Genomic DNA, 67,213 nt, shown 5'->3' on the forward strand with positions numbered 1-67,213 from the left:
CTGGTGTGCTTGTCTCGAAGCGGGCGGCTCCAGGAACCCCAGACGGATGCAGCCAGCAGCCGCTGCCACGTCTCCACCGCCGTAGACTAGCGCCTGCGTGGGCCCAGGGGGCGGGGCGGCGCGGCGCGGAGAGGCGGGACCTAGCGTGACTGGTGTGGACACGGCCCAATGGGGCTCGCCGGCGGCGGCGCGCTGCGCGCCGGGGGGCGGGGCCGGCGGCGGTTGGGGGCTGAGCCCGGGAGGCGGAGAAGGTTTGTCGTTGCTCAGGCCGCCGCATCCCTCGGGGAGCCGTGCCGCCGCCAACCGGGACTCCGGGGCTGTTTCCTAGTCCCCTGCTCTTGTCGCACGCCGGACCTCACTAGCTGCTCATCCCATCGCCCCGCGGGCCAAGCCTCCGGCAGCATGTGCGGTAAGGGAGCCCGCGGGCGGGGGGCGTGTTGCCGGGCGGTCCTGAGGTGCGGAGCCCGCGTCGCCGAGGCCCAGGGCGCTGCCGAGGTTGTGGGTGTCCGTGATGGGCAGGGGGCGTTCCTGCGGCGGCTGTGGCCCGGGGAGCGGGGGGCGGGGGTCCTCAGAGGACACCTGGGCGGTGGGTGGGCCTCTGAGAAGGACGGGGCGGGTGGGGGGGTGCACAGGGAAGGAACCGAAGGGGCGAGTAAATGCCGCCCTCACCCCGGGGCCGAGATACCGAGGTGTGGACGGGCCTCCAGGTGAGCGGGGCAACCTGTGGATCCTCCGGTGGCATCTGGAAACTTGGCTTTCCTCCTTGAAAAGGAAAATCTTCCTGACAGGCCCACTGGAACTCTAGCTAGGGTAATACCACAATGGTGTTGCATAGCATCTTACTTCCTGCCACTCCCTGCCTCCACCGAAAGCTTTGCTGATCGATATCTCGATCGGGCTGGGACCCCGGTGAAGAGGTTCAGAACGGACCCTGGAGACAGACCACGCATTCCGGGCCGCTTGCATATGGAGTTATGAGTAATATTTACCGTCTGTCTCTTAGGATGTGGACCCATATCAGAAAGTCATTTCGAAAAAAAAAAAATAACCAGTGGCTTTTCTAGAATAGAACCCTTTTATTATCATCAAAAAGTGTTTCTGAAAGGGATTGTGTGAATGATACCTGACGTGACTGCTTATATTTTATAATTGAGATTTAGCCCAGAAAGGGTTGTCTTTTTTTTTTTTTTTAAATTGACAATTGATGTTACCCTCTGGAATTCAACCCCCTCCCCCTTTTTTTGGCCGGTCGTGGGGCTTGAACTCTGGGCCTGGGCGCCGTCCCTGAGCTCTTCAGCTCAAGGCTACTGTCCTACCCCTTGAGCCACAGTCCAACTTCCGGTTTCCTGGTGGTTAAGTAGAGATAAGAGTCAGTTTGGCCTAGTGGTTAAAGTGCTTGCCTGGCATGCATGAAGACCCGGGTTCGATTCCTCGGTACCACATACATAGAAAAAAGCCAGAAGTGGTGCTGAGGCTCAAGTGGTAGAGCTCTAGCCTTGAGAAAGTCCAAGGGCAGTGCTCAGGCCCGAGCTCAAGCCCAGGACTGGCAAAAAAAAAAAAAAAAAAGAGTCTCACGGTCAGTGCTGGGAGTTTGGCCTAGTGGTTAAAGTGCTTGCCTAGCATTCACGAAGACCCGGGTTCAATCCCTCAGTACCACATACATAGAAAAAAGCTAGAAGTGGTGCTGAGGCTCAAGTGGTAGAGCCCTACCCTGGAGAAAATCCAGGGACAGTGCTCAGGCCCTGAGCCCCAAGCCCAGGACTGGCTACTCCTCTTGAGTAGCTAGGATTACGGGCAGTGAGCCACTGGTACCTGTCTTAAAGCACTTTTTTTTTGTTTTTTCCTTTTGTGGGTCATGGGGCTTGAACTCAGCTTGGGCGCTTTCCCTAAGCTCTTCAGTTCAAGGCTACCACCCTACCCCTGAGTCACAGACCCACTTTCCATTTTCTAGAGGTTAATTGGAGATTAGAGTCTAAGGTCCTTTTGTGCTGGGACTGGCTTTGAACCTTGATCCTTAGATCTCAGCCTCCTGAGTAACTAGGATTACTGGAGTGAGACACTGCGCCCGGCTCAGAGGTAAGAGGTAAGGTGTTAATGGAGTTGAAGCCGTTTAGTAAAGTTAACTCTGCAGCTTTCAACATAAAGGAACTAAGATTGTACTCATTAAGGTTTTTTTCCCCCCTGTATTTCACTTTATATTCATTCATTTCAGCTTCTGGAAGTGAGGAACATGTTTAACTTTAGCATAGATTAATAAAAACACAAAGCACCTATAAATAGCTTACTGCAATTATTAGAGTAGAGTTGACTTCAGAATCAGTTATACTTTTACTGTGTCTACGTAGAATAATTTTGTAAAACACCTGATTTAAATTAGTGTTGTAAAATAGAGAATTTTCAAACTGGTTAATCGCTAGTGTGCTTCATTGGTAATTATTCTTGAATGGCTAATTTTGTGTGTGTGTGTAAGTGTATAAAAAATACCCTGACATTCTAGTTGCAGGTTCTTTCCTCATCTGGCTCCAGGAGGAAGGGATGTTGAGGTACTGTAGAAGAAGAAAATCAGATCCAGTTTAGAAATGGCTCAGATAAGGAAGAATTTTAGGGTGGTGTCTCAAGTGCTGGGAATTTTTATATAGCTAGTTACAGGATAGCCATTAGACAAGAGTTTTACTGATGAGGAAACATTATGAAGACTAAATAGGCCAGAACAATCAGAGGCTTTTCCAAGGCCTATCTTTTACTCAGCCCAGAATTGTGCATAATTCCAGAATAGTACAATACCTCTCTAATGAAAAATTAAAAAGGTAAGATGTGTGCAATTAGTTTCTTCCCACATTTATTTATTTTATTATGATTATTTTTGTGCTGGTCCTGGGGCTTGAACTCAAGGCCCTTCAACTCGCTGTCCTTGAGGTTTTTTGCTCACATCTAGCCTATACTGCTTTAGCAATAGCTGCACTTCCAGTGTTTTGGTGGTTCACTGGAACTGGCTTTGAACTGTATTTCTCAGATCTTAGCTTCCTGAGAAGATAGGATTAAAAGGGTTAGGCACCATTGCCCAGTTCTCTTTTTATTTATTTATTTTTAAATTTATTTATTTATTTATTTATTTGTAGTTCTCAGGCTTAAATTCAGGGCCTGGGTATTGTCCTTGGATACTTTTTGCTTAAGGATAGCACTCGGCATGTTGAGCCACAGCACCACTTCAGGCTTTTTCTCTGTGAGTGGTACCAAGGAATCCAACCCAGGGCATCGGGCATGCTAGGCAAGCACTCTACCACTAGGCCATACTCCCAACCCTTCTACTAGCTTTTTATAGATAGTTTTCTGATTATTAAGTAAATGAAGAATTGTACCCTTCTGATTTTTGGAGGTTTGGAAATGAGATTTTGCTCAAAAGCTGTAAGGGGAATTGCAATTTAAAAGTATCTTACAGAGGGATAAGATTGGTGCCTCACGCCTACAATCCCAGTTACTGAAGAGCCAGAGATCCAGAGGATTGCAGGCCAAACTAGGCAAAAATTTATCAAGACCCTGTCTCAGCAAACAAGACAGGTCTAGTGGCTTACAATTGTGATACAGTTTTATGGAAGGCATAAGTAGGAAGATGGCTGAGGCCAACACAGTCAAAAACTCAAGACCATATCTGAAAAATAACTAGCAAAAAGGCTCACACATGAGGGTGTATGGGAGTGGGAGTGTGGGGGTGGTATAGTATGGCATGGTTCAAATGGTAGCATGCCTGCCTGGCAAACTTGAGGTCTTAAGTTCAAACTCTACTAGTCCCCGCTCTCAAAATAAGATAAAACAGTGTATTTGGAAATCAAATCCTTTTTTTTTTTTTTGGTAATTATTCCATCTAATGGCCTTGGAGGAGTTTGAAACTGGTTGCTAGGATGAGTCATAAAACCAGTACTATTAACAGATCCTTAGATATTGTATCCAATATAAGATTGTGAGAGACAATAATTAATTGCCAAATAAGCATTTCCTCTTTTTTTTCCCCTAAAATTAGAGAAGTAAATGGGTGCTAGTAGTGTTGAAGTAGAAGGTGGGAGGTCCTGTAACATAAGAGTTTTCTGGGATTCACAGACAGCAACATTAAAAGATTCCAGAAAACTCTAAATACAAACCTGATCACTTTGGTATCTTAAACTTTTCATTATGACATCTTTTTCCACTTCATACCTTTTTAGGATGCTTGCTGAATCTTTTTAGAACCTGCATATTGTATTCTGTTTCTATCATATGGAACATTTTGACTATATAGAAAGTCTTGGAATATATTATGAAGATGGCCTTTGTGCTTGGCATTCTGCCCTGTGGAGTGATGACTAAAACACGGTATCACTTTCAAGGAATTGCTCTCTGGTTAGAGGAAGCAAAGTGAATATACATCCTTATTCATTGCCATTTCATAGACTACTGTAGAAGTTCAGAGACAGGAGAGCTCTGGACTTAGGGTATTTATGTGAGCCTAAGAATGTTCTAATGAAGGGGCAGGATTCTTACTTGAGAGGTGTTGGTTAGTAGGGATTAGTGTGAAATGATGAGTTATTCATTGAGGAAGAAGGAAGTTGAAGGAAGAAATAAAAGTACAAGGAAAGAGACCAAAGAACAGTTGTATAGTTGTTAGTGGCAAAGACAGAGCTGATTTCAAAATGAGACTTCTGCTCTGTATAATTAGAATGGTTTTGCTATTGCATAGTCTGTTTCTTCTACATTCTCACCTCTCACTCCTGGGTGGGGGATTGAACCCTACCTTGTGAATGGTAGCCAAGAGCTCTATAGTAAGCTACACTTCTAGTCCAAATTATTCATGTTTAATGCTGCAGAGAGTTCATTGTATTTTGATATGAAGAAATCATTGTTCATCCCATATATGAAAGCAGAAAGGCTTGAGTTTGTTTTGAGGAAGAAGGCAGTGAGTATCAGTGACAGAAGTTAAGAGGTCTGAGCATGCTTCCTGTTAACTGAGAGATTATTTACTGCAGAGTGCCCATTGTGCGGTTTTATACTCTAAATATTGTCTGAAAGTCAAACAAAAATTGTTCTAGAACATTAAACAATGGAAATTTAATCTGTAAAAGAGTGATTGTTTACAGTGTTGGAAAAACATCAAGAGTTACATGTAAGAGAGATTAGGTTCAGGGGCTGTTCAACTTTTGTCACTGGGCAGGCAAAAGTAGTAGTATGTGGAATCTCTCTCTCTTTCTTTCTTTATTTCAGAAAGGATTAGAGTATTACATTGTTGAGATGAAGATTAAAGACTTCAGTTCTATAGTGCATATCTACTAAAAATGATAAGGAAGAAAAAATGGGAAATTTGAGAATAGTGTGTGTTCTAGGCTCTAAAATAATATATGAGCCAGTTGCTGGTGTCTTATGTCTGTAAGTCTAGCTGAGTTAGGAGTATCATGGGCAGGAAAGTTTATGAGACTCTCATCTCCAATTAGCTACCAAAAAAGCTGAAAATGGAGCTGTGGCTCAAGTGGTAGGGTGCTTGTCTCAAGCAAAAAAGCTCGGGCTGGGAGTGTAGCCAGTGGTAGAGTGCTTGCCTAACTTGTACAAAGCCCTGGATTCAATTCCTAGGTACCACATACACAGAAAAAGCTGGAAGTGGTGCTGTGGCTCAAGTGACAGAGCACTAGCTTTGAGCAAAATGTGTCCAAGGACAGTGCCCAGGCCCTGAGTTCAAGCTCCACGACTGGCATAATAATAATAATAATAATAATAATAATAATAATAATAAGCTCAGAGACAGTGCCCAGGCCCTGGGTTCAATCCCCAGTACAATCACACCCAAAAAGTGATAAGTAGGCTGGCATCAGTAGCTCACGCCTGTAATCCTAGCTACTCAGAAGTCTGAGGATCAAGGTTCAAAGCCAGTCCACCCCGGGCACAAAACTGTGAGAGACTCTTATCTCTAGTTAACTACTAGAAAACTGGAAGTGGCCCTGTGGCTCAAAGGGTAGTGTAGTAGCCTTGAGGTGAAGAGCTCAGGGACAACACCCAGGCCCAGAGCCCCATGACCCCAAAAAAGAAGTGATAAGTGAATGGGATTGCTCAGCAATTGGAAGGGCTCATATGAAAGTGTCCAGCAGTAGATGAATGAGTTCTGTGTGTCTCAGTACCCAATTCAGGTATGGAACCCATGATTAAGCATAGTGGACTCAGAGGGGGCTGACTTGACAGGACAATGAAAAGTCATCTGAGGTGAGTGGTCATAAAGAAATGGGAGAGAGAGACGAACTCTGAAGGCTAAGAGGAAATGCATGTTTTTCTCTTGGGAAACATGATATAGGAAGACTGTGAGGGAGTGTGTGATTAGAAATGTCAGAGCTTAAATGATGCTTTGAGCTTTAGACTGTTCAGTGTCAAGGAGCCCATTCAGTTCATGTTTTTGGAGAATGAAGTACAAACATCTGCTTCACCAAAGGAAAATTTTATCCCAAGTGTAAGTCATAAACAAGAAAAATTTACACTATGAAAGCCCATGCCTGTCTGGAGGTAGACAGTGTCTCTATTCATCCAGCTTCTGGGTGTGATACTGAAGCATTTATCTATCACATAGCAGATTTCCAGACTTTCATAGTTGCTTTGAGAAGATCTTTTCATTAGAAAGTTTGATGTGATAGGTCAGAGATCTGAAAATAAAGGTTGAACTAGTGATTTCTTTTCTGACAAGCACTATTTTTTTTTTTTTTTTTTGCCAGTCGTGGGCTTGAGCTCAGGGCCTGAGCACTGTCCTTGGACTTTCTCAAGGCAAGAGCTCTACCACTTGAGCCTTAGCACCATTTCTGGCTTTTTTCTATGTATATGGTACCGAGGAATTGAACCTGGGTCTTCGTGCATGCTAGGCAAGCACTCTACCACTAGGCCAAACTCGCGGCCCCAGTGACAAGCACTATTTTGAGTATGATTACATCCCTGTGAAAGTGCCTTCCATTATGTTTTTCCAGCCACTTTCAGGTTGAAGATAATCCTCTTATATCAGCTAATGAACTGTCTTGGTTGTATAGTTCTAAAGGTAGGTCCATAAAACTGACAGACTGACTTCTTAGCTTTGATTTTCCTAACTAGGTATGGTTTAGGCTAATTCCCTGTCTTCTCCCAGCTGTATTACTTATCTTAGAAAATTTCTTTCTAAGCTGGGCATCGATGGCTCATGCCTATGATCTTAGCTACTCAGGAGCTGAGATCTGAGGATCATGGTTCAAAGCTAGCCCTGGCACAAAAGTCTATGAAACTCTATCTCCAATTAACTTCCAGAAAACTGGAAGTGGTAGTATGCTAGCTTTGAGCTAAAATGCTCAGGGACAGCACTCAGGCCCCAGAGTTCAAGCTTTTGATTATTATTATTATTATTATTATTATTATTTTGCTAATCCTGGAGCTTGAACTCAGGGCCTGGGCCTTGGACACATTTTGCATACACACACACACACACACACAGATACACACACACACAAAGCTAGTGTGTTGGCTTATGCCTGTAATCCTAGCTACTCAGGAGGCTGAGATCTGAGGATCAAGGTTCGAAGTCAGCCTGGGCACTTTGTCTAAGGTTAGCCTTGTGCTGAAGAGCTCAAGGACAATGTCCAGGCTGAGTTCAAGCCCCATGACCCACACACACAAAAAAATTCTTGATATCCTTCATCCTTTTCTTCCTTTCAGCTTCTGCTTAGTCGTACAAGGAGAAATGTTGCTCATACCTCTGTGTCCTCTTTACTCTTCTCTTACTCTTCTTATTACCCCAGTAACAAAACAAAACAAATGACAGTAATAATTATTGAAATAATAATACTTTTACCAAATAAAAGGCATTTTTGAGTTGTAATTTCATAGGTGCTATTTCATTGAATCTAAGATGGCTGAAAAGAGAATGCACCATTGTTTTATGGACCACAAAAAAGAAAGCATTCATATCTATAGATTAGCACTGTCAGTCTCTAAACCTATAAAAGATTCTGAAGATGTTTCAAAATTTAATACACTTAGTAATCTAATTTTCTTGAAACCAGTGACAAATCTTGCCATCATCAATAGGAGATGACCAGACAAAATACATACACTCTGGAAACATTCTTGTCTCTACTATACAGTTTTTTGCTTTTGTTTTTTTGTTGGTTATGGGGCTTGAACTAAGGGTTTAGGCACTGTCCCTGACCTTTTTCACTCAAGTCTAGCCCTCTACCCTTTGAACCACAGTGCCACTTCTGGTTTTCTTTTTTTTTTTGCCAGTCCTGGGCTTGAGCTCAGGGCCTGAGCACCACTGTCCTTGAACTTTCTCAAGGCTAGAGCTCTACCACTTGAGCCTCAGCACCACTTCCAGTTTTTTTTTCTATGTATGTGCTACCGAGGAATCGAACCCAAGTATTCCTGCATGCTAGGCAAGCACTCTACCACTAGGCCAAACTCCCGGCCCCCCACTTCTGGTTTTCTGATTGTTAACTGGAGATGAGATAAGAGTATCATGGACATTTCTTCCCAGGCTGGCTTGGAGCCATGATCTTGAGATCTCAGCTTCCTAAGTAGCTAGGATTTCAGGTGTGAGCCACCAGTGCCTGGCTTAGTTCTTAAAAGACTATCAAGCCTTTTTTTTTTTTTTTGGCCAGTCCTGGGCTTGAGCTCAGGGCCTGAGCACTGTCCTTGGGCTTTCTCAAGGCTAGAGCTCTACCACTTGAGCCACAACACCAGTTCTGGATTTTAATATGTATATGGTACCGAGGAATCAAACCCAAGTCTTTGTGCATGCTAGGCAAGCATTCTGCCACTAGGCCAAACTACCAGCCTCTATCAAGCCTTTTGATCCATCTTCCAGCCCCCATGTTTCAGGGAATTCATGGATTAGAGGAACTGGTTAGATAACATTTTGGAGACAATTGGACATAACCTGAAGGTATGACATTCATCAAGAAAATTCGTCCTGCTTGCTTTGGGGAAAATGGAGCAGTTGAGGGGGTGCACATTCTGGTTTCACAGAGACTGAAGAGTCTTAGCAGCAAGATGTGAGGGGTGATCCTTTTTAGATCTTTGCATAAAACCAAACTGCTGTAAAAGGATTTTTTGGTAGTAGGAAAAATTTGAATGTGAACATTGGGTTAGGATAAAAGCCTATTACAGTCTTAGGTGAGATAGATAATATGGTTTTGTAGAAGAATGTTCTCAATATTTTTACTTTTTATTAATGCTTAATGATATATTCTGAAGATGGGGGCAGGGGGAAAATTATATTCTGAAACTAAAATCCTCTTTTGCTGGTATTTTAGCTTTAGTTTTGTAGTTACAGAGCACTCAAAATAACAGAAGTGGTGTTCTGAGGCCCAGAAGAGAGGTTTAGTCTGTCAGGCATGAGAAAGTGCCGGAGCCATCAGAAATGGCTTCAAAGCAAATGGAGGAGGCCTCAAATATCACAGATAATGAGCTAAGGGAGAATTGATTGTCCAATACCTCAACTGTTAGTGGTGGAAATATACCCCGGTGTTGTTGTTGTTATTTATTTTTTCCAGTCCTGAGGCTTGAACTCAGGGCCTGGGCCTTGGATATTTTTTGCTCTGCCACTTGACTTCTGGCTTTTTCTGAGTTTGTGGTACCAAGGAATTGAACACAGGGCTTTGTGCATGCTAGGTGAACACTCTACCACTAGGCTACATTCCTGGCCCCAGGTCTATGTTTTTATTCTCCATGTATTAGGTGTCATGAATCATTCGATTTTCTTTCTTTTTTCTGGTGTTGGGGCTTGAACTCAGAGTCTGGGTACTGTCCCTGAGACTCTTTGTGCCTATTCCTCTACTACTTGAACCCCAGTGCCATTTCTGGCTTTTGCTGAGTAGTTTATTGGAGATAAGAGTCTCACAGACTTTCTGCTTGGACTGGCTTCAAACCATGATCCTTAGATCTCAGCCTCCTGAATAGCTAGGATTACAGGTGTGAGCCACTGGCGTCTAGCTACAGTTTCCTTTCCTATTTAGAAAATAGTGCAACTGAATATGTTTCTAACTTGTGGGTGCTTCCTGGGGAATTGTTTTATCATCTCAAAGTTCATTTTACAGAAAGGAAAACTGATTTGGGGACATGTTTAGTTCACAGGATTTTGTGCACATACTGGTATTGGGGCTTGAACTCAGGGCCTCATATTCTGTCTTGGCTTTTGTACTCAGGGCTATCACTCTACTACTTGAGCCACACTTCTACTCTTAGATTTTTTATGGTTAATAGGAGATAAACATTTCATATTTATCTTCCTGGGCTGACTTTGAAACGTAATTCTCAGATTTCAGCCTCCTGAACAGCTAGGATTGCAGGTATGACTCACAAGCATCTTTTTTTTTTTTTTCCTACCTCCCTCCCTCCCTCCCTTCTTCCATTTCTCCCTTCCCCCCTTCCCTCCCTCTCCTCTCTCTCTTTCTCTCTCTTTTTTCATTTTATAGTCAGGCACTAACTTTGACTGGTCTCTCAACGGTGATCCTCCAATCTTTTGGTCAACCTCTCTCAACCTGAGTGGCTGGGATGACAGACCCAACCAGCTGCAGTATTGTTTTGGAAGAATTATGTTCTGTGTTCTGTGTATTGTTTTCTTTGGAAATTGAACTTAGGGTTTTGTTTTATCACCAGGGGAAACTCCCAATTGTATATAGGGGTGTGTGTGTGTGTGTGTGTGTGTGTGTCCACACTTAGGATCTTGAGTGCTGCCCCTGAGTTTTCATTTTTATTTTTTGCTCAAGACTAATGAGTTACCACTTTTAGCACAGCTCTACTTCCATTTTTTTGGTGATTAAGATGAGAGTTTCATGTGCTTTTTTTTCCCCCATGGGTCTGAACTCTGCACCTGGATACTATTCGTGAGCTCTTCAGCTTAAGGCTATCACCCTACCCCTTGAGCCATAGCCCCTCTTCCCCTTTTCTAGTGATTAATTGGAGATAAGAGTCTTACTTTCTTTATTGCCCAGGCTGGCTTTGAACCACAATCCTCAGATCTCAGCCTCCTGAGTAGCTAGGATTATAGGCATGAGCCACGGGCACCCAGCTCTCTCATGTACTTTTCTTAGGCTGGCTTTGAGACAGGATCCTCATATCTTAGCCTCCTGTGGAGCTAGGATTACAGGTGTGAATCACTGGTGCCTGGCTAAGTTTGGTAATTTTGTAATATTTTACTTGACAAGATGGCAGTCAAGAAAAATAGATTATCAATCGTACAAACTTCTTGGTCTATCATGGGGCTTGAATATTGGGCATGCACACACACAACAAACATTTATTTCGATATTTATATGTTCATTTGTTAGGAAATGGAAAGACTTAGAAAAAATCATATTAAGTGAAGTAAGCCAGACTCAAAGGAACTAAGGCTCAATGGTTTCCCTCATTTGTCATAATCAGTAGAAACCTTGTGCTCTACTAGCAGAGATCTGCAATAGAGCAAAACCTTGATACATAAGGCCATATAGTATGAAGCTAATTGAAAGGACCTCCAGGATATTGAAACAAAAGCCATATAATGAATAATTGTTGTCCTTAATGTACTATGTTATCTCTCATCTCCTTTGCTGTCCCTTGGGTATCTCATATTGTTACAGTATCTCACTTTGTTATCTGATATATTGAATTTATTTGTATTTGGTTATTTGAAATTTGATAGGGAAGGGGAGAAAACCAAGACGGGGGGTGGGTGGTGGGGGGGAGGATAATGGGTACCAAGATATGTGAAAGGGTATCAGTGTATGTGAATTAATGCACCTTCTATCTGGCAAATATCATGTGACCCTTTTATTAATTACAATAAAAAATTAAAAAAATTAAAAAAATTAAAAAAAAACTGAAAAAGGTTCCACTTCCTTTAAACAATTTGAAATGAAGATTTCTTTTTTAACGAAAAAAAGGGAAGCTGTGGTGATTCATGCTTGTATTCTAGCTGTTCCGAAGGCAGAGATTGGGAAGATTATAGTTCAAGGCCAGCCCGGGGAAAAAGTTATTAAGAGTCAGGGATGGTGGTTCATTCCTATGGCCCTAGCTTTGCAGGAGTTATAAATGAGAAGACAACTGAAAAAATGACGCTTATTTGAACATAACTAAGGAAGGGACTGTCAACTAAGTGATTGAGGGCCTACCTACCAAGTATGAGGTCCTGAGTTCAAAACTTAGTACCACATCAGGCACACAAAAAGGGATTTGGCTTTATACTTTATGTATCCTAAACATAATTATGTCAATTACGATTCATTGATAGAATTTTTCTGTTAAATATTTGTTTGCAGGTATATTTGCTTACTTAAACTACCATGTTCCTCGCACAAGACGAGAAATCTTAGAGACCCTAATCAAAGGCCTTCAGCGACTGGAATACAGAGGATATGATTCTGCAGGTATTTCCCTTTAAATGTCTTATGAGTGTGCTTGATTCTTGAATTGAGTATTTTTCTTGACTCGAGCAATGACTGTTTTGTAGGTTCACATGTGAATATTTTTTCTTTTTTCATGTTTAAAGTGTTTATGTATTTCAGCAGCGTTGTCATCTATGTGTAGCATTGCTTCTTGAGTTGATCTTTACTGTAAAAAAAAACCAACATAAATCACATGGGCATTTTTTTTTGTGGGTCATTGGGCTTGAACTCAGCTTGGGCACTGTCCCTGAGCTCTTTAGCTCAAGGCTACCACTCTACCCTTGAGCCAAACCCCACATGCCGTTTTCTAGAGGTTATTTGGAGATCAGAGTCTCAGGTCCTTTTGTGCCTGGGTTGGCTTTGAACCTTGATTCTCAGATGTCAGCCTCCTGAGTAGCTAGGATTACAGGTGGGAGCCACTGTGCCTAGTGACATGGGCATTTTTATGGGAGCAAATTCTAGAGTCTTACTCTACAAATTCTGCCTTTCATTCCTGTTCATGATGGAAGAGGGTGAGTCTGAAAGTCACAAGAACCTCAGATTCCATGATTCCCTAGGGTGATTTATGAAACCCAGCATATAGTTGAACTCATGACTATAATATATTATAGCAAAATAATGCAAAGCAATATTAGCCAAAGCAACAGGTATATGTAGTGAAATGAGAAGGAAACTAGACATGAGCTTTCAAGAGTCATCTTCCAGTGGGGGGTACTTCTCTAACAGTGAGTTGTATAGCAGATGAAGCCTCACCTGTGAGGGGAGCTCCTTGGTAACTCAGTGCCCAAGGTCTTTTTGGAGCTGGCAGTATAAGCACTGTATGTCTTACATATACCAAAACTCCTCACAAGGAAAAAGCAGTTATTTAGGACAGATTGAATATTTGAACAAATGAAGGTATAGAGAGCCATTCTTACTCCCTGAAGATGGATGATAGGAATTCTGAGACCCAAGCCCCCAGATGCCAGCCAAGGGACAACTTTGAAAGTAGGGAGTTCTAAGCTAGCAGTGACAGATCTCTTTTCTGTACACCTAACATTGTACATTTAACACTTAGTATGCTTCACATTGGGTATTTAACTTCCTTCACTGCTCACTGATGGAAATTAAATCCTACAAGTCCTTTATTATTAATATGCTCCTTCCTTTTCTGGGAATGTATTTTTCCCATGTGTATGCTGTTTATTTTCTGTATGCCTCGGGAGTTCCTTTTTTTTAAAATAAGGAATATTCTTTAAGATTATTTACTCAAAGGGGGGAAAACCAAGACGGGTGGGGGGTGTGTGGGGGGGAGGGAAATGGGTACCAAGACATGTGAAAGGGTATCAATGTACGTGAATTAATGCACCTTCTATCTGGCAAATATCATGTAACCCTTTTACTAATTACAATAAAAAATGCAAAAAAAAAAGATTATTTACTCAGCCCACCTATGTTACTTCGTATTTTTATGGGTGAGCTCTGACATCTACCTCCCATGCTCTCATATGTTTCAATTTATAATACATGCAATTTATGTGTGTCTCTGTATCTATCTTTCCCTTCGTCCTTCCTTTGGTGTTTTTTGTTTTGGGTTTTTTTTTTGGTGAGTATGTGTGCATGTGTGCATGCACGCTGGTCCTGGTGTTTGAACTCAGGGCTTTGACACTGTCCCTAAACTTTTTTCTCGGCCACTTATGCCACAGCTCCACTTCTGGCTTTCTTGTTAATTGGAGACAAGAATCTCCAGGATTTTTTTTTTTTTGCCAGGGATGGCTGAAAACTATAAATCTCAGATCTTACATGCCTGAGTAGCTCAGATTGTAGATGTGACCTGAGCCTGGCCCTTTCGTGTTTTTTTAAAGGTTGTTGAGAAAGAGTCTCACTATGTGTCCCAGGCTGGCCTGGAATTTACTCACTGTCTAGGTCAGGCAGGCCTCAAACTTGAGAAATTCTTCTTACTTTTCCCCCCCTTTGTTTGTACAGGGGCTTGAACTCAGGGCCTGCGTACACACTGTCCCTTAGCTTTTTTACTGTAAGCTGACACTCAATCACTTGAGCAGTTCTACTTCCAGCTGGTTAATGTAAGATGAGTGTCACAGACTTTTATGCCCAAGATGGCTTTGTCCTCTCTCTAACTCATCCTCTTCATTGTTTTACAGTTGGCTGATTGTTTTTGCAATATTATTTTTCTGCTTAAAATGACTCATTGCTTTCCTGTCTCTTCAAGGATAACATTTTTAAGTTCCTTAGCTACTTAAAAAGTTGTCTTCAAAAGTGCTTTCCTGATGTTTCTCTTTATCCTCCTTGTCAGTGTATGTTCTTCCTTCCTTGCTTCATTTCTCCATCTTCCTTCAACTATGACCTGAAGTACTTCATTTTCACTTGTAACTTGTATAGTAATTGCTTAGAATATGTAATATTCTAATATGCAATTAGTCTTTTCTTAAAGAATTTGAAAATTGTAAACAGTAACTGAGTCCTTCCTCCCCTTTCCCCACCTCCCTCCCTTTCTCTCTCTCCTTTTCCGCCTTCCTCCCCTTGGCTTCTTTGCTCCTTTTTTCTCTCTCTTCTCTTTTCCTATCTTCCACTCCTTCCCTCCTCAGCCTGTGGCTTCTAGGCATGTCTACTGATTCATATCCTCCAGCCTTAGTTTTGTTTTGTCTGGAGCAGCTATCATGACTGGTGCATAATGAGAGTTTTCAATAAATGCTGAATTAATTAGATAACAGTACATTTTTTTTTTTTTGCCAGTCTTGGGCTTGAGCTCAGGGCCTGAGCACTGTCCTTGGACTTTCTCAAGGCTAGAGCTCTACCACTTGAGCTGCACCACTTCTGGCTTTTTTTTTCCTATGTATGTGGTGCCGAGGAATCGAACCTGGGTCTTCATGCATGCTAGGCAAGCACTTTAACCACTAGGCCAAACTCCCGGCCCCAACAGTACAATTTGAAATTAAAATTGCCTTATATCAATTTTAGCAGTAGTATCTAAATCTTGCTTTCATTCATCTTGATTTAGGTGTGGGATTTGACGGAGGCAATGACAAAGATTGGGAAGCCAATGCCTGTAAAATTCAACTCATTAAGAAGAAAGGAAAAGTTAAGGCACTGGATGAAGAAGTTCACAGTAATATATTTAGTTTGCTTTTTGTCCTTCTCATTGTGTGATCTTTGCCAATACCTCACATTTTAGTATTCTTTTTGAGGACGATTTTTAAAGTACAAGGGAGGAAATAAAAAGTGATTTTGTTATTGCTTGACAGGCTTAAAATTGTACTTGAGCTTTAAAAATGGTCACAGTACCTTGCTACATGTCTGTAATCTTATATACTCAGCAGATAGAGATGGAGAGCACAGAGTGGGAGAACAGTTACTGATACCTCATCTCAAACAGCAAACTGTTCTTGGGGGCAGGTGGTGTGGTCCAAACTGTGTGGGAGGCTGTACTTGGGAGGATCACGGTCTAACTAGCATTGGTCAAATAAAAAAATGAATCCTCTCTGAAAAATAACTAAAGTAGAATAGGGCCAGGATGTGGTTCAAGAAGTAAAGCATGTGCCTAGGAAGAGTAAGACTGTAAATTCTCCAGTACTGAAAAATAGTCACAGTAATTAGGGAAGGAAAATAGTTAAATACATTGGTATTTTTTGATAGTACCTGTTGCTTATATGTCTTCACTTGGAGACAATTTTCATTTATTTAGTAATGGCTCCAAATGCAAGAGAATTTGTTGCTGCTAGAAGTTCAGATATGCTATTGAGAAGCTGTTAGTGCTACCCTATAAGTGGGAAGGTTAAGAGTTCTCTGCTGAACAAGGAAAGAAGAAAAATATGTCAGGGCTGCCAAAAGCTACCAGTTTTGCTGTCACATCTCAAACTAAAGTGTTCTGGCCACAGGGCATGCATGATCAGTTCTTGATGAAGATGGAAAAGGTATAGCATTATGTATAAGTACATTGAAACACGTTTCTGTGGATAAGGTGGCGAATTACTTACTATACTTAACATGGCTTCTAGCATCTTTACAGCTTTATTAAGTGTGGAATTTCTCATTTTTTTCAGAACAACAGGATATGGATTTGGATATAGAATTTGATGTCCACCTGGGGATAGCTCATACCCGTTGGGCAACCCATGGAGAACCCAGTCCTGTTAATAGCCACCCCCAGCGCTCTGACAAAAATAATGGTTTGAACAGATTCTTTGTGCTTTGGGATGATTGCAAAGGGCCAGTAATGAGAGAATGAAGGCTTTATGGTTTTGTTATTTTAATTTTCTTTGCATTTGGAAAATTTCAAACTCTTTGACAAATAGCGTATAGAGAGCCTCACTCATATACTATTCAGACTTCTCATTTATGCCACATGTAAATTAAGTTTATTTAAACTCTTCCTGCTTAGCTGTTGGAAACAAATAGACACCATAATATACATTGATAACTCTTGAGTATCTTAAATCTATAGCTTCTTCTTCTTTTCCTTTTTCCTTTTTTTTTTTTTGCCAGTCCTGGGCCATGAACTCAGGGCCTGGGCACTCTCCTTGGGCTTTCTCAAGGCTATAGTTCTACCACTTGAGCCATAGCACCATTTCTGGCTTTTTTCTATGTATGTAGTACCAAGGAATCAAACATACGTGCTAGGCAAGCACTCTACCACTAGGCTAAACTCCTGACTTCCTTTTTCCTTCTTATTTCATTTGTTTTTCCTATAGTTTCCTGCAGTGTAGATTTTACTAATTCATATATCTGTGGTATAACATTTTTAGTGTTGATACTGTATTTCTCTCTCTCTCTCTCTCTCTCTCTCTCTCTCTCTCTCTCTCTCTCTCTCTCTCTCTCTCTCTCTCTCTCTCTCTTTCTCTTTCTCTTTCTCTTTCTCTGTCTCTCTCCCCCCCCCTCTCTCTGTCAGTCATGGGTCTTGAACTCTCTGGGCCTGGGCACTGTCCTGAGCTCTTCAGCTCAAGGCTATCTACCACTTTGAGCCACAGTGCCACTTAAAAGTCTCTCTTAAAAGTCGAATAAAAATTGAGCAAATAAAATTAATTGTAGAATTGAATAGTTGCATCATTCTTTTTGGCAGAGTCTTATACTTATTTATAGTAAAGAAGGTAATTGTTCTAGTTTGAAACTCATACTCAAGAGTGAATCAACAGAGACATGAGAATGACAGTTATTTACCTCAGCTGTCTTACTGTGGAAATGGGAAATGGTCCAGTAAACTTGACCCTTTCCTGTAGTAACATAGGAGCTGTAGTTTACCCATAGATAAAACTAGTGTCTCTGGACATTAGTTCATTTTATTTACTCATTGTAAGTACTATATGTTGCTGGCCACTGGTGCTCATGCCTGTATTCCTAGCTACTAAGGAGTCTGAGATCTGAGGATTCAAAGCCAGCCTGGGCACAAAAGTCTGTGAGATTCTTATCTGCAGTTAACCACCAGAAAACCAGAAGTGGCGCTGTGGCTCAAGCAGTAGAGTACTAGCTTTGAGTAGAAGAACTCAGGGACAGCTCCCAGGCCCAGAATTCAAGCTCTACAACCGACCAAGAAAAAAAGAAAAGAAAAAAAATCCTGTATATTTCTGTTAAGCCATGTAGCCAATACTGCTCTTTTGTAATTTACATGATGGTAATCTAATAATAATAAGTAGATGTGACTTGAAATCTATTCAAAATAATAGCCATTACATAATCAGATTTCTAATTTTTTGTCACTAACACTTTTACTTTTTTTTAATAGAGTTTATTGTTATTCATAATGGAATCATAACCAATTACAAAGACTTGAAAAAATTTTTGGTAAGTAAAGAATACACTAATTTTTGAGATACTTTTTTTGTGTGTGTGCACGCATGTCAGTCCTGGGGCTTGAATTCTGGGCTTGGGCGCTGCAGCTGAGTTTTTGTGCTGAAGGCTAGTGTTCTGCCACTTAAGCCCTACTCTGGCTGTTTTTTTGTTTTTTTTTTTTTTAAGTGGATAATCGGAGATAAGGGTGTCACAGACTTTCCTGCCCAGGCTGGCTTTTGAACCAAGATCCTCAAACTCAGACTCGTGATTAGCTAAGATTCAGGCATGAGCCACTGGCACCTGGCTTGTCCTTTTAATGAGAGTCAGGAAATGGGATGTGTTGAGATGTGCAACACTATCTACTTAAGACTGAGTAATCCTAAGGCAATTGTAAGAGTGTTGTGGTCTGTTGGACTTTTCTGACTACAGTAGAAAAGTTCTGATTTCTTATGTAAAAAGGAAGTAATTAGCTTGATGCCAGTGGCCCATATCTATAACTAGCTATGCTAAGGCTGAGTTCCAAAGGATGGGAGTTCAAGGCTAGCACAGACTGGTAAGTCCAAGAGACTAGTTCCAAAATAATTAGCAATAAGCAGAATTGGTGACATGGCTCAGGTGTTACAGTGCCAGCTGAATAAGCACAAAATCCTCAGTTCAAACCTCAGTTTTGCCCTCTCTCAAGAATGGGAAGTAATTATTTGACTTCATTATTAATGACCAAAACTTTAAATAAAATAGTATTTTGAAGACTGAGTGGTACAGAGAACCTGGGTTTCATCCCCCATGTGGAAAAAAGAGTCTTTAGGGGCATCTTTTGTTCTGTGATAGACCACATTCAGCATTTAATAAAAGAGTTTTCTAGGGTCAGGCATAGTGGTGTATGCACATTTGTAATCTCAGTTACGTAGGAGGCAAGGCTAGGGAGATGGAGATCAAGGTTTGAGGCTGGCCTGGGCAAGAATATAAGAGATCCTGTCGAAAAAGTAAAAGAGCAGAAGGAAGTGTGTCTCATGTGGTAGAGTGCTTATTTAGGAAATGTGGGACCCTGAGTTCAATCCCCAGTATCATACACACACAACTGAAATATTTCTGGAATGTGTACCAGAGCAGATTAAATTAAAGATCTATGTCCTAAACAGCTATGTGCTATATTGTAACAGTTAAAGTGATGTCAGGACCTTTCCAGGTGTCTTCTCAGGGCTGTCCAATTAAACTTTCTGCAGTGACACAATACTGTGTTTCTATGCTAATGGAATAACCACTAGCCACAAGTGACTGTTGATTACTATGACAGAGAAACTGGATTTTTGACTGTACTGGATTTTAGTTATAGTTCAATAGCCCCATATAGTGAATGAACATTTTACTAGATTGTGTAATATCATCATCAGTGAAAGAATTGTTATATTCAATATGAAATAAAGTGTTTTATGTTTTTTTTCCTTTTGGTCCTGGAGCCTAAACTAAGGGTCTGGGCTTTTTTGCTCAAAGTTAGCGCTGTAGTACTTGGCCACAGCTTTACTTCCAGAATTTGTTGGAAATGAGAGTGTCATGGACTTTACTGCCTCAGCTGGCTTCAGACCATGATCCTGAGAACTTAGCCTTATCAGTAGTTAGTATACAGATGTGAGCCATTGGCATCCAGCTTTGAATGTTTTATGTATCATATTTTAATTATTTGAGATATATTTAGTTCATATATAGCTTATATTTATATAACTAAGTTAAACTATTCAGCTGTATAGAGCTCATTATTTAGAGTTCACTCTAGTCAGGTGATCACCTAAATTTTGTGTAAATGCATTATGGTTTGCAAAAAATATTGGAAATTAGGGAGTTTTTTTGGGGGGGAGAAAAGTCTGTAGAGAGGATCTGGTTATTATAGATATTTCCTTAAGTTTGTCTTTTTCCTCTACTTACAGGAAAGCAAGGGCTATGACTTTGAATCTGAAACAGATACAGAAACAATTGCCAAGCTGGTGAAGTACATGTATGACAACTGGGAAAGTCAAGACATCAGTTTTACTACGTTGGTGGAGAGAGTGATCCAACAATTGGTATTCAGATACTGTTTATGTCCATATTGAAGCTTGAACTCTCAGGGTCCTACACTTTCACTTGGCTTTTTTACTCATGGCTGATGCTCCACATTTGAGCCATACCTCCAATTCTAGCTTTTAGCTGGTTCGTTGGAAATAAGAGTGAGTCTTATGGAGTTGTCTGTCTGTGATAGCTTTAAACTGCAAGTCTGAGATTTCAGCCTCCTGAATACCTAGAAATACAAATGTGAGCTATCAGCAGTTGGCCAAACCAGATTTCTAAAGATAATTATAGCAGCATTAACTGTGAGGAACTTTCTTAATGTGAAATCTGATTTAAAAAAAACAAACTAATTTTTTTTTTATGTTTTACTTTATTTCCCTCTTCTTTTTTCTTTCTTTTTTTTGCCAGTCCTGGGGCTTGAACTCAGGGTCTGATTGCTGACCTTAGGCTTTCTCAAGGCTAGAGTTCTACCACTTGAGCCACAGTACCATTTCCGGCTCTTTTTGTATATGTGGTTTGTACTAAGGAGTCGAACCTGGGTCTTTTGTGCATGCTAGGCAAGCAGTCTACCACTAGGCCAAACTCCTGGCCCTGTTTTACTTTATTTCCTATGCATACAATTCAACTTGCATAATTATGAGTCTCTTGTTTGACTTATTGGCCAGCCTAGGAAGGAAACGCTATGAGACTCTTATTTACAAAACTAATCCCCCAAAAAGCTGTGGCTTGAGCTGTGGCTCAAGTGTTTAAGTTCTGGCCTTGAGCAAAAGAAGCTTAGAGGCAGCGTACAGGCCCTAGTTCAAGCTCCAGGACTGGTTAAAAAAAAAAAAAAGGAAAGAAAGAAAAGAAAAAAAAGGAAGGTAATATGATGGATAATGTTTAGATCAAAGTGTGGATTGTGGATTTTTAATTCTGTATTCTTACTGAATTTATAGTATGAGAGATGATATATCTATTGAGAAGTTTTGGTAGCATATACTAAGATGAATTTTCAACTGGTCTATGTTTGGAGCTATTAACTGTAAGCATACTGTGAAAGTGAGCTTGGTTACAAAAGTTGGTCTTTTATGTGCTAATCTCAGGAATGTCTAGATAAATTTTTCTTTTTTGCCAGTCCTGGGGTTTGAACTCGGGGTATCTAGGTGCTATCCCTGAGCTTTTTTGCTCGAGGCTAGCCTCTACTACTTGAGCTCTAGCTCAACTTCAGGCTATTTGGCATTTAACTGGAGATAAGAGTCTAACAGAATTTCTCCTTTCCCTGTCTGGCTTTGAACCATGCTTCTCAAGTCTTACCTTCTAAGTAGCTAGAATTACACCTGAGCCTGGCTGCCTAGGTAAAATTAAATGTGTTTATAAAACTAGTGAAGAAAATCATTTGTATGAACAATAAGTTTCTATGCTAAAGCCAGTATATTTTTATCATTTCATTTCTGATAATTGATTATAATAAATATTGCTAATTTTTTAATTTGCTTTTTGCCTCCATAGGAAGGTGCTTTTGCACTGGTATTTAAAAGTGTTCATTTTCCTGGGCAAGCAGTTGGTACAAGGTACATATAAATCTAATATGAATTAATACTCATAGGTATTTTGACATAAATCCTTAATTGTTCGGGCCCTGCCCTTTCTTAGGTATATTTTTATACCTAGGCGCTCTCTGCAACCCAAGACAATATGACAGCATACTGGAACTGAAGAAATGAGGACAGAGAGAGAGAGAGTTAAGCAAGCAGAGACCTGGGTGTATAAAGGCTTACTAGCTATTGAACCCTGAGCTCCTGTAAGCAAGCCTATTTATTTAGTTCAGTACAGGGAAGATTACTGTAGGTACTTTCAGAAAACAAGATATCAATTTATCTTATAGTTCTAGTCATTAACATGAAATATAGTTTGTGTATGTAGTAATAATTGATTCGCTATTGTTAGGGAGCAGAGAGAAGCAGTAAACATTTTCAAAATCCTTAACCATAACATAAACATTCATTGTCTCAAGCTTCATAGGGTCCAGTCAGCTATGACTTAGGTATCATAGGGTCCCGTTAACAATAACTTACATATTTATTTTGCCTTGTCTGTTTTGACCTTTCCAGGGTCCAGTTCTCTTATCTGAATACTGATGAGGCAGCATTCCAACCTCTTAACACTTTCTTGGTCTCAACAGCTTGGCTTTGGAGTTCCTTACAGAATATATTTATTTTTACACATTACTTTTTTTTTTTTTTGCCAGTCCTGGGCTTGGGCTCAGGGCTTGAGCACTGTCCTTGAACTTTCTCAAGGCTAGTACTCTAACACTTGAGCCTTAGCACCACTTCCGGCTTTTTGCTATGTATGTGGCGTACGGAGGAATCAAACCCGGGTCTTCGTGCATGCTAGGCAAGCAGTCTACCACTAGGCCAAACTCCCGGCCCCTTTACACATTACTTTTGTCTATTATAATGCCACAAGATTCCTTAATAAAGCCATTATATTTCAGCATTTTATTTATTTAGCCAGTCTTGGAGCTTGAATTCAGGGCCTAAGAACTGTTATTGGGCTCTCTCAAGGCTAGCACTCTACCACTTAAGCTATGGCACCACTTATGCCTTTTTCTGTATATATGGTACCAAGAAATCGAACCCAGGACTTTGTGCATGCTAGGCAAGCACTCTACCAGTAGGCCATGCTCCCTACCCCTATTTCAGCATTTATGATTGGTCTTTAGTGGATAAACTGTGTTACTTTTGAATATAGATTTTGAAAGTTCTCCAGTTTCAAGTCCAAAGCATTAGCTTTCTTTTAGTTTTTTGAAACATATTCCAGGCAGGTTCCTAGCTAATAGTACAGTGATTACTTTTGCTAGAACATTTATACTGATTATGAAGTGAGGCGCTTGAAGATTTGGTAAGAGAGATGCGTGTAGGCAAGGTGATTTAGGAGAAAGTGTTATATGTCCATTTATGTTGACAGTCTGTACAACTGGAAAACATTTTGTTTAATATTAAAAGGGAGAACAAGGTTCTAGAATGGGAAATAAGATTTTTTCTAGTATGGACAAAATTGTGAAAATTTTAGGCTTTCTGAAGGCACATAACCTCTTAGTTACTACTTGATGTCCTAATGTGAAAGAATGCATCTGGATATGTTTCAGTATAGCTTTATTTAATGCAATTTACATTTTATCAATTGAGAAATGATAATGAAAGCTGTTTATAAGAATAGACAAGTGTGGCCTTGTTTTAATCTGAAGTTGATTTTAGAGGAAAAATTAAAACATAATTTGGGTATTAAATTTCACATTTAAGTATTTAAAAGTTAAGTTGTTAGTGAATTCTTTCTAAAAATGTTTAATTCTGATTCATCTTGCACGTGTAGGCGAGGTAGCCCCTTATTGATTGGTGTGCGGAGTGAACACAAGCTTTCTACTGATCACATTCCAATACTCTATAGGACAGGTAAACTTTATCTCATGCTTTTGGGAAAATGTAGAAAATGAGTGTTTTAGCTGTAAGAATTATTTTCCTTAAGTGAGAATACATTTTTGTTGTATGCATGTATACGTATTCAGCACATACACAGACACACACGTATAAACATGGAAAAGGTTTGTTTTGTGAGTTCTCTGACAAGTAGTTTTTTTTTTTTTTTTCTGTTGTATATCCTTAGCTAGGACTCAGATTGGATCAAAATTCACACGGTGGGGATCACAGGGAGAAAGAGGTGGGAATTGCATGGATGGAGAGGAATCTTACCCTCTTTTGTTCATTCTTTACTAATTCTTTGTTTTTGGAGTGAATGAATGTGCTGGGCCTCTAAAACTGCTTATTTTATGGGAAAATATATTTTGACATTTATTTTTCTAATTTGCAGTTATATTTTGTCTGTTTGCTTTCCCCATTTAGAAAACTGCTTTTTATAATTCATTTTTATTAAAATCTAATGTTTGAGAAAATAGTTCAAATTGTACATTTTTTTTTTTTCAGTTTCAAGAGCAGTCATGTAGGTTATATGCTTAGACTAAGGAAGGAACATTGTTCACTCAGGTCACTGTTAGTTACTTGAATAACTGAGCCATGCTTTTAATTGAAATGTGCTCAAATGGTCTTCATGCATGATATTTTACTTTTAGATTTCTATACTTGATGTTTTGATTGGCATTATTTGCAGCTCTTCATTGTTCATGTTTGAAGTTAGTTTATTTATATATTTACTTGTGTAACAGGGAATTAAACCCAGAGCCTTACACATGCTAGGTAAATGCTCTATCTCCGACCTGTATCTCTAGACATTTTAGTTTTTTAAGTAGGTCTTTAAGCTATATAAACTCTGAGCCATTTTATTAATATAATTACACAGGAAAGTAAAACAGCTTGAACCATGTAGAAGAAAGCCAAGTGAAAGGTCCCAAATTCAAACCCTTGTACCAGCATATGCACACATTTTATTTTCCACTGCACAGTTGTAATTTTAATATTTTTAATGTAATTCCTGTGATAAATGTAAGCATAAAACATGTGTATTAAGTTCAGAAAGTTCAGTTTGTTATGACATTAAATTAAAATTACCATATTTTTGATTTTTTAAAAGTTAATGATAAAGAATGATTAGCTTTTACTTGGGTGAGAAATATTGCAGTGAAATATTGAAAAATGCACTGCATTTATTTTTCCTTTTGTGCTGGTACTGGGACTTGAACTCAGGGGAGTTGGGATGCTGTCCCTTAGTTTTTTTGGCCCAAGACATGTGATTTACCCCTTGAGCCACACTTTCATTTCTGGCTTGTTTTGTGGTTATTTGGAGATAAAGAGTTTCATGGACTTTACTGCCCAAGCTGGCTTTAGATTGTGATTTCAGACTTCAGCCTCGTACAGTAGTTAAGATTACAGGTATGAGCCACCCAGCTTTGCTCTGCATTTTTAATAGTTGCTATTTCACCCTATACTTTTTGTTTTTTACTGTTGTTTTGCATGGAAAGAAAGATGATATACCTAGCATTTAAAATTCTTTTGTGTTGCTGTGGGTTTTAAAAATTACTTTAGTTGATTTATATATATTTCTATATTGGTCATAATTTTTACATGCTATTTGACTCAAGTTAATTTTATGCTCTAGGCAAAGACAAGAAAGGAAGTTGCAATCTCCCTCGTGTGGACAGTACAACTTGTCTTTTCCCTGTTGAAGAAAAAGCAGTAGAATATTATTTTGCTTCTGATGCAAGGTGAGCTTCAGTAATTGAGTTAAAGAGAATTTTTAGTAAAACTCATGCTGCAAGAAATCAAGAAGTCATTTTGTATAAATCTAGTCACACTGTAGAGAACTCTTTCAACCTCCCTTCCTCTCTCCCTCCCTCCCTCCCTTCATCTCTGCTATGCTATGCTCTGCTATGCTCTGCTATGCTCTGCTATGCTATGCTATGCTATGCTATGCTATGCTATGCTACGCTATGCTACGCTAGAAGTGCTCTGGTACTAGGCCACATTTCAACTTGAGTATCTTCTTGTGTGTGTGTTGGTTATGGGGCTTGAACTTAGGGCCTGGGCACTATCCCTGAGCCTTTTTGTTCTCTCTACCATTTGAGCTGTTCCTCTACTTCTGGGTTTTTGGTGGTTGGTTGGAGATAAGAATCTCATGGACTTTCCTGCCTAGTCTTGCTCTAACTACACTCTTCAAATTTTAGCCTCCTTAATAGCTAGGATTATAGTCTGTTACTAGTGCTCATCTAAATTTTCTTAAAGTAGAAGTAGTCAAGTTTAGTAACCTGTGGGAGGATTGTAGCTCAAGGCTAGTATGGACAAAAGTCATTAAGACTCTAAAAAATCTTAAAGAACAAGCTGAGTGAGGTGATACTTGTCTATAATAAGGAGACTGGTTCTAATGAGTATGCATTGGCGTGCTTCTTTTTCTTTAGGAGCATTACATTCCTTTTGCAGGGAGGAGAGATGTTAGATTGAGAAATACCTTAGTTGGTATGCCACCAATTATATTATAGTTGTTAAACCACTGGGGTTTTAGTTTAATATGGATTCTTGTCTTCTACATTTAGAATGAATTTATAGTGTAATTCTTTAAATGTAGACTAAGACATTTGAAAGTAAATAAGGTAGAATGTGTAGATGCACTTATAGATGAAATATAGAAATGAAAATAAATTGGGTCACTTAAATTATTTATCAAGAGATATTGATTAACTGTACCTGAAAATAAAAGGAAAAAAAATGAGAAACATACCATTTCAGATATGAAGAGAATGTTTTCTCTCAGGGAAAATGAGCTTTTCTGTTTTCCAAGTATTACAGATGTGTAAGATGTGCAGGCAGCATTAATATGTGTCACTGTTGTTATTAACTAGGATGACAATTATAATTTAGACAACTAGAAACTGCTGAAGCATATCAGGCTTTTTCATTCATGCTTACCTTTATAGTGAATATTCTTAGCAACGTCATATGCTAGCCTCAGGCATAATGGTAAGAAATAAAAATATCTTTTGACTTTAAAGAGCTCTTATATAATATAGAAGACAAATTTTAAACACTAATTATAGAATTCTCACTATGACAAGTACTGCAAAATGCTTAAAAGAGGTTGATTTACCCACTGCAGATAGGTTTTTGTTTTTATTTTTTTTAAAAAGGGAATGAAGCTTGAACTAAGACTTAGGGGAGATTAAAAGGTAAGTAGATTAAGCAGTGGACAGAAGAACATTTATTTTCTGCACATGATTTGTCCTATTAGCACCCAGGAGAGATGTAAATAGCTAGAACAGAAAGGGAGATGATATTTGTTGGGGCATGGGTATTTTCTTCAGAGCCAAAGATGCCCCAGGTAGTTGGTGGGTCTAGAGAGACATGTTGGTTAGTAATGCCTTTTGGCAGGGATCTTGGCAGACAGTAAGAATGGGTGGAGAGAACTAAGGAAGAACATGGGTAGTTAGGAGGATGCTGAGTTTGTCTGCCTCAGAATTGATAACAGAATGTTGATAGCAGCTAGCAGCTAGTACTGGTATGTGGCAGTGGATAAAGAAAAAAGCTTTAAGACATATTTTGGGGTTAAAATTATAGTATTTGATGATGAGTAGAATGAGGCAGAAATTGCTATCCCGCCTGACCTAATTTAATTTTGTTAGGTTTTTGGACCAAGATTCTTTTATCTTAGGTTCTCAGGGACCACCTCCCCATCAGTGTTCCTTATGTGATAACATTTTGATAACCAGAACGTTTAATAGGGGTATTGCAAGACAATAGTATGTATTTTGATTTGATCCTCCAGTCCTAATGACAATTCTACTTGTGATAACAATTCTTGGTTATTGATTGTAATCTCTTGTACATTATAGTGCTGTCATAGAACACACCAACCGTGTCATCTTTCTAGAAGATGATGATGTCGCAGCAGTGGTAGATGGTCGTCTTTCTATCCATAGAATTAAACGAACTGCAGGAGATCATCCTGGACGAGCTGTGCAGACCCTCCAGATGGAACTCCAGCAGATCATGAAAGGTGATAGTTCTTATGTTTTAGCTTGGTGCCCTTAGAGAAAGGATACTTTCAATTTCCTGTACTGCCATTGAACCTAATAATTAGTGAAGGGGTAACCCCAGAAAAAGGGATGTTTCTTTAGAGAAAATGTGTCTTGGTCTTAGAATAATTCTTCTTTTTAATTCCTGGTATGTCACTTTATTTATGTATTTATTTTGGTTGGTCATTGGGCTTTGAAGTTGGCCTGGGCGCTGTCCCTGAGTTCTTCAGCTCAAGGCTACCACCCTAACCGTGGGCCTGGGCATTATCCCTGGGCTCTTCAGCTCTACCCTTGAGCCAAGCCCCTCTTCCCACTTTTCCCACTTCCTAGAGGTTAAGTGGAGATAAGAGTCAGGTCCTTTTGTGCCCAGGCTGGCTTTAAACCTTGATCCTCAGATCTCAACCTCCTGAGTAGCTAGGATTACAGGGTTGCAGGCATGAGCCGCTGGCCTAATTCTTGGTCTGTCACTTTTGACATAATAAAGATTATCTTAGTAGGCTGATGTTTTATATATAGCTTATAAGTATAAATACATTTCATATTTTGTTGTTTATTCTATTCACTTTTTTCAGTTTTGTCATGTATAATATGGAAATATAAAAGCTATCATTAAGAATGTTTTGAGGGGACCAGGAGTTTGGCCTAGTGGTAGAGTGCTTGCCTAGCATGCACGAAGACCCAGGTTTGATTCCTCAGTCCCACATACATAGAAAAAAGCCAGAAGTGGTGCTGTGGCTCAAGTGGTAGAGCTCTGACTTTGAGAAAGCCCAAGGACAGTGCTCATGCCCTGAGCTGAAGCCCAGGACTGGCAAAAAAAAAAGGAAAAAAAAGAATGTTTTGAGGAATAAAATGCCTACTATATGCCATGTTCTTAGAATACTGCCTTGCAAAACGTCATGCCCCTTTCCTAAGGTTGGTTCTTATTCACTGTTATGATTACTATGATTTTTTTCTTCCTTTCTGATTATAGTAAGAATAAAAGTTAATGTTCATTGTATAACTACCACATGTGAAGTTTTTTTTTATTAATTCATACTACAATCCACCCTGGGAAGTAATTGCTTGTTTTGCAGACCAAGGAATTTCCTCACTAAAGGATAATACTATGATTTGAACATAGATCTGACTCAAAAACTCTTTGACTCATTCCTGTTTTGCTATAGCTATATTATGTTTTAGTTAGCTATGAATAAATAAAAATGACTCATCCCATAAGTTGCTCTTTTCACACAGGGTAAAGCATATCCAGTTCTGTAGATACTCAAGTAATAATATTATTTTCTGCCATATGATATTTTGCTTTATTTACTTTATCATGATTATGTTAAAGGAGATAGTGTACAATTTTTTTATTCTATATTTTCATTTTAATGGTTTTATTTGTCGTAGGCAATTTTAGCTCATTTATGCAGAAGGAAATTTTTGAGCAGCCAGAATCTGTTGTGAACACGATGAGAGGAAGAGTCAACTTTGATGACTACACAGGTAATAAGATATAACTTATTTTTATTTCAGGATCTCTTGTGGAGAACACTGTTTAGCAATCTGAAAGTCTATTGTTCTGACTATTGTTCTGGCTAGCAGCCATCAATAGAGCCTAGTCTTTTTATTTTTTTCATATTTTTTATTGTAATTAATAGAAGAGTTACATTATATTCACCAGATAAAAGGTGAATTACTTCACAAACATTGATACCCTTTCTCATGTCTTGGTCTCCATTTCCCTCCCACCACCCCTGCCCCTCATCTTGTTTTCCCCCCTTTCCTATCCTATTTCAATTAACCAAATAAGCATATATCCAATATATCAGATAACAAGGTAAAATACTGTAACAATATGAGATAACCAAGGGACAGCAAAAGAGATGAGAGATAACATAGTACATTAAGGACAACGATCAGTCATTATATGGCTTTTGTTTCTATATCCTGAAGGTCCTTTCGTTTAGCATCATACTATATGGCCTTATGTATCTAGGTTTTGCTCTATTGTAAATCTCTGCTAGGAGAGCCTAAAGTTTCTACTGATTATGACAAATAAGGGAAACCATTGAGCCTGTGTTCCTTTGAGTGTGGCTCACTTCAAAAAAAAGATGGCCTTTTTTTTTTTGGTGCTGCTGCAGGCTTCATGCCATCATGGTTAACGTTCCCAAAACCCGCTGGACTTTCTGTAAGAAGTGTGGCAAGCACCAGCCTCACAAAGTAACACAGTACAAGAAGGGCAAGGATTCTCTTTATGCCCAGGGAAAACGTCGTTATAACAGAAAACAGAGTGGCTATGGTGGTCAGACTAAGCCAATTTTCCGGAAAAAAGCTAAGACCACAAAGAAGATTGTACTGAGACTTGAATGTGTTGAGTCCAACTGCAGATCTAAGAGAATGCTAGCTATTAAGAGATGCAAACATTTTGAACTGGGTGGAGATAAAAAGAGAAAGGGGCAGGTGATCCAGCTCTAAGTTGCAACTTTTATTATGAAGACAGTACCATCGTGATGTCTAAGTTCCAGCTTTTGTTATGAAGACAATAAAATCTTGAGGTCCAATTAAAAAAAAAAAGATGGAATGCTTCATGAATTTTCGTGTCATCCTTGCTCAGGAGCCATGCTAATCTTCTCTGTATCGTTCCAATTTTAGTATATATGCTGCTGAAGTGAGCACGAGCCTAGTCTTTCAGTGTATAATTCCACTTACATGAGGTATCTAGGATACTCAGATTCTAGATAGACAGAAAATAGATTAATGATTACCAGGTGCTTGGGTAAGATGAGATGAAAAGTTAGCATTTAAAGGGTACAGTTTCAACTTGGGATGATGAAAAATTTGTGGAGATGGGTAGTGGGGAGGGATTCCCAACAATCTGAATGTATCTAGTTCTACCAGATTACATGCTTAAGATAGTTAAAAAGGCAAATTTTATGTATTAAGCACCTGCTGTTTCTGTCAGTCAGTTTTTGGCCCTGTCCTGGATATGGTAAATTCTAGGAGAATTGAGAAGCTTGGGTGTATCTGCCCAGTCTAGTTTGTTCTTTATAAATAAGCAAAAGTGTAAACTTCACCAGAGAATTTTCATGTGGTTTTGGCAACCTGTGAAGTAACCCATACCTTCTTCCATGTTTAAGGTAGAAGTCAAAAGTGCAGCTCTAGTCTTGTTTATCAAAATTCTCTGAAGACCATGTATCAAAGGAGTTTAAGGAACTCATAGTCAGAAGTAAACCATAGAAAAGTAATATCTGGTATAGTTTGTCCTTGAGGTTTTAATAATCTAAAAGGACAATTAGCGACATAAAAAAGAAAAAATATACTAAGCATACATTTTAATGTTGAAATACTTAAAGTTTAATGTTGAATTTAGGGAAATGAGTCTGAAGGGGCTTTGGGTTAAAGGAAGGCCTCAGTAGTAAGAAAGCGTGGGTTCTGAAGGATTGCAAAGATGAAGAATAGATGAGAACATCCATTTGGCTAAAAGAGGATTAGCTAAGCTAGAGGGAAATAATAAACCATTAGAAAGCTGTTTCTGGGTTTGTTTTTTTACTTATTTTTGTAATGGAATTGGGACTGAGGCTCTCATTGCTCACATCTTGCTTTTTCCACTTCAACCACACTCCCTTTCTAGCTGTTTATTGGTTAGTTGGACATGAGTCCCTCAGATTTATCTGCCCATGCTGGGCTCTGAACTATGATTCTCAGATCTCATTTTTCCTGAGCAGCTAGGATTATAGACTTGAGTCACAAGTATTCTGCTGGAAAATTTATAATTAACTTTTTCTGATACATAGATCTAGTACTTGAAGAGAGTGGAAACAAATTAAGTCTAGGAAAGAAAGTGAGAGGAACTGCTGTGGTGACCTTGTATGCATCCTTAGGCACTGGATGAGAATATTTCCTTTTATACAACTGAAGAGCGCTCAGTGGTGTAGGAGTCAGGCATGACCCTAACTTTGTACTTTACTGAGGTGAGCTACATACTAGTCATCAGTGAGTGGCTGAGCTGCAGTTTTTAGTTGGGAAATTGTTCTATCTAGTGTACAGTGAAATGAGAGGGAGGTAGTAACCAGGAGAGGAACAGTATAAGCCTGGATTCTGTCAGTATGGGAGGAGGGGTTGGTGAAAATGATCAAGAATCAATAGGAGGAAAAGTGGCCCACATCACTTACAGTATTTGTGAAATAGATGTAAGGGGAAAAAAGACATACCTGAAATTCCAGCACTTGGGAGACAGAGGCTGGGAGGATCATGAGTTGAAGGCCCACTTGAGCTAAGTAAGGTCCTGTGTTAGACCTTGTAGAATTATCTGAACCCTCATCATCCACTAGGGAGTTCTCAGGACTAATTTTAGGAAATAGATGGTTATTTAATTTCAGTGACTTGCCCTCCCTGTGTTTCTTGATTATCTCTTCAATGCCATTTCCCTTAGAAGTCTGTCTTTTATTCTAAGTCGCCTTGGAGTGGAGATAAACATAATGAAGATAATTTTTAGACAGATTTACTGAAATATAACTAGAAATACTGTCATCTTTTTTGTAAAATCCTTTTTTACTTTTTTTATTTTAAGTGGAATCTTGCTGTGTTGGTCAGGTTGACCTCAAACTACTAGGCTTAAGTGATTTCCCTTGTCACATCCTCATATAATTTTGAGTTTTGACAAGCCTTTAAAACATAGTCATTTTCTTCACCCCTACAAAGTTCAGGATTACACAATAGTTTCATTTCATCAGAATTTCTTTGTACCCTTTCCTCAACTCTTGCCTTCAGATCATCTACTGATTTATGTCTCTAGGTTTGATATTTAAGATAACTTTTAATCTAAAGAGAGGTTTGTAAAAATGACTATGAAGAATTAAATAGGGCCAGGCACAGGTGGTTCATGCCTATAATCTTAGCGCTGCTCAGGAGGTTGAGATCTGAGGATACTTCATATTCAGTCCAGGCAGCAAAGTCCATGAGACTCTTATCTCCAATGAACTACAAAAAAAAGCTGGAAATGGAACTGTGGCTCAAGTGTTAGCCTTGAGCAAAAGAACTTCAGGGACAGTGCGTAGGTCCTGAGCTCAAGCCTTAGGACCTGCATCAAAAAAAAAAAAAAAAAAAAAAAAAAGAACCAAATAAATTCTGTATGTGCTTACAGGGGTTGAATAAGATTAGTAGTAAGATTCACTGGCTTTTATTTATTTATTTTTATTGTATTTTATTGTTGGGGTGATGTATAGAGGGGTTATGGTTACATTTGTCAGGTAATGGGTATATTACTTCTCGCACATTGATATCCCTTCTCATGTTTTTGTCTCCCTTTCCTTTCCCCAACTCCCTCCCAATTATCTTGTTTCCCTCTCTTCCCTATTTCACATGAACAAATGAACGTATATACAAAAAGAAAGGGGGGGCAAATAAATTCTGTGTGTGCTTACTGGGGTTGAATAAGATTAGTAGTAAGTTTTATAGGTGCCAATTAAGTTTTAAATTATGACCTATAAATTTATACTACTTTTTATATCTATGGAGTACCATGTTTCCTAAAAGGAATATGAATTGTTTAAAGCAATTGTGTTATTTATCAAATTGGCAATAGACACTCAAAACCAGTGATTGTTTTGTTTCATATGGTTTTTTTCCTGAATAATGACATATACAAACTTTTATTTCAGTGAATTTGGGTGGCTTGAAGGATCACATTAAGGAGATCCAGAGGTGTCGGCGTTTGATTCTTATTGCTTGTGGAACAAGTTACCATGCTGGTGTAGCAGTAAGTGGCCTTTTAGTAGTTATCAGAGTATACTTATATTTTTATTTTGCCATGGCAGATACCAGAAAGGTAGTGGGGCTTTTTATAGCTGCTTGGATTATTTATCAGATTAGAAGGTTTTTAAAATGCAGATAAATTATGCAGCTGACTTTATAAAAAGACTGACAATGAAGACTGCAGCCTAGAATAATAGCCTAGGGAGCATGTCTGTTTGTATCAGAGTAGTCACTGGGTCTTTTATTTTGTTTTAGTTCTTTCTGTGCCAGTATTGGGGCTTTAACTCAGGGCCTGGGCACTATCCTTTAGCTCAAGGCTGGCACTTAACCACTTGAGCCTCATAGCAACCTCTGGCATCTTTGCTCTAATTAGAGATAAGAACATCATGGACTTTCTTATTCTTGTTACTTCATAGCACAATCCTGAGATCTCAGCTTCCTGGTTGTCAGTGAGAAACTATAGAATACAATGTCTTTCTAGACCAGCAAACCAGACCCACATGTAGACCCACATCAGTTTATAAACTGATTATATTTCTTTATTATGTACAAATGACCCTTTCCTTTAGTTTCTACTTTTAGAATTGATTCCCAAAGTTCATGACATAATTTTTTTGGTGGTGGGGGGAGTATTAGTCATGGTGCTTGACTCTGGGCCTGGGCACTGTCCCTGAGCTCTTCAGCTCAAGGGTAGTGCTCTATCACTTGAGCCACAGCACCACTTCTGGTGTTCTAATGGTTGATTGGAGATAAGAGTCATAGACTTTTGTGCCTAGGGTGGCTTTGAACTATGATCCTCAGATCTCAGCCTCCTGAGTAGCTAGGATTATAGGTGTAAGCCACCGGTGCCCAGCTTATGCTACCTTTTTTTTTTTTTTGCCAGTACTGAGGCTGGAACTCAGGACCTGGACATGGGCCTTGGGCTTTCTCCCTCGAGGCTGGCACTCTACCACTTGGGCCACAGCACCACTTCTAGCCTTTTCTGTGTATGTGGTACGGAGAAATGGAACTTAGGGCTTGGTACATGCTAGGCAGGCACTTTACCTCTACGCCACACTCCTGGCACGTGTCTTTTGTTAAGAATGTAATTTTTTTTTGCAGTAAGAATTCTTTTTATTATAACATGTATTTCTTTTTTTCCATATATTTTTATTGTAATTAGTAGAAGCGTTACATTGTATTCGCCAAATAGAAGTGCATTAATTCACATACATTGATACCCATTCTCATGTCTTGGTCCCCGTTTCCCCACCACCCCCCCCACCCCTCATCTTGTTTTCCCCCCTTCCCTATCCAATTTCAAATAACCAAATACAAATATATCCAAAATAAAGTGAGATACTGTAACAATATAAGATAACCAAGGGACAGCAAAAGAGATGAGAGATAACATAGTACTAAGGACAACAATCACTCATTGTATGGCTTTTGTTTCTATATCCTAGAGGTCCTTTCATTTAGCGTCATACTATATGGCTTTATGTATCTAGATTTTGTTCTTCTGTAAATCTCTGCTATGAGAGCCCAAGTTTTCTACTGATTATGACAAATAAGGGAAACCATTGAACCTATGTTCCTTTGAGTCTAGCTTACTTCACTTAATATGATTTTTTCTAAGTCTTTCCATTTCCTTACAAATGGGGCAATGTTGTTCTTTCTGACAGCAGCATAGAATTCCATTGTGTATAAATACCACATCTTTTTGATCCACTCATCAACTGAGGGACATCTGGGTTGATTCCATATCTTTGCTATGGTAAATAGTGCTGCAGTGAACATCGTTGTGCTAGTGGATTTAGTATGTCCTTGTTTCTGGACAATTGGGTAAATGCCTAGTAGTGGAATTGCTGGATCATAGGGGAGTTCTATGTTTAGTCTTTTGAGGAACTGCCATACTGCTTTCCATAGTGGTTGAATGAGTTTGCACTCCCACCAACAGTGTAGTAGTGATCCCTCCTGGCCACATCCCCTCCAGCATCTGTTGTTATTAGATTTCTTGATCCTGGCTGGCCATTCTAACTGGAGTGAGGTGGGATCTTAGAGTTGTTTTGATTTGCGTTTCTTTTATAACCAGAGATGTTGAGCATTTCTTCATGTGTCTATAGGCCATTTTTATTTCTTCTTCAGAGAAGACTCTTTGGCCCATCTTTTAATGGGATGGCTGTTTCTTTGGCGATTAGTTTTGGAGTGATTCAATTTTTTGAGCTGTTGATGTATTTTAGATATGAGGACTTTGTCCGTTGTATGGTTGGTGAAGATCTTCTCCCATTCTGTAGGCTTCCTAATTAATTTACTAGCTATGTCCTTTGCCCTACAAAAGCTCTGCAGTTTAATGCAGTCCCACTTATCCAGCCTTTCTCTGATTTAAACATGTATTTCTATAGAGACTCTTGTTACCAAGATTTGGCCCTTACAGTAAATCAGTGTAAACACAAAGAAGGTCTACTTGAAATTATGGAAAAAGTAGCAAACAAGTACTCTAGACAGAGGTTTGTAATTTTAATGTAATGGATTACAAAGTTTATAATAGATTGCATTTATCTGAAGGAAATTCTATAACATTTCAGTGTCAGTGACTTCTTATATTACAATTTATTAAGTAAATACGGAAAAGGATAAAGTAGAAACATTTCACTTTAAACACTGTCCGTACTGTTAAAATATTTCTAACAAGTGCCTAATCATAGCTTTTGGAAAACCAAACAGAAGCTAAAGTTTATTGGATGTGAAGTTAGGACATGTGTCAATTTTCATTGCTGTAAAAGAGTATTGTGGGGGGCCGGGAGTTTGGCCTAGTGGTTAAAGTGCTTGCCTAGCATGCATGAAGAGCCGGGTTCGATTCCTTGGTACCACATACATAGAAAAAAGCCGGAAGTGGTGCTGAGGCTCAAGTGGTAGAGCCTTGAGAAAGTCCAAGGACAGTGCTGAGGCCCTGAGCTCAAGCCCAGGACTGGCAAAAAAAAAAAAAAAAAAGAGTATTGTGGAAGTGAGGCAACAGAGGTGACATGGCTGGCTCAAAGAGCTTGGTGAAGAGCTATTGGGATTGGGGATCTCTGCCACGAGTGTTAAAGCAACACTACACATCTTGATACATCTGTAGGGCTTTCAGGCTTTTGGTGCCTGAAAGCTTATTTTTTGCTTTTAATTTTCTTATGTTTAGGGTAAAAAAGAAATTTTATTAGAATTGAAACTTAGGAAAAGGAATTTGGGGCCAGAAATTTGGCCTAGGCCTAGTGGTAGAATGCTTGCCTGGCATACACAAAGATCTGAGTTTGATGCCTCAGTACCACATACATAGAAAAAGCTAGAAATGATGCTGTGGCTCAAGTGGTAGAACTCTAGCCCTGAGAAAGCCCTAGGACAGTGCTCTGGCCTTGAGTTCAAGCCCTGGGACTTTCAAAACAACAGCAACAACAAAAGGAATGTTAAGGTACCCTTTGAACAGAATCATATTTCCCTTCTGTATTAGTCTACACCCTACTTCAATACCCCAAAGTTTGCCAATAATGAACCACTTAAAGCAGGTTTTCTCAAATATATGTGGGTAGTATTTACAAATCATGCTTTTAAAGTGTTTAATTCATTTTTTTATGGTACCAGGGATTGAACCCAAAGCCTTGAACTTGACCTGCTTGCTTGCTTGACTGATGATATTCTACTACTTGAGCCATACCTCTAGCCCAGCAATTTTTTTTTTTTTTGTGGGGTAGGGGAGTTGATACTGGGGCTTGAACTCTTGCTTGGCTTTTCACTCATGGTTGGTGTTCTATCATTTGAGCTATACTTCTAGTCCCTTGCTTTTTGCTAGTTAATTGAAGCTTAAAGTCTTCGTTTGTTTGCCCAGGCTAGCTTCAATTGCTATCCTCAGATTTCATCTCCTAAGTAACTCGGATTATAGGCATGATCCACCAGTTCCTGACTTGCAAGCCTAGTTTTCTGCTGACTACTTGGGGAATGTAAATTTTTCTGACAGGGTTTACTTCAAATAAATCTGGACACCTCTCTCTGTCTCTGTCTCTGTCTCTGTCTCTGTCTCTGTCTCTGTCTCTGTCTCTCTCTCTCTCTCTCTCTCTCTCTCTCTGTCTGTCTCTCTCTCTCCTCTCTCTCTCTCACTCTGTCTGTCTGTCTGTCTCTCTGTCTCTCTCTGTCTCTCTCTCACTCTGTCTGTCTGTCTCTCTCTCTTCCCCGCCCCTCCTCATCTCTCTCTCTAGTCCTGGGGCTTGAACTTGGGGCTGGGCACTGTCCTTTGGCTTTCTCAAGACTAGTGTTCTACCACTTGAGCCACAGTGTCACTGCTGTGGCTTTTTCTGTGTAATGTGGTACCAAGAAATCAAATCCAGGGCCTCATGTATGTTAAGCAAGTACTCTACCACTAGCCCATGCTCCTGGTCCCTGTATATATCTCTTTTATAGCTAGAATTATATTGAGCTACAGTCACACTTGATCAAAATGTTTAATTTTATATCTGTGTAGTCTGTTTCCTCATTAGAAATTCGTGAGTGAGTTAGGTATATGAATTTTCACTTTACAGATAAAAAAATTGTGAAATTAGAAGTAAATCACAGCCTGTCTCAAAACAATGCTTTTTCTACCTCTCACAATTTTTTTTTTTTGGTCTCTTATGATACACTGTCCAGGCTTAGATCTAGTGCTCTGTCAGTTTGAGTCATAGCTCTACTTCTGGTTTTCTGGTGGTTAATTGGAGATAAGAATCTCAGAAACTTTTCCTGTCCTGGCTGGCTTTGAACCACGATCCTCAGATCTCCCGAATAACTAGGATTCTAAAAAACACCTGGCTCACAATGTTTAGATGTATGATGCATTGATAATTGTTTTAAGAGTCTTATAGTACAATGTTGTGTTTATCTCCTTTCAAATGTATATTGTTTATATTTTCTAAGTTTATTTCTGTATGCTTGTTTTCTCCCAGTGCTGAGGTTGAAATGGAGAATTTTGTGCATGCGAGGCAAGTGCTTAACTACTTGCTCATCCCTTAGCCCATGTGTCATTTTTATTATCAGAAAAACATGAAAACTATACATTTAAGTCCAAAGAAGTCCAGTGAGAAAGTATATGAAGGCAAATTGTATAACCTTGTCACCTCTGCTATACAGACACGTCAGGTTCTTGAGGAGCTGACTGAGTTGCCTGTGATGGTGGAACTCGCAAGTGATTTCCTGGATAGAAACACGCCAGTCTTTCGAGATGATGTTTGCTTTTTCATTAGCCAGTCAGGTATGTTTCTTTTAAAGACTTAAAAGAAAGTAGTTGTTCACTTTTCCTTTTTATTTTTTTCTGCTTTTGTTTCTTAAAAAATATTTTTAGTGGCATATATAGTATTTATGCAGGGGAGTTTTGTTGTGATATTTCCACTCATGCATACAAATTCAAATTCATCTTTTATCTTTTTCCCTCATTTCTGCTCACCCCCTTTAAAACAATTTTTCATTTTTGTACATGTACCTAAAGTATTTTGACCATATTTAACCTTCTTCCCTCTGTTGGCCCTCTCAAACCCCTACTGGGGTTTGAACCACTGTCGCATGTTTGCTTGGTTTTCTTAGCTGATGGGTCATCACTTGAACTATGCCTCCAGTTTAGCTTTTTGCTGATTAATTGGAGGTAGAAACTTGTAGACTTTTTTTTTTTTTTCCTGAACTGGCTTTTTGAACTTCATTTCTCTGGATCACAGCCACTTGTGTAGCTAGGATTTACAAGTATGTGCCTAACTTTAAAGTAATTTTTAAAAATTTAGCATATTTTGTTACGAACTGGTATTTAAAGATACTTTGGTGTTGCTGGTGGCCTGTTGTCAAAAATTTTTTTGCTTTAATATATTCTTTATTAATTAATAAAAATGAACAATTTTTATTCTGAAAGAGCTGAATTTTCAGATAAGGAAGGAAAAGAGATCTTAGAAAGCTTATTACTAGATGTTTTATAAATTTATTTTTTAAGCAAGCAGTCTGATTATTTTTTTATCTAAGAACCATCATATGCTGAAACTGCCCCATCTGTTACACAGGTGAGACAGCAGATACCCTGATGGGACTTCGCTACTGTAAGGAGAGAGGAGCTTTAACTGTGGGGATCACAAATACAGTGGGCAGTTCGATATCACGGGAGACAGATTGTGGAGTTCACATTAATGCTGGTCCTGAGGTTGGTGTGGCCAGTACAAAGGTAAATTCTTACCTTCTCTCTGATGATTATGTAATTATAGTATTTTAGTATTGGTAAAACTGACAAATACATAATTACTAAATTGTCATAATTACTAAATAGAAGTAAGTCTTAGGATTTAAAAGCAATAAATGGCTTCCTATCGTCACTTAACAGTCTTGCCTGAATCAGTGGAATGCATGCTACGAAAGCATACCTCCTTTTGTTATGTACTTGGGAACTAAAAAAGTAATCAATTAGAAATATAGTTTAAATACTTGTTTTCATATTCCTTATTTCTTATAATTATACTGTTTTTGAAGGTTTGTATTTTGGCATAAAACCAGTCATTTCAAAAAAGACTTGAACCGGGCCAGGTAACTCATGCCTGTAATCCTAGCTACTCAGGAGGCTGAGATCTGAGGATCAAGGTTCAAAGCCAGCCCGGGCACAAAAGGACTTGAGACTCTTATCTCCAATTAACCTCTAGAAAACGGGAAGTGGGGCTTGGCTTAAGGGCAGGGCAGTAGCCTTACAATGCCCAGACCCAGGTGTAGGGTGGTAGCCTTGAGCTGAAGAGCACAGGGACAGTGCCCAGGCTGAGTTCAAGCTCTGTGGCCCACCATATGGTTCTGGAAGATCCACTCTAGAATTAGGCAGGTTCATTATTTGGAGCTCCTGGCAAGGATAATACATGACAGTAGGATTCTGTAGAGATGCAAATTGTTTACATTGAGTTGTGAAGCACATAGAATCTGAGGTTCATAAGCTTCTGAGGTTTGCAAGCTCTTTGAAGCCTATGTGCCCCTTTCCCCAGTGACCAAAGGACTTCCTTCTGGGCCCTAGTTCCTGTCCTTTTCTTACCTTCTACTAGTGCCACCTTGATGACCAAGTATTTCACACAGAACTTTGGGGAAACATTCCTCTGTCCTGTAACAGAGAAGTCCCACATATTGCTAATCCAACTTACCTCATGCTTACATCATATATAAAGAAATACAATTTTTAATTTCATATACTTTCATTTTTTTGAAAATGGCTATCTTATAAATTTGGCAATTTGCTGCTTCCTTTCATTTTTCCTGAATTCTAAAGTGGCAAAAAAAATTCTGGCTTTCATCACTTTTTGCTTTTTTAGATAATCCACGTTGGAGTACTTAACATGAGTTTGGGGATATTTATTTATATATATTTCTAAATGGCAAATGTAAGTTTATATGTCAGTGGGTAAGCAAAGAAGCTGATCATTGGTCTGGATCCTTTGTGATCCTGTTAGGAATTTCCAACTTTGTCTTAAAAATACTCTAGGATTAGAGAAATGTTGCTGACTTTCTCATACTACCAGACCATAGATAATTTGATATTTCTGCAGAAATTGATTAGTACAAATGTGCAGGCTCAGGATTTTTTTTTATGTTATTACAGGTGCTTAAAATTTCACCACAAAGCTGACTTAAGTTGATGTTTTAAAAAAATATGCTCATGCAAATCTGTTTTTAGCTGAATTAAAAAAAAAAAAACCTGAGTTTAAAAGTTGAGAGTTAACAGTTTCCTGGTAAATTTTTTCAGACCTCAGAATATTCTAAAATGGCTTATACTTTCTCTGCTCCTCCTGCTTTTCCTGTTCCTCCTGTGGAGATACTGGGGTCTAAACCCCAATAGGCTATGCTCTATCACTTGAACCATGAATTTAGCTCTCTTTTTACTAGTTCTTTTGGAGCCCCAGCCAGCCCCAATATTGAACTCTCTAGAGCTTACTCTCCCAAGCAGCTAAGATTATAGGCACAAGTCATTAGTACTTAGCTGATGTTTCTTTAAGTGAATTTCCATCTGTGTTATCAGTTATTAGGCATTCTTCAGTACTAGAAAGGGTTCTGGATTAACTATAAAGAAACAAAAATATATGCATAAATAAACAATTTGGAGAAAGGTATGATGCAGTCCAAAGTAGAAAAGAGAGCAACAAACACCAGTATTCAGAAAACTCCTTAACAGCAGAGCTGCACCTTCCCAGACCTGAAGGACAGCCTGTCTGCTCATAGACCCTTGGGTGGAGGCAGCAGCTCATGTCATTGCTCTTGAACCTTGGCATCCCTGGAAAGCTTCAATACTTGGATGGTACCGGTCAGAAGACAGTTTGAAGCAGCCTGGGCTACATAGTAAAAACTTGTTTCAGAATAAAATAAAACAAAATACAAGCAAAATATAAATTAAAAATAGATGAAGAATAACAAAATTAATTCTCAAAAGACAACATAAATGAGTAACACAAAAGGCTAATATTTTGGATTCAACTTTACATGTTGTAGTTGGCCATGGTGTGGAATTGATTACACTTATAATGCCATCTATTTGGTAGATTCAGATAGGAGGGTCACTATGTTTGAGACTCCTTGATAACATAGGGAGATCCTGTCTACTACTATTGTGCAGCAGTCAAAATGGTATGCCTTTATTTGAAAAATAATTTTGAGCAGACAACTCAGTTGTTCACAGCATGTGGTGAAAGAGATACATCTTACACTTGCATATAGCTAATAAGAATGAAAGTGATCTTAGTAATATGACTGCAAAAGAAAATGACTTTTTTTTTTTTTTGCCAGTCCTGGTGCATAAACTCAGGGGCCTGAGCACTGTCCTTGAGCTTTCTCAAGGCTAGAGCTCTAACACTTGAGCTACAGCACCACTTCCGGCTTTTTGATACTGAGGAATCAAACCTGGGTCTTTGTTCATGCTAGGCAAGCACTCTACCACTAGGCCAAACTTACGGCCCCAGAAAATGGCTTTTAGTTTAAGTTTATTCCAATAGAATATGGTTTGGGTATCTGCATTAGGTATAGTGCAGAGGGCTTATCTGTGTGTCTTGATTAGTTCTCATTATAATCTTGTTACTTGTGCCCATAACTAGAGAGCTGTATTCTCACATGCCATTCATAGTATCATGTTATTAATGTAATTATTCCTATTAACAGGGTTGGAGGTTATTTTCATTTCTTGTTACTTTCCTACAGTTAAACTTTCCACTAAACTTTTTGTTGGAGAAAATGTAAATAAGGCATAGGTCAAAGTAAAAAAACTAAAGAACAATGGAAGGAATCCAACAGTACCAGTGCCAGGTGCCCCAGGCCCAATGTATACTGTCAGATTAGTGGGAAATTTTGTTTTCAGTTTTTTTTTTTCTTGGTGGGTCATAGGGCTTTGAACTTGGCCTGGGTGCTGTCTTTGAGCTCTTCAGCTCAAGGTTACTGCCCTACCCTTGAGCCAAACCCCACTTCCTGTTTTCTGGAGGTTAATCGGAGATAAAAGTATCAGGTCCCAGGCTGGCTTTGAACCTTGATCCTCAGATCTCAGCCTTCTGAGTAGCTAGGATTACAGACATCAGCCACCACATCCCGCACATGGCTGTTTTCAATTTTTTTTTAAACGATCAAAGTTTCTAAGTTCTTAAAACACAACTGTATCTAATTCTGTCTTTGTGTGTGTGTGTGTGTGTGTGTGTGTGTGTGTGTGTGTGTGTGTGTGTGTGTGTGTGTGTGTGTGTGTGTGTGTGTGTGGTGTTTCAGGCGTACACCAGCCAATTTGTAGCTCTTGTGATGTTTGCCCTTATGATGTGTGATGACCGAATCTCCATGCAAGAGAGACGCAAAGAGATCATGCTTGGATTGAAACAGCTGCCAGGTAGGTAGATGCTCCTAAAGGAGTGAATAAGTTGAGTGTCTCTTTTTAATTCTTTTTTTTTTTTTTGCCAGTCCTGGGGCTTGCACTCAGGGCCTGAGCACTGTCCTTGGGCTTTTTCCTCAAGGTTAGCACTCTGCCACTTGAGACACAGCATCATTTCTGGCTTTTTGAACCCTGATCTTCGTGCATGCTAGGCAAACACTCCACCACTAGGCCAAACTCCCGGCCTCTTTTTAATTATTAAAGAAGTGATCTGTAGCTACTTTTTTCTTTTTTGCTTCAGTTTCCATGTGCTAAAAAAATTCCTGTACTGATACCATCTAAGGATAGAAATACTGATATTTTGTTGGCTACTGCTGCTATGTTACTGCTATTCAATTTGTGGTCCATTTTTCATACATTTTGTTAATATTTTCTTAAAATTATCTTTAGTTGTACAAGATGGTTTCAATTCCACATGTTAGTTTATGAGTTCAATTCAGCTTTAACGTTCACTTCTTGACAGATTTGATTAAGGAAGTGCTAAGCATGGATGATGAAATTCAGAAACTGGCAACAGAACTTTATCATCAGAAGTCAGTGCTGATAATGGGACGAGGCTACCATTATGCTACTTGTCTTGAAGGGGCCCTGGTATGTTTTCTCATTTATAATTATTTCACTGTGATAATTATAGACCTGGCACATAGTCATGTTTTTATTTATTTTGCATTTCTGGGAGCCATACTCATGGCTCCAACAACTTTTAGAAGGAATGAATAAAATAAGTGAATGAATTTTTAGAATGAATGAATAAAATAGGTGTAACTTGTTAAATTTGCACTGTATTCATTCCTTGTGCTTTGTTTACCTTGGGGAGTGCCACAAAACTTAATTCAAAAGGGAAAACCAAGAAGACTTTTTTGCATATTTACTTGAGTTGAACAAGTGATTTGAGTTTATGTGTTGTCCAAATATGAATAAAAGATTAAAGTTCTCTAGATAAAGAGTGAACCTGAAATTCAATGTGATGCTGGTTGGAAAAACAGAGAGAAATGTGAATATATTCAGGATAGTCTTGGAGTTGGAGGCGTGGTTTAGATAGATGGTAAAGCACCAGCTAATGAGTGAAAGCATCAGATACTGTGGAACTTTAAAACTTCCAAGTACTTGTTTGGCTTTATAGAAAAGTTGATCAATGAACTTATTAGGTATATTTGCACATCATTGATCCTTTAATATTTATGGATTGACAGTGATTTACCTTATCCATATTGTATAATGTTTACTTTAGGATAAATTTTGAAAGATGGACTAAAAGATTTACCTCTGGTTCTTTCTTATTAGAAAATCAAGGAAATTACGTACATGCACTCTGAGGGCATCCTTGCCGGTGAATTGAAACATGGCCCTCTAGCTTTGGTGGATAAGTTAATGCCTGTCATCATGATCATCATGAGAGATCACACTTATGCCAAGTGTCAGAATGCTTTCCAGCAAGTAATTGCTCGGCAGGTAAGTTAGGTGACTGTGAGGACATCTCCGGGATCTAGAGATTATGTTAGTAAAGCTTATTGGATATTACATTTAAAGAGAGAGATAGGTGCTAGAGAGTTAATTTTTTTTTTTTTTTGCCAGTCCTGGGTTTGAGCTCAGGGCCTGAGCACTGTCTTTGAACTTTCTCAAGGCTAGAGCTCTACCACTTGAGCCTCAGCACCACTTCTGGCTTTTTTTTCTATGTATGTGGTACCGAGGAATCGAACCCGGGTCTTCATGCATGCTAGGCAAGCATGCTAGGCCAAATTCCCGGCCCCTAGAGAGTTAATTTTAAAACAAGTTTACAGTTGTTAACTTTGTTTTTGGAATATGGCTTTTGAGGCTTAACACTGACAATGTGACATTGGACTTTTCTTTCTTGACCTCCTCTCCCCTTTCCTTCTTCTCCCCTTTTTTATTAGGCTTGAAATCTAGTGATGTGAATCTTAACATTTTATTTAATTCCATAAATTTCTGTTTCTATCACTATGTGATATCAACCAGACTTACTGCATGAAATTCTGGATTTTACAAAGATCTATCAGCAATCAGGCTTGGTGGGTCATACCATAATCCAAACTAGAGAGATGGAAAGCTTCATGATTAGAAGCCAGTTTATAAGACCTCCCCTCAACTGAGTGTAGCTGGGTGTAGAGGCATGTGCCTGACATCCTAGCAGCAGAAATAGGAGGATACAGGTCAACTTGCTTAGGGGTAAGAGGTAGATAGGGGAAAAATGTGAGATCTTATTAAAACATAACTATAGACCATGAGTGCTTGCCTAACATGCATGAAGCCCTGGGTTCGATTCCTGGGTACCACCTACACAGAAACAGCCAGAAGTGGTTCTGTGGCTTAAGGGGTAGAGTGCTAGCCTTGAGAAAACTCAAAGACAACACCCAGGCCCTGAGTTCAAAACCCAGGACTGGCAAAAAAAACACTCAAGCAGTTGGGTGGTGGCTTATGCCTATAAGCCTAGCTACTCAGGAGGCTGATTTAAGAATTGCCCTTCAAAGCCAGCTTAGCCAGGAAAGTCACTGAGACCCATATCTCCAGTTAGCCACCAACAGAAATGGGAACCAACCAAGTGAACAATGAACAAAAAACTAAACTAAAGTAAAACAACGGGAGACATACCTCAAATGGTAAGCGTTGCTAGCCAAGGAAGTGTGACATCCTGAGATCAGATCCTAGTACTTTCAAAAAAGGAATCTAGCAGTGAGACTGTATGTGGATTATATAGTATTAAACTTACATATTCATGTTTTGTCAGCCTTGCATTTACTTTCTAATGACTGTGTCTGTGTGTGCGATTGTCTTTTCCAGGGGCGCCCTGTGGTGATCTGTGATAAAGAAGATACAGAAACCATCAAGAACACAAAGAGAACCATTAAGGTTCCCCACTCTGTGGACTGCTTGCAGGGTATTCTCAGTGTGATCCCTTTACAGCTGCTGGCTTTCCATCTTGCTGTGCTCAGAGGCTATGATGTAAGTCATCCACCAATGGCAGACATTCAGGATTTTTTATTTCAATATAATTTTATTGTTATTATTAAAGTGTTGTACAGAGGTTGCTATTTTGTTAGTCAGGTAATGAGTATTTTTCTTTTTTTTGAACAATGTCACCCCTCCTTTTGTTTTCCCCATTTCCCCCTCCTATCCATGCCTACAAGTTACATGGGTCATAATTGCATTTGCCTTCCCTTCCCTCCTCTCCTTTCCCCTCCCCTCCCCTCCAAGGACAGTGCCCAGGCCCTGAGTTCAAGCCCCAGGACTGGAAAAAAAAAAAAATAAGGGCCAGGAGTCTAGTGGTAGAGTGCTTGCCTAGCACGCACGAAGACCCATGTTCGATTCCTCAGTACCACATACATAGAAAATAGCCGGAAGTGGTGCTAAGGCTCAAGTGGTAGAACTCTAGCCTTGAGAAAGGACAGTGCTCAGGCCCTGAGCTCAAGCCCAATGCTAGCCAAAAAAGAAAAAAATAATTTTCATGTAGCAAATGCTTTTTCTTCACTGTGTGTGATTTCAAGTCTTGTTCTTTTGCTTTTTCCTTTAGGTTGACTTTCCACGGAATCTTGCCAAATCTGTAACTGTAGAGTGAAGAGCATTTGAAACATGGAAAAATTCAGCAACATAAAACACCTTTCGTATTTAAAACTTTGATTTAAAATATCTCCTCTGGAAGCCTTTTTTAGTAAATCTTTATTTATGTATCAGTTAATTATTTCATTCAACTTGTGACTTTGTGAAATTGACTTAAATTTTCCATTACTATAATGAATGAGTTTGATGAATGGAATCTGTATTGGAATCTATCTCCAAAAGATTTTAGTGTCATTTTCTTTTAAAAACTAGGTACTATGTTTCTGAGCCCTCCACTTCAGTCTGGGAGGATTCTTTTATTTTTAAAATTATTGCCATTTTCTTAGAAGTGCATTTAATTTGATGTCTAAAGCTAATGGCAATATAGGTTAATTCTTGGACATCTACTGAAGATTTGCTGAAGATATATATATATGTATATATATGTATAAGATAGAAGATGCTGTGATTTACTTTGAAACTTGCTTCTGTTCCATCTTTAAATCAAACTGTACAACACATAGACTAAGCACTTTCCTTGAGATTTCCAAGTTCAGTTAATCTTCGTTCTTGTCTGTTATTTGTAGCTGCAGGTAGTTTAGGAAGCAAAGTGTAATGGTACACTGGTGCCCTCCAACCCCTAACTGGACGACATGCACAATTTCATAGCATAAATACTAACTTTGAACTGCTATGGACAACTGACAATATGATTTAAAATTTGAGAATGGTACATTGAGTGTCCTGATCCATGTCTTTTTACTTTCTAAAAGCATAAATTATTGCCAGTTATTATTTATTTCTTAAATAATTGGTAAATAACTTTTATCTCATTATTTGAAATTATAACCCAGAGCTGCTATCAGATGTCTTAAGTAAATAGTAATAATTCAGTATTCAACTTAGTTGCAAGCAAATATTTTTCTGCAGTTAATTTTAACTTCTTCACTGCCTTTTTGAATAGACTAATACCCTTAATGCCAATGTGGAGATTGTTTGAAATTAATTGGAAGATTTTTCAAGTCCTTGACTAATCATTGGGCCCTAAATATGTATGATAGGTTGGCTCAGAACAATTATGTGCTTTCTACTTACATTAGTAAAGAATGGCATCATTGAGTGTTTAGCAGTACTTTTTAAATTTGTTTTCCATCTCTGTATTTTCTGTGTTTTACTCTTAAATTTTTGGGGAATAAAGACAGAATAAGTAAAATGCTATTGAGATGCCTTCTGCTGATGAGTGTCAAAATGATAGTCAACAATTTTGATTGAAACATTTAAAATAGAATATTTGACAGCCCAAAAATGTGAATGATGATTTTTTTTAAACAAAAACCCCAACACATTTGTTTAAAACAGGTATCTCAGTTAAGTTAAAATCCTATAATCAGGACAGCCACAATTGCAGACACTCTGATGCAAAGTGTAATGAATGATAATTTCTTCACACTACTTTTTGGGCCAGATCAATATGGTTGCAGATGAATGTGTTTATATTTTGGTTAAGTCCTTTTCTCTCAAAAGTCTCTCATTTTAAATTGTGAAGGTGAAATATTTAGCACAATTATAAGTACAGTCTTTTTTCCTGTTTGAACTTCTTGGTGAGGTTAAGATTGTCTAATAGCAAGTATTACTGCAGAGAATCATGCAGTTTTGCTAGTATGGGATGGTATATTTTGAGGTAATTTGCAAGGGCTCTCACTGATAAGAAACAAGAAATTTGGCTGTTACTTTTTCCATCATGTATACAGCTTTTTAAATTATATTTATCTACTCTAATTGTTTAAACTTGCTGGTGTTAGTGTATGTAAAACATCATTTCTTGTTTTGTGTAATAGTATTGGACACTCGTGATACGTACAGTTTTGTAGCATTTCTTTGTTTTTAAATTATTTTATTGACACATTGTGAATTCTGATGGGGTGAAGTGTGGTGTTTTGGTACATTTATACATTGTGAAATGATCAACTCAGGCTACTAGGTTATCCATCACCTCAAGCATTTATTGTTTCTTTGGGAGGACATTCAGTGTCCTCTCTTCTGGGTATTTTGAATTGTATAATTCAATACTGTTGGCTGTAAGCACTCTCTGTCTAATTGAACACTGCACTATCTCCTGCCTGATTGTATGCATTCATTGGTCTCCCTTTTACACACACACATTTTATCTCTGTCTTCCCTTGCTTCCAACCTAGGGCAACTGCTAAACTGAGCAGCAGAAATACAAATGAAGAATTGAAGAACAAAATGGAATTTTTCAAACAGTAAAGGTTTTTCCTTTCTCTCTCATTTCACTCACTATCCTACCAAATGTAGTGACTTTAAATGCCTTCATGAATTCCCCTTTTTTTGTCTTCAGTGCTGGGGATTGAACCCAGGGCCTTGTACATGCTAGGCAATCACTCTTACCATTTTTTAAATTATATATTTTTATTATCTTTAAGTAGCTGTATGAAGGAAGGAGGTAAGTCTTTTACCCCTGAGCTATGTCTCTGCCCCTTGGCTTTTTTTTTTTTTAAATCAGTTGGTCCTGAGGTAGGAACTCAGAGCTGGGGTACTCTCCTTGAGCTTTTTCACTCAAGGCTGATGCTCTACCACTTGGAGCCATAGCACTACTTTCCTTTTTCTGGGAGTTAATTGGAAATAAGAATCTCATGGACTTTCCTGCCTCAAATCTTAGCTGCTTCAGTAGCTAAGATTACCAGCATGAGCCACCAGCATTTGACCCTTTGTCTTTTTGAGCTGGTATTTTTCTATTTTAGATACTGAGGTTTGAACTCAGGGCCCACTGCTGAGCTACTCCTCCAGTCCTTGGGGCAGGATTCTGATGTCGCTCAGGCTGGCCTTGAAACCTCAAGAACCTCTTGTCTCTACCACCTAAGTGCTGGGATTCTAGGTGAATGCCACAATGACCAGCTTATAAGTTAAAACACAAAAGGTATTGCAGTGAGGCAAGCCACCAAATAAATCAGCATGTCCAGTTACAACCAAAGTAACATAGGATATAGAAATCTGATTCTTCAGAAAAGATAGTCTTTTCTATAAAATGTTCTTTCTTGTAATACATTTAAAGTTTAAATTCATTCATGTATCCTTATTCCACATTCCTGTTTTAGGCAGGAACCCGTTGTATCTAATTCATGGCCCAGTAAATGATTACTTTATTTTATTTTTATCTTTAGACAGTTGTACAAAGGAGTAGCCATTTAACAAAGTCTATGAATACAATTAATCTTAATCATTTTCTTCCCCTTCCCTCCCAGTCCCACCTCTTTCCTCAATTTTTTTTAATTTTGTAAAATATGCAGTGAATATTATGACTGTATCCCCCTTCCTCTCTTCATTCCCTTTGATTCTCCTTGTTTTGAGTACCTGTTTCCTGGTGTTAACTTTGTTGGAGTGTGAGTTAGCCTTTCTAAGAAATTACATTTCTTTTGAGTTTGCTTTTCTACCTATTCCTGTGATACAGGAATAAAGATAGGAGAAAATTTAATGTTAACTCTTCAATTTGTTGTAATGGTGTCAAGATATTTATTAATAACCCCCATTAAGACCAAGGTACTGTGCTAGGTATTGAAATCCCATCTTCTTTTGAACAGTATTCATCTGTCCTCAGGGGGGCTGATCACCTGTGAAGACTACAGTCATTGGAAGGCACAGGATGAATGGTGCACAGACAGAATTGAGCTGAGCTGTTAAATGCTGTAAGGAGATTGGTTTACTTAAATAGTGGTCCAAGTTTTGGGATATAGTATGATCCTAAGAAGTAAAATTCATTTTCCCAGTAAGATATTGTCATGGTCTGTAAATGATACATGGCTCAGTGGTTCTCTTAAGAAGCAGCAGCCATTGAGAAGCAAAGATGAGTACAGTCATTGTTCCTGCCCCTTTTAAGGAAAGCATTCCTCACAGGAAGTGGTTCCTTGTAGGCAGGCTGGTGGCACAGAGAGCTAATCCAAGCCTTTCTCTTTGATGCTGCAGGTGGTTTCTGAGGTGATACTGTCTTTTCTTTATGGACTAGGTCTCTTACTGAGTTAGTTCTGAGGATGGAAGGAAAGGAACCTGTAATGTTCATCTGACATTTTTATTACTCTGCAAAGAAGGAAAACCCACTGAAGTATTTGCTTTAACACTTTAATCTTTTGGGGTCAGTTTTTTCTTTTACTTTTTTAAATTGAGATATTCTATAGCAATAAAAGACTCATTTCCTATTTATTGTATGCTGTGACTTCACTGTTTTTCTAAATAAAGCACAAGGTCATTGAAAAATATTTATTGAAAAAAACTCGTAATTCATGTTGAATTTCTGAAGGGCAAAGAAGCTAAAGGAAATGGTAAAACTACATTATCTTTATGGGATCCATGTATTTAGTAAATTGTGTGTAATATCAGGCAGTGTTTTAACCATGTAAGCATATCTCAGATTGTCTTGTTTTATGGACTTGAGTTTAGAAGTTTTAACATGCAAACCATTTTTCCTCATTATACTTAAAAGTTATTAACAAATATTTCAGTATCTTCCTAGCTTGATGAATTTAAATATATTGCAGATCTTCTTAGCTTGATGAGTTTAAACTTACCTTCAAATCTAGGACAGTGACAATAAGACTAACATCGTTGATTTCAAAACAGTAATATCCAGGGTTAAAAATCACAGTTAACTAGCAGACCAGTAAATGTGGGCATATTCACTTAAAGGTAATTCGATACCAAACTGTTACATAATATATTGCAAGCAAAGGCTATTGAGAACACATAGGAAACTTTTAGACTCCCTTGTTTTCTCTACTAGCTTTAAAAATGATATTAAAATGATTCTTTTAGTCTTTTGGATGTTCTATGGCTGAATGTGTTTTTGCTTAAATGAAACGTTTTGAATTGTTTAAATTACATTTCTCCTGTATGGGGTGGGGGGTGGGTAGGAGATTTTAGAATCATCCTTGCTTTGTTTTGACTTTGTATTATTTGAGATGAATGTTCAAATTTCTGAGCCAGTCATTCTGTCCTTTTGTTAAGTCCAATGACTCCAAACCAGACTAAATAAATTAACAAAACTCTTGAGTATTTTATTTTGCAGAATTTGATACTATTTGAAGCATATGAATGTATGTAATTGTTTTGAAATATGTACTATACCAAGAATGTACCTAACATTTTACTTGGTAGTAAACATTTCTGATGCTAATATTACTGCTACTCTGCTAAGAGATATTGTGTAAATATTATCAGAAGTGACATGAGGCACTTGAGAATGATACACAGTCTCTGCAGGATAGGGTGTGTCCCAGAGACCTTGATCAGGCCACCCAGTTCCCAGGTGGACCCAACACAGTCCACTGTAGGAAGGTTAGCAGAAAGGGAATTTATTTACTAATACAGCGTGATGCTAAAAAGAAAGGGGGGAAAAGAAAAGTGACATGTAACTGGACACTGGTGGCTCATGCCTGTAATCCAAGCTACTCAGGAGACAGATTCAAGGATTCAGGTTTGGAGCCAGCCTGGGCAGAAAAGTCCATGAAACTCATCTCCAGTTAAATAGCAAAAGGCCAGAAATGGAGCTGTGGCTCAAATGGTGGAGCTCAGCAACAGCACCCAGTTCAAGCCCCAGGACACACACACAATACACACATACCCCACAACACACCATACCACACCACACAGGAAAGTTGAATAGTAGAGATGTGTGAGGTTTGTTGTTGTTTTCCTTTGCTGGTACTAGGGCTTGAACTCAGGCTTTCAGACTTTCTTGGTTGGAGTTGTTCGATCCTAGTATCTTCTAATTTCCATTATGAGTTTTACTTTGCCTCCTGAGTTCTTTAGAGGACATTCTTCATCTTCAGACATAAGGTTTTACTGAAATTTAGTATGGTTACAGACCATACTAGGGTGTCTTGATCTTTGAACCCTCCTGCATGTTTACTTTGTTGTGGTATATGATTAGCCTCCCAAGTTTGCTGTGCTTATCTGTGTTTTGCTGTGCTATGAACATACGCGGCTAGTTCTCCCATTCAGGTGGAATCTCACTGACATTCCCTTTTCCTGTTCTTTCAGTTACCGAGAAAAGTGTTTCCATATCTCCTGTCACTATGGAATTGTTTTGTTTTTCTCTCATATTACTGTTTTATGTATTTTCTCTATTTGCTTCATGTGCATTTTGATATTATTATTAGGTATATATACTTTTAAAGTAGTTGAATTTTTTTTCTTGTGAAAGGACCCTTTTTAATCAACTTACAATTTTTACTTTTAGTTTATTGGATAGGATATAGTAGTAACAGTATCCTCTGATTAACATTTGCATACTGTGTTTTTTTTAGCTATGTTCAACTTTTTGAATGTTTTAGGTGAAAACTCTTGTAAACTGTCGTTGGGTTTTCAAAAATTCAATTTGAATTTTTCATTTAAGTGGAGGGGCTAGTCTATTTACATTTAAAATATTGTAGGCATGGCTATAATCCTAGCTACTCAGGAGGCTGAGATCTGAAGATTGTGGTTCAAAGCCAGCCCAGGCAAGAAAGTCCGTGAGACTCAAATCTAATTAACCACTAGAAAACTGGAAGTGATGCTGTGGCTCAAGGGATATGGCAGTAGCCTTGAGCTGAGGAGCTCACGGACAATGTGCAGGCCCAGAGTTTAAACCCTGTGACCGACCCCTGCCCCCCCCCCCAAATGAGTACCTTTGTATGTGGTATCAAAGAATTGAATCCAGATCTTCATTCATACTAGGCAAGCACCCTACCACTAGGCTACGCTCCTGGTCCTCTTTGTGGGTTTTTTTTTTTTTTTTTGCCAGTCCTGTGCTTTGAACCCAGGACCTGGGCACTGTCCTTAGGTTTTGTGTGCTTTTTTTGTTGCCTGCTAGCTATATTTCTTTTTCTCTCCATTTTGCTGCTTTGTGAATTAAATGCATTTTAACATCTCATTTTCCTTTCCACTTATGTGGAGTTCTTAGGAACTACAATATTCAGATATGCTTATCAAAATCTGAATTTAATCTATTTGATTATCTTCCAGAATATGGAAGGCCCTTAAGAAACGTAACTTTATTTCTTCCCCCCCCTCTATCTTGGCCAGCCCTGGGGCCTGAGCACTGTCCTTGGGCTTTCTCAAGGCTAGAGCTCTACCATTTGAGCCACAGCACCATTTCCAGCTTTTTCAATGTCTATCTGGTTCCAAGGAATCGAACCTGGGTCATCGTGTATGCTAGGTAAGCGCTCTGCCACTAGGCCAAACTCCTGGCCCTGATATTTCTCTCATTCATATGTATTATTAGCAGATAAATTATTTTTTTAATTTACAAATCACAAAATTTAGAATCCATGCTCATTTATATTTTTCCTTTATGACTTTGTTTTCCTGCTTCTCATGCCTAGTGTCCAGGGTCACTTCCTTAGGGTGTCCTTAAGTAATTGCTGGAGGCAAACTATTTTCCATTGTCTGAGTATGTCTTTATGTGAATGGGCTTAAATTCTAGGTGATAACTAGTTATTTTCTTGTAGCTTAATCTCTCAGCTTCCACTTTGCAATTTAGTTATCAGACTAGATTTTGCTTCTCAGTTGTTTCTCTGTTGTGTCTCTTAGGGTCCCTTCCTTGGTGTAGTTTTTTTCTGCTGCTCTTTTTTTTTTTCTTTTTTGTCAGTCATGGGATTTGAACTCTGGGCTTGGGTGTTATCCCTGAACTCTTCAGCTCAAGGCTACCGCTCTACCAGTTGAGCCACAGCACCACTTTTCTGGTGGTTAATTGGAGATGAGTCTCACGGACTTTAGAGCCTGTGCTGGCTTTGAACTTTTATCCTCAGATCTCAGCCTCCTGAGTAGGATTACAGGCGTGAGCCACCGCACCCGGCATATGTGCTACTCTTGACTAGACATGAGTCAGATGATCTCCCCCAAACCCTATGCCTCCTAAATCCCTCTCGAGTGTTTTTCATCCTTTTACTACTCTGAGTTTCATTTGAATAATCTGCCTTGCAGTTTGTTAGTATTCTTTAAATTCTGTCTAATGTTTTGTTAGAGAAACTTTTTTTTTAAGTTAATGGCTTTTATTATCATGCAGTAACTTCATAGAAAAAGGACTGTGATAAATAGGTAAGAGTTGAATGAAAAACAACATAACCAGGTATGCACAGATCACTATTTTCACGTCGGGGCTGGGGTCCCCCACGTCAGGCACAGCAGCTGCACTTCTCAGTTGCTCCTTTGCAGACACTGGCACAGTTGGCACAGCCCACGGGGCAGCAGGAACAGCAGCTCTTATTGCAGGAGATGCATTTGCATTCCTTGCACTTGAAGAAGCCAGCACAGATGCAGGAGCCACCTGCAGCACAGGAGCCACCTGCAGCACAGGTGCAATTGAGGTCCATGCTGAGCTTGGGGAGGCCAGAGACCCGGATTTGAGGACCAGTGGTGGATGGTGGGAAGGCGCGGTCTGTTAGAACAATTTTTTTTTTTGTAACAAGTCAGTTGAGGAAAACTTTAGTGTTTTTATTGTATAATTCAATACATTGTAATGAGTTCATGAGGTTATATAAGAGCCATAGTCCAGTTATAGGTTCCATCGCTTATTGCTCCAGAAAGTTTCATGGTCCCAACTGCAGTCAATACAAGTTTTAAATGTCAGTTATGTGTACATACATGCATATACATACATATACACATATATAACTATAACCTATGTACTATAAATTTGTATATATGAATTTACATATACATATAATCATTTTGTCTATGTTTGTGTGTATATATATATATATATATTCTCTATGTTGTTCAATTGACTTTGAACTCTTTATTTTTTTTGCTAGTCCTGGGCATGAGTTCAGGGTCTGAGCGCTGTTCTTGGACTTTCTCAAGGCTAGAGGTCTACCACTTGAGCCTCTGCTCCACTTCCAGCTTTTTTTCTATGTATGTAGTACCGAGGAATCGAAACGGGTCTTCCTGCATGCTAGGCAAGCACTCCACTACTAGGCCAAACTCCCGGCCCTGACTTTGAACTCTTGATCCTCCTATTTCAGTCTCACAAGTAACTGGGACTATATATGTGTCATGGTATCCTCTATGTATTCAGTTTCTTTTGGTTACTTGCAACTTTGGTCACTATTTGTTTTCTTTTCCTTGAAATTTTTTTTTTTTTTTTTTTTTTTTTTGCCGGTCCTGGGCTTGAGCTCAGAGCCTGAGCACTGTCCTTGGACTTTCTCAAGGCTAGAGCTCTACCACTTGAGCCTCAACACCATTTCTGGCTTTTTTCTATGTATGTGGTACCGAGGAATCGAACCCGGGTCTTTGTGCATACTAGGCAAGCACTCTACCACTAGGCCAAACTCCCGGCCTCCTTGAAGTTATTTTAAGCTTGCCTTTAAACATAGTAGGCAGAGGTGCTTTTTTTTTTCCTTAAATTTGTGTCAGTACTATCCAATTTCAAATAACCAATTAAGCACATATAAAATATATCAGATAACAAGGTGAAAAATTGTAACAATATGAGATAACCAAGGAATGGCAAAAGAGATGAGCGATAACCTAGTACATTAAGGACAACAGTCACTCATTATATGGCTTTTGTTTCCTTATTCTGGAGGTCCTTCCATTTAGTGTCATACTGTTTGGCCTAATGTCTCTAGATTTTGTTCTATTGTAAATCTCTGCTAGGAGAACCAAGGTTTCTACTAATTATGACAAAGGAGGGAGACTATTGGGCCTTTGTTCATTTGAGTCTGGCTTACTTCACTTAATATGACTTTTTCTAAGTCTTTCCATTTCCTTATAAATGGAGCGATGTTGTTCTTTCTGACAGCAGCATAGAATTCCATTGTGTATAAATACCACATCTTGTTGATCCACTCATCAACTGAGGGACATGTGGGTTGGTTCCATATCTTTGCTATGGGAAATAGTGCTGCAATGAACATCTTTGTGCTAGTGGATTTAGTATGCCCTTGTTTCTGGACAATTGGGTAAATGCCTAGTAGTGGAATTGTTGGATCATAGGGGAGCTCTATGTTTGGTCTTTTGAGGAACTGCCATACTGCTTTCCATAGTGGTTGAATGAGTTTGCACTCCCACCAACAGTGTAGTAGTGATCCTTCCTGGCCACATCCCCTCCAGCATCTGTTGTTATTAGATTTCTTGATCCTGGCCATTCTAACTGGAGTGAGGTGGAATCTTAGAGTTGTTTTGATTTGCATTTCTTTTATGACCAGAGATGTTGAGCATTTCTTCATGTGTCTATAGGCCATTTTTGTTTCTTCTTCAGAGAAGACTCGAGTTAAGTCTTTGGCCCATCTTTTAATGGGATGGTTGTTACTTTGGAGATTAGTTTTGGAGTGATTCAATTTTTTGGCTGTTGATATATTTTAGATATGAGGCCTTTGTCCATTGTATGGTTAGTGAAGATCTTCTCCCATTCTGTAGGCTTCCTATTTAATTTACTAGCTATGACCTTTGCCATACAGAAGCTCTGCAGTTTAATGCAGTCCCACTTATCCAGCCTTTCTCTGATTTGTTGTGTTTCTTGGTCCTTATTGAGAAAGTTTTGACCTGTGCCAAGGAGGCCTAGTGTGTCTCCTATTCCTTCTTGTAAAATTTTCAGTGTGTCGGCTTTTACCTCTAGGTCTTTGATCCATTTGGAGTTAATTCTAGTGTTGCACAAATATTTACAGCACCTTGAAGAAAGCAGTGAAGCAGACGTCCTGATAAGGCTCTTTAGTTGCTGGGTTGAACACCAGGTTGAGACAACTACTCTTTCTAAGTCATTTTCAGTTCCTACTGTCCTTGATTGATTGGCAATAAAGTCTGAGCTGAGATCATAATGAATTAAAGCTTTTAAGTGCTTAAAAGGGCTTTTTAAGAGCTTAACATAGAAAGTAAAACTCGTCAATAGTGTGAATGGAGGAGGGATGTGAGAAGGATGGGAGGGATGACATTGGTATGTTCAAGTCCCTAAATAGAAATGTGAATGGGAAATAAGTAATTGAAAGGGAAACTTTTATTTGCTGTTAAATTAAGTCCTTTAAAACGTTTCAAAGAGAAGGCAAAACTATAACAAGTCAAGAATAACAGAAATCTGAAATTTGACCCAATGTAATAATTTGATTGATTGTCCCATCAGAGTGTATCTGCTAGTCTGCACCCATGCGTTCTGTTTTCCTGCTATCTCAGAACATTTCAGGTCAAAACCATGCTTGATGTTCAGCCATGAATCTCATTCTTTATATACGTGAAAATAATAAAGTTCTCCATTCCAGTTCATTTCACTTCCCTTATATTATTAATGTTCCTGTCCTTTTGAAAACTGGAAAGTAAACTGCAATGTGGCAAAGATTAAGAAATGGGAAAAGCTTTAGGAAAATAATCTGATGTCAATTTGCTTTTCTCTTGGAGTGGAGCAATCCTTTCTTCCAGTTCTTGGGCAGAATTCTCCTCAGCTGCCTCAGCCAGCCACCCAGACAGGGTGGCCATTCACCCCGCATTTTCTAATGGTCTCCCCCACCACTTCTATCTTATGCCTATACTGGGGCTTGACCTCAAGGTGTGAACCCTGTCCCTTAAGCTTTTTTGATCAAGGCTGGTGCTCTACTATTTGAGCCACTGCTCCCCCACAAATGGTCTCTCGTCACATGAGCAAGGGATTCTTGTTTAGATATAAGGACAGATATGTTTGGACTTGAGAAAAGATGGCTTGGGTGGAGGGTGAAGGCATGGATGGCTTCAGGGGCAGACAGGGGGAGCTGTTTCTCTGCTGTGAGGAGGTCCAGTTCTCAGAAGAGCCACCACTTGGACCAGGCCTAGTCTCTGTGGCTGGAGTCTGCATGGCAGGGAAATGTGAGTAAACTAAGAACTTCCACAGAAAATGCCAGAACACTGTATGTCACAGCCAAGTGAGGTGCTTGTCTGGGTTGGCTTACATACCACCATATACAGGAGCTCCCTGGGAAAGCACAGAGGTAATGGGGGCGGCGGGAGGTGGAGCAGGGGGCAGGTTGACCTCACTGAGGACACAGGACACCACAGCTGGGGGTGGGTTTGGTGAAGGCCACATCTGAGCACACACCACAGTGCTCAGGAGCACTTCTCAGAGGCTCACACCTTTGTGAAGCAAAACCCCAGAGTTCGTGGAGGCACTGTTGCTCATTGGCCTTGCAAGCCTGTGAGGCCCAAAGAAACTCGGGTTACATTGAAAAAAAGGAAGAGCACACTGTAGTTTGGCAAATAGGATTCTGTGTGTGTGTGTGTGTGTGTGTGTGTGTGTGTGTGTGTGATAAGCTTTCATTTAAAGAGTTTGGCAGCATCCACTGCTCCCCAGTATTATTTAAATGATATATATTTTTTGATCTTAGATGCCAGGTAGGCAGATTATGGAATGTTGGCTGGAGATATTTCTTGTTTTATTAAAAAAATGTAGTCAGGCAATGAAAAAGGAGGTGGTGATTTGGCTGTGAAGCCTTTACAGGCCACAGAACAAACCAAGTCATTACCATGGCAACGCTTCTATGTTTATGTAAACAAAGCTTTTTCCCCCCCCCTGACAAACATACTTCATAGTTAATAATCCTCAATCCACAAAGGCCTCTCCTCTGTGTGTAGCTAGCTCATGCCATTTGGATTTGGGTAGAATTCTGTTATGATGTGTGGTTGTTTTCCTGCATGCAAAAGCGCTTCAATATGAGCTGTTAAGCACTGGTGTCTTGAGGGGATGCTGGGAGGTGATTGTGGGGATTTTTAACTTCCAGTGTGAAAATGAGAAACTGGAGAGCCAGAGTCTCCTGACAGGCCCGCCGAGCATTCAGGAATACAATTTCCACTTCAGTTCTGTTCCTGAGCCTGGAAAAGTGGAGTCTGGACTCCATCTTCCTAACTTGTCTTTTTTTTTTTTAGAGCCCTCACAGCTTCTTATATTGCCATTGTTTGAGAAGTCAGCCTTCTTGTTAGCTCATAGCAAATTGTGATGTGTCAACAAGCTTGGGTATTGTGAGAGGACTTATTTGGTTATAAATGACCAACCTGAACTCCATTGAACCGAAGCACAAGGTGGATTCTTGGGTCATATAATAACCCAAAAGGCAGGGACAGGAATCATTGGCTCAGTTACTCTCTCTGCCTTGTTTCCTCTTCACTGCCCTTTGGTGTCTCCAGATAGAGGCCCACTCCAAACCCCAAAGTAGGAGCCAGAATTCTCCACAAATGTGGCTTTCAGGGATACAGAACTAGTTGTCCAAGTAAGGCTCCGCTTTAAAGCTCCTCACCCTTTGCCTTTTAATTTTATTTTTTGTTTTTTGTTTTGTTTTGTTTTTTTTTTTTTGCCAGTCCTAGGTTTGAGCTCAGAGCCTGAGCACTGTCCCTGGACTTTCTCATGGCTAGAGCTCTACCACTTGAACCTGAGCACCACTTCCAGCTTTTTTCTATGTATGTGGTACAGAGGAATTGAACCAAGGTTTTTGTGCATGCTAGGCAAGCACTCTACCACTAGGACAGACTCCCAGCCCTATTTTAACTCTATTGCATTCAATTTACACTTGTATCTATGTTTTAAAAGAACTATTTCTTCAAAATGTAAATTTTACCAAGACATAAATTTTGCACAGCTCTAGGCATTCACACACAGTAAGACCAAAGGAGGACAAGCTAAGGAGAACAAAAAAGGTGCAATGCCTTTGTGCATCTGATCATGCAAAATATTTATCAAAATGAAGTCTAGAGTTGAGCACTGGTGGCTCAGGCCTGTAATCCTAGCTACTCAGGAGGTTGAGACCTGAGCATCATGGTTCAAAGCCAGCCCTGGCATGAAAGCCTGAGAGACAGAAAATGGGAAATGGCACTGTGGCTCAAGTGGTAGTGTGCTAGCCTTGAGCTGAAAAGCTCAGGGACAGCACCTAGGCCCAGAGTTCAAGACCCATGACCACCATAAAGAAGTCTAGGCAATGAAAACGGAAGTATTTTTTTCTTTTTTGATATTTTTGTTTTTTCTGTCTTTGGGAGTATAATGAGAGGCACTGAAATGGAGGGAGGAAGGGTGAACAAATGCATCCATGGTATTCATTAGATACTATGTTGAAAATAAACTAGATAACTTGTGGGTGGGTATGGGAGGGAAAAACAGAGAAGGGAAGGGTGACAAAAGAAATGTACTCTTTACCTGACATGTAACAGGAACCCTTATGTACATCGCCTATATAATATAAAAATGTCAACTTTAGGCCAGAGTTTGGCCTAGTGGTAGAGTGCTTGCCTACCATGCACAAAGGCCTGGGTTTGATTCCTCAGTACCACATATATAGAAAAAGCCAGAAGTGGTGCTGAGGCTCAAGTGGTAGAGCTCTAGCCTTGAGAAAGTCCAAGGACAGTGCTCAGGCCCTGAGCTCAAGCCCAGGACTGACAAAAAAAAAAAAAAAAAAAAAAAAAAAAAAAGTCCATTTTACAAGAGAATCCTCCTATAAACTTAGCAGGGGCTTCTGGGTGTGGAGTAATTTTTTCCCCCAGCTATCTGCCAAGGGCCTAATGATAAGCTGCGCTAGAGGAAGCAGGTCTGCAGGACCAACCTGACTGGGGGGGGGAGGGCGGGTTATCAGGAGGGGGGCACAGCAGAGTTCAGACAAGGAGTTGAGAGAGGCACAGCCAGACCGAGGCGGCGGCTGCTGTGGCGGGCCGCGGCCGGCAGGGGGCAGCGCCGCATTAGCCTTTCCGTCCCGATGTGGCCCGGCCCGCGGCAGCCCAGACCCCGGTCAGGCGCTTCATCTGTCTTGATTTTTGCACGAATGGAGCGTGCGCGGACCTGGTAGACGTGTGTGTGTGTGTGTGTGCGTGTGTGTGTGTGTGCGTGTGTGTGTGTGTGTGTGTGTGTGTGTGTGTGTGTGTGTGTGTGTGTGTGTGTGTGTCCAGAATCCACTCAGCGCGGTCTAGAGGGGCCCGGATGGATATCCCGGAGGACGCGCGCCCGGTCACCCTCCAGCCCGCCGTAATTCCCCCCGGATCGGCAGCCCTGGCGCTGGGTGACGGCCGCGGGGCTGCCGGCAGTTCTTTAGGACTGGAATGTCTGCCGGCCCAGAGTTCCTGCACCATAGATGGGCAACCGCAGCAGCTCCTCCCTAGCCCGGACCCCTAGACCCCCACGTGCCGAGCCCACTGCAGAAGGAGCTGCCTCTCCCCAGCCCGCATTTGGAAGGAGGGGCGCAAGGAGCCCGGCACCCCGCGGCATCTTTTGTCCGCGGCTCGCGGGCGGGGCTCCACCTCCAGGGACGGAGTGACTGCAGCGGCGCGCTGTGGTCACCGGGGGGCGCCCGAGACACGAGCAGAGCGAGATTCCGGGGCGGCGCAGGGCGCTCCGTGGCAGGACCACCTCCCCTCCCCCGCGGGGTCGGGAGCCAGGGATTGGCTGCTCCGCAGGAGATGCTGGGGGAAGAGAGTGGCCTAGAGGCTGGTGCCCCAGTCCCGAGCACAGGGACGCACCGTCGCGGGTGAGCAGGCTGGATTCGGTATTGGATTGGCACACAGAAAACTCTCCCCTGCAACGTCCTGTCCTCACCCTTCCCTTCTCGGCCGGGGAGTTCAGGAGGCTGTGCCCGCTCAGAGCCGGGTCTGTGGGACATCTGATTGCAACATTGTATCTTTTCAACGTTTCCTAGCTGGGGGGTTGAGAGCGAGGCACTGTGAGCCTTTGGATCCGTCTTTACCTTTAAAAACGGGCTCTCCCCCCTAGCACTAGCAGCATAGCTGAAGTCCGGGGGCTGGGCTGCTTCCCAGTCCACAGTGCCCGGCGCCCGGCTCCGGGGTGAGGAGAATGGTAGCTGGCAGGAGGGTCCAAGGTGAGCGGGTGTGGCCATTCAAAACAATCCCCAGTTCCTTGGCGTGGAGGTGGCTTTGGCACGGCAGGTCCCACTCAAGGCCAAATTCCTCAAGCGCCACGGCCCTGCTAGAGAGAAGAGCCAGCACTCTCGTCTTCTGGTTTCCTGGGCCAGGCGCTGCCTCTGCTAGGACACGTGGCACTGGCAGGATTCGCCCAGTGCCCGCGAGGAAGGCAGCCCTATGTTCAAGGAGCCTGCCACCCTGCCCCTGCGGCCTGGGCCATCTGCACGAAGACTGTGGGGGTCTTATCCAGCTCCCCTCCCCCTCCCTCAGGGCCCGCAGAGCTCCTGTCTGCCTGCAAGGTCCATGGCTCAGGGTCCCGGTGACTTCACAGTGTCCTGTAAGATACCTGTAATAAGGCTTAGCTGCCAAATTGTTGGGGTTTTTTTTCCCCTCGTGGTCCTGGGACTTGATCTCAGGGCCTGAGCACTGTCCTTGGACTTTCCTCAAGGCCAGCTCTCTACCACTTGAGCCTCAGCACCTCTTCCAGATTTTTTCCATGTATGTGGTACTAAGGAATGAACCCTGCTCTTCCTGCATCCTAGGCAAGCACTCTACCACTAGGCCAAACTCCAGGCCCCTTGTTTTTGTTTCTGTAAAAAATGCTTAACCTACTGGATTACCTGTGTGGAATCCCACCCTTGTGGTTATTGACTGTGGACATCACAAGGTGACAGCATATGGTGATGACCCACTGCAGGTGGTTCTGATGGTCTGTGTGAGGTGTCTGTCTTTAAAAGCCCAGCCCCACTGAAGCTGGGGACTGCTCTCTTATCAGCTCCAAGGTGGAGAGTAGCTGCTGCGCTGCCATTGAAATGACTGCTAGCTTGATTCACTGAGTGCTGGTGACTCTCTTGCTGGCAGGGGGGTGATGTTAGGGCTCCCCAAAAGTGGCGGGAACATTCCAGAATTGTCTTAATACCTGACAACTGCATTCTTCGGTATACATGCCAAAGAGCTGGGAAGACAGGCAGATATGTGTACACATACATTCACAGTAGCCAAACCAGGGAAACAAGCCAAATATCTATTGAGAAATGAATGTACAGATGGAATGCAATCTATACAGACACTACAAGATTCATTCATCTATAACAATGAATAAAGCTCCGACACCTGCTACAACAATTGATAAGCTTTGAAGACATTACACTGATCGAGAGAGGTAAGAGAAGCCAGACATGAAAGGGTAATTATTTTGTGATTTCACCACCTATGAGAGCAAAAGTAGACCGGAGTTGCAGGGGCTGAGGGGAGGAGAGCATGGGGCACTGTTGCTGAACAGGAGGCAGAGTTTTTGGCGTTGCAACGTGAAAACAGCATGGCAGAGTTGTTGGTTTTGTGGGGGGGGGGGCTGGTAATGGGGCTGGAACTCTAGGCCTGGGCATTGTCCCTGAGCTTTTCAGCTCAAGGCTGTCACCCTACTCTTGAGCCACAGTGCCACTTCCTATTTTCTAGTGGTTAATTGGAGATAAGAGTCTCACATTCTTTAGTGTGCAGGGTGGCTTTGAACCGAGATCCTTAGAGCTCAGCTTCCCAAGTAGCTAGGATTACAGGTGTAAGACACTGCCCAGTTTGTTTATTTTTGATGGTTGTTCAGTGTGTTCTTGAAAATAGTGTAATTGCTCCATTTTATGACAGGGATAACCAACAGTTGGTACCTTCAGGTTTAAGCCAAGACCTGCTTATTTGAGCACAGGACATCTGAATCAGACTATGTCAATTGGATTCACGTGGAATTCCTTTACCCCTCAGTCTGCCTGAGTCTGTAGCATTTGCACCAATAGAACCTACAGGCTGCCACTGGGTGTCCAGACCTCCTGTGGCATGTGTGCCTTTGCATATTTTGTCACCTGTACTCTTTTGATTGCAGGGCCACTGGGATGCTAGCACCTGAGGGACATCTTGGGCAGACTCTCTCCACTGTCCCCCTCCCCCCCGCCCCCACGGGTGCCCAGGAGGCTATGGCTGCTTCAGGAAGGGGAGTCTGGATCTTTATCTCTGCACAGGAAATCCTGTCCTGTTCATCTTTAGAAAAGGGCAGCTGTTGGTCTGCTTTAAAGGAAGAAAGAGAAAGTGCAGGGCCACAGCAGGGAGAGATGGCAGTGTGGAGGAGGTGGGGCAGGATGAGGCTGGGGTGGGGTGCTTCTGGTGACAGAGGGGCTGGCTTCCGGAAAAGGACCACAATGTGGATCCTGTGATCCACTCTGCAGTTTCAAACAAGGTCAAGCAGGACCTGGGAGCAGGAGGTGAGATATCTGTGGCAGAACTGGGTGGCTGCTGGGATTGCCAGTGATTGTAAAAGGGGAGCAGAGCCAGCCCCACCCAGAACACACTGAGCTGGCCGGGGGTCAGGCTTTGGGTGGTGGTGGCTTAAAGTGCAGGGAGAAGAGGCTAATCAGATGTGGCAGACCTCCTCCTCTCCCCCTCCCTCTCCCTGTCATCCTGTCAGAGGTTTGGTGCCCACATGAGCTCTCAGCAGAGGCGTCAGGTACTTAGAGGTATTTAGCAAAGAAGCAGAGGTACTTAGCAAAGCTGGAGGCAGCCTGAGTCAGGCAGACAAACATCTATCAGATGCTGGTAATTAACAGACAAGTCTGCCAGGTCCTGGAATTAGCTTTTTCACAAAGGAGATTGTGGGTACCAAGGCTGGATGGCAGAAAACGGTGTGATGTATTCAGAGGGGCAGTGGGAGTTTGCTCCAGCTGTTTGTGAGGGTTTCAGGCTGGAGTGACATAGCCAGGCTTGTGTTTTATGATGACTGTGATCTGCGTCGAAAGAACCCAAGGGGGTGGACACAGCCTTGGCTTCACCCCCAGAGACTGGAGCTCCATGCTCATGCAGGTGAGGGATTCCAGACACGAGGCCCAGCGAGAGGAGAGGGCATCCAGCTCCTACCGATTGTGGGGTGTGTGTGTGTGTGTGTGTGTGCATGAGTGTGCACACACATCCAGTCCATGTTTGCTCACCTGTGCGAGCACATGGTATGAGAGGGGCTGGGAACTCACACTGACTGAACTTGGTGGTGTCCTCATTTTCCCTCCCAGTTACTCGAGGCTCAGAGTCATTAAGATACCTTCCTTTTCTCACCCAGTAACCTTGTGGTAGCCCTGCCACCTGGAGGACAAAGTTTACGTATTTTATGTACACTTAATCCTCATAGAAACATGATGAAGGATTGACCACTGTATTCCCACTTTACAGATAAAGAAACTGAGGCTCAGGGACCTAAACACAGCTTTGTAAAGCAGGACTCGGCTTCCTCTGTCAGAGTAAGGGAGGAAGGATGGTGATGAGGGGCCATGAGAGAGAGGGCTGTGGACAGGGCCTCTGGAGAACCTACCTTCTTTCTGAGAAGGTGCAGATTTTCCTCTGAAAGTGAAAGGGATAGGGTAGGAAGTTTAGAAATCACTACTATAAGGAAAGAAATGGAAATACCTAGAGAAAAAAAGAGAGGGGAAGTAACAGCCAGATGGCCTGTCCCATGTCGTGTGGTGTGGTTGAAGGCTGGTCTGTCCCCCTCTTCGGCTGCCATGTTGGAACCTAATTCTCAGTGTGGTAAAATACAAAGGGGGAACTCTGGGGACTGGCTCGCACAATCCCTGACTTCAGGTGGGCTTCGTGTTCTTAGGAGAGATATTGAAGGCTGCGGCCTTCCTCTTCCCCTCAGATAAGGCTGCAGCCCAAGGAACAATCTTTGAATCAGAGAGTGCTCTTACCAGACACCTCATCCTTGAATGCTTTTACTCTTGAGCCATACATTTCTGTTATTTACAAGTGACCCAGTTGAAGACATTGTGTAAGATGCTGCATGATGCCTGACTCCCTCACACCATGTGTTTGCTCATTCTCTTCCTTTCCCCCAGCCACTTCCACAGATGTGTCCAGTATTCAATGCGTTGTCATTGTCTTTTGCTGCTGTTGGGAAATGCTTTGTCCTTCAGAATTTCTATCTTTCCTCTCTTTCACCCTGGTATCTGAATCCAAGACAAAGCACTTGAGTCCACAGGTGCTCTGCACATTGCCTTTGGTTAACCTTCGCCCTCCATTTTTTTAGGTTTGGGGCACCCCGTGCTTGCCTCCCTCCACTCAACACAGCACAACTCTGGATCTGGAACAGTCTTGTTCTCAGGTTTCTCATTTGAGAGGGAGAATCGAACTGGCTCAATCCAAGCTGTAGATCGATTTTTCTTGGGCCAGGTCTCCATTCAAGTGTCAGTGAGCTCTGGTCAGAGTTTATAATCATGGTTCACATATCTACCCATCTCAGAAATTGTGAACATGTTCAAATAACTCTACAGGAAAGGCTACTTGTTGAGATGGACACCCTCGAGAGAGTTTTGGACTGATGTGAATAAACTTATCTTAGAAAAATTCCTTTGGTGATTTCTCTGGGATGCTGAAAGATCTGTAAGGGTTAGCAAGGGATTGGATAAGAATTCCCAAAGACACTTGACCAGGGGGTGGAGCTTGACAAGGGGAGAGAAGTAAACTTCCCATAACCCTAGTATCTTT

General features: G+C 40.4%; 2 protein-coding genes, 1 non-coding gene and 1 pseudogene across 3 annotated transcripts; 2 read left to right on the top strand and 2 right to left on the bottom strand.

The window, feature by feature from the left end:
• The first annotated feature begins 228 nt into the window (after positions 1 to 228).
• Positions 229 to 48,717, top strand: Gfpt1 (glutamine--fructose-6-phosphate transaminase 1). Its single transcript, XM_090336765.1, has 19 exons — positions 229 to 409; positions 12,261 to 12,368; positions 15,385 to 15,492; positions 16,427 to 16,552; positions 18,103 to 18,161; positions 20,072 to 20,206; positions 21,681 to 21,742; positions 23,544 to 23,623; positions 25,281 to 25,386; positions 27,505 to 27,668; positions 29,077 to 29,172; positions 33,330 to 33,427; positions 38,539 to 38,659; positions 39,450 to 39,607; positions 43,150 to 43,264; positions 43,770 to 43,897; positions 44,591 to 44,758; positions 46,106 to 46,267; positions 46,836 to 48,717. Exons 1-19 carry the CDS (start codon positions 403 to 405, stop codon positions 46,878 to 46,880), a joined length of 2,046 nt encoding a protein of 681 aa, XP_090192891.1. The 5' UTR covers positions 229 to 402; the 3' UTR covers positions 46,881 to 48,717.
• Positions 29,794 to 30,190, top strand: LOC150060631 (large ribosomal subunit protein eL42-like). The gene has a single exon (XM_090336135.1). The coding sequence runs from the start codon at positions 29,824 to 29,826 to the stop codon at positions 30,142 to 30,144; it is 321 nt and encodes a 106-aa protein (XP_090192261.1). The 5' UTR covers positions 29,794 to 29,823; the 3' UTR covers positions 30,145 to 30,190.
• LOC150060632 (U6 spliceosomal RNA) lies at positions 30,239 to 30,345 on the bottom strand. The gene has a single exon (XR_016536339.1). It is a non-coding gene; the product is annotated as a U6 spliceosomal RNA (small nuclear RNA).
• Positions 48,718 to 55,026: 6,309 nt separating the features above from the next.
• LOC150060633 (metallothionein-2 pseudogene) lies at positions 55,027 to 55,224 on the bottom strand (annotated as a pseudogene).
• Positions 55,225 to 67,213: the final 11,989 nt, after the last annotated feature.

Source organism: Megascapheus bottae, chromosome 7 (genome assembly GCF_031878675.1).
Source record: "Megascapheus bottae isolate mThoBot1 chromosome 7, mThoBot2.hap1, whole genome shotgun sequence".
In the NCBI taxonomy this organism is placed as follows: domain Eukaryota; kingdom Metazoa; phylum Chordata; class Mammalia; order Rodentia; family Geomyidae; genus Megascapheus; species Megascapheus bottae.

Coding starts and splice junctions, on each gene's coding strand:
- Gfpt1 (XM_090336765.1), top strand. Junction 23,624..25,280: donor TCCAATACTCTATAGGACAG/GTAAACTTTATC, acceptor TTTATGCTCTAG/GCAAAGACAAGAAAGGAAGT. Junction 25,387..27,504: donor TATTTTGCTTCTGATGCAAG/GTGAGCTTCAGT, acceptor TGTACATTATAG/TGCTGTCATAGAACACACCA.
- LOC150060631 (XM_090336135.1), top strand. CDS start 29,824: ATGGTTAACGTTCCCAAAACCCGCTGGACTTTCTGTAAGAAGTGTGGC.